Raw genomic sequence first — 72,089 nt, forward strand, 5'->3', positions numbered from 1 at the left:
ATCCATTCCTACGCTACTTTTCAACACTCCCTCTTAGGGAGGAAGGGATTTTGTACAACTACCAATTACCAACTTATCTCTGTGATGAACAAAACTGCTTCTTGCCAAAGCCTTGGTCAAGATGTCTATTGTCTACTCCCCTGTTGGAATATACAGTAGTTCACAAAGCCCTCCTGCATGCAATCTCTAAGATGGTAATACCTGATTTCAATATGCTTTGAGCAATCATGAAACACTAGGTTTCCAGAGAGCTTAATACAACTCTGGTTATCACAATGTATCATGGTAGGCTCCATCCTTTGTTTGAAAAGTACCACAAGCAACTTCCTCATCGAAATAGCCTCGCAAGCTGCCTAACTAGCAGCCATGTACTTTGCCTCTATTGAACTAAGTGCAACTGATCTATGCTTCTTGTTGTACCAAGAAATAGTTGTTGACACAATGCTGAAGATGCAACCTAAACTACTCTTCCCGTTCGTGGAACTCCCTGCCCAATCTACATTTGTGAAGCCCTCAAGCCTCACTCCATCAACCTGTCTGTACCACAATCCATAGTCCATTTTTCCTCTGAGGTATCTCTACACATGTTTTGCAGCAACTTAATGCACTCTAGTAGGTTCCACCATGAACTGACTCAGCTGGTTGACAACAAAACAAATATCAAGTTGTGTGTTGACCAAGTACATCAACGACCTAATGAGTTGCCTGTATACTGTAGGATCCACTCGCTCTCCTCTACTAGCATCCACCTTCCTCCAGTTTGTGACTAGAGGTGTGGCCATGGGCCTACAATCTTGGATATGAAATATTCAGAGAATCTATGTTGTGTACTTGCCCTCTCCCACGAAGATCTCACCATCACCCAGCCAAACCTCCAAGCCAAGGAAATAGTGCATAAGCCCCATATCCTTCATCTCAAACTCCCTTGCAAGGTCCTCCTACCTGTCCTAGATCAAGCTCTCATCTCTAGTCAGTATAAGATCGTCAACATAGAGAACTAGAATGAGTGGAAGCCCTCTAATCATAATGCAGTACAGGTTCGAATCTACCTCACTCTTAGTGAGGCCCAATCCTCGAAGGTAGTTGTCAATCTTAGTGTACCATGCTCTCGGAGCCTGCTTGAGCCCATAAAGAGCTCTCTTCAACCTGCACATGTGCATCTCTGTTGAACTGCTCGAATCACTCTAGCTGCTTCATATAGATCTCCTCCTCAACTACTCCATTGAGGAAGGTTGTCTTCACATCCATCTAATGGACCTTCTACCCCATCTGTGCCGCAAGTTGCAGAATAGTCTTGATGGATGAATATAGTGCTACTGGGGCAAAAGTCTCCTCACAGTCTATGCCCTCAATGTGTGAGGAGCCCTTGGCCACAAACCTGGCCTTGATTTCTCCACACTCCCATCTACTCCATGCTTCAACTTGTACACCCATCTTGATCCAACAACTGATTTCCCCTCAAGTCGTGGAACAATCTCCAAGACATCATTCGTCATGATAGAGGAATACTCCTCCACCATGGCATCCTGCCAAACCTTCTAAGAAGTTAACTACTTATAAGAAGAAGGCTCAGTGTCCACCAACTTTGTCATCAGTGCCATATAACTTGTGTACCTTTGTGGTTGTTTACTATGCCTGAACATGGTACTAGGAGCCTGTTACCGCTCAAACTAGCAGGGGACCAAAGGGGGATCCCTAAAGGGCAAATGTTAAGCCAAGGGCAACAAATGGAGACTTAGCCCACTATCACCTCAGCTAAGGCTCCCTTATATTTACAGACTTTCGCCAATGGGAGGAGACCCAGAGTGCATGGAGTCATCAATGAAGGATAAGTCAATGGATATGAGTGTCCCAACTAAACCATTTCCCAAAAGAGTTTGAAGGAGGGAACTTGCTTACTATATGAGCAAGGTACTATGTATTCTTGGGAAAGGAAGAGAGGATTAGAGGGTTAAGTTTACGGGATAAAACTTGTGAAGGAATTCCCCAATCCCTAAAATTCTTCTTAGAATTGGTATCTCGGATGGTTCTTGAAGAATGGTCTTTCTAAGGAGCAGGACCACACGGGGCCAAGTGGACCCAGTCTAGGGTATGAGGAAAGAATGTAGCAACCAACGATATTCTTACCTTAGACAAGGTGGGGAAAGGATCAAAGAAAGATTTTCACGTGAAGATGTTGTTTTGACCCTATGAGGTACTAGCTTTGGGAATGGCAGGGCAAGTTTTGATCTCGAAGTTAGGGCTTGGTTTTTCTTCCAACTCCACCGTCGGAATGGCTTCAAAATTGGAGGACAGCTTAAGGAAAGGCTAGCGCAGGAGACCCTACGAGATCGAATTTTTTGATAGCTAGCTTGTCGGGAAAATTGATGCCCTAGGTACCCCAACCTGGCTAGACTTGGAAGAACGTGAAAGAATATGAGTTTTAGTGACCACCCTTGGTAGTTCAGTGCCTTAATCTTTGGGAGAATGGAGTCTATGATGAATATGATTAGGATTTCTTGGTTCCCAGTCAAAGAGACCTCAAGATCACTTTGCTAGCCTTCTAGGTCAAGAAGAAGCAACCTTGTAGTGTTTATACTTCGATGTGCAAGAGGAATGACAAATCAAGATCAAATTCTTTGATAGAATTACCCCTAGGAGACTTCGCTTATATTACATGGCTCATACATTGAGAGATGCTATAATAGAGACAAATTCCACAATTTTAAGCAGTAAATGCATGCAGCAATTAGCCCTAGAATAGTGAAAATCCCAATCCAACGTATATGACAAAAGTAAACAAGAATAACATTAAAAAGCATGTACTTACATGTAACAGAGTATATCCAACCATTCACAATTGACAATAGAGAAGCTCCAAGAGAATATAGAGCAATATCCACACATCAAAATTCATCCATAAAGCTCCAATCCATCCTCTAGAAAAAGTGTGAAAATCTCAAGAGAGAGAAGTGATTCAAACCAAAGTGATGATGAGCAAATGAGCTCATCTCACTTGTATTTATACACAACTTAGGAGTTCGAATTAACCTCCTTGGCCTACATAAGCCCCCAAAATAAAATAATCTTCTAATTTTACAACTTTCGGTGACAAACCCACCAAACTAGCTCATAAATGAAAAAGTAAGCCTCTCAAGAGGTCAAATAATAATCTATGCATGTCGTAGGGCCCTCTAAGAGGCCTAATGAGGACCATGGGTGCCATAATGGAGAAAAGGGCCCTTAAAAGCAGTGGACAAGGGGTTGGCCCCTTGTAATAACCTGTGGTGCTCCAAATGACATGTCGAGGCACACAAGTGTCTTCATGGCTCTCCAAATAAATCGAAGGTTCTTGTAGATCGTCTGCAAGGGCTAGGATGATGGCGGAGGTGATGCCACATCATCGTGCAAGTCCTGGATCATCTGCCAAGTGTATGGTGTAGATCTAGGACCGACTGGGCATGATGGATCAAGTGCATCCTCCTTGTCCAATAAGCGAACCACGAGCAATATTTGAATGGTTGTGGGGATCCATGGAGTGCAATCTACTACTGTGGAGGCCCATGGCTCTCAACGCTCACCCTACATGTGCCAATGTAGCCCTCTAGAAGATTAGGACCCCGTATAGGGAGACCAAACCCCAAATGGAAACCATTTGCAATCCTGCATAAGATCCAATACATCCCCTAGCCTTCGTGTACACCAAGTCATTAGAGAAACCGAGTAAATGAGGTTACCTAATCATGGACCACAAGTGGGGACTTCATAATGGCCTGCCCTTCCATAATGGGCTTCGGGATGTGCCAATGTCTCCTAAACTCCAAATGGGGTTAACCAAGTACCCTATTAGGTGGTTTCTACTTCTAAGGGTATAATATTGAAGGTACATCCTTTAAAAGGTGGTGGCATGCAATAGATATGGTGAATGAAGTAGGGGGATGAGAAGGGGCAGCCCTAGGTCACATGCTGGGGTGCAAAGGTAGCTAATAAGAGGGAAGCCCACACTTGGGTTTATAATGTATAGGAGGGAGCAATCGTGGTACATGATGTGCCTCAGCGTTGATTTTTCCACCCTTCTTTTATGCCTCTGCCTTTTTATGAATTTCTTTGATTAACCGCTCGGAGCTCAGGGGGTTAGAGCAAAATGTGTAAGATATAGCAATGAATTCCTCCTTTTAAGGTGGGGCAGTTCATTGCTCATTAGGGGTTGGGACAATCATGGGTTCCTATATAATGAAGAAGGCTCATAGAACCTATAGGAACCAGGGTGATGGCCATGATGATGGGGTAAAGATCATGTATTGGCTTTTGCCCACATGCTAAATGTATTTGTCCCGACCATCTTTTGCATCATGTCGCACATTTTCCTGTTGATTGTTGCCATATATGCTTTTAACTTTCTTTTCAGTTGCATCAACCTCTGAGCTTCATTCCAGGCCATGACCCAAGGTGTGGGCAAGGGGAAAGGGCAAGCTAACCCTACGTGGACCCAATGGAAGAATGTGGACCCAAGCAGGAGAAATGATGGATGGGGTAATAATGAATGGAAAGAGGGTGATATAAGCGGATAAGGGAGCGGGACCACGCAACCAGAATCGGGGTTTCCCGTGAAATATCATCCCTGGAACCAAATGGTCAGTAAAAGACATATCACAGGACTAGAATGCAAGGTTAATTCCTAGGAGGTGTCTAGGGGACAGAAGCACAGACCTAGCCCATTCTTTCCGTCGGATCCCCCCAATAATCCAAGCCCAGAAGTGTCCATGATAAGCATGTAAAAATTCCTAAACCCGGAATCCTCCTATAGCAATTGATTTAGTTTCTTCTATTCGTTAATTAAATTGAACAAATTATTTATTATGTTCTATGGTAAATATCGAAACTAATACACTACAGCCTTCACAAAATAAAATACCGCAGAAGAAAAATAACACTAGAAAAATAGATGCACACACACACAAATACACAATTATTTTTGGACTAAGCCCCCGGAAAAACTCAACTCGGGAAAACTAGTGCAGTAGCTGAGGGTTTCAATATTATGCAGTAGTAAATCTGAGTACAAAACTATGGATGCTCAAATCTAGCAATCCATATAGAGAAATGACTGACAATAAGTCTAGTGAGAAAAATCTCACTCCCACTGGCGATCCAACATTGACCTTGGCTCAAGTTGAGCTGCTCTTTGTTGTGTCTGCGCAGTCCCTGCGTTAGCCTATGTAGTATTGTGTCCCACAACTCGGAACTAGTTCCCTCTCGCCATCTGATCAACTGTTGTCTGGAAGATGGACCCTTATGGCCTCCGGGATCTCTCTCCGGCTTCTGGCACTAAATCACTGCTTCTCCCCAGCAAAATACGGAATCCCCTCTAAAGCACTGTGCTGCCTTTGTGTGGATCTGTCTCTGTGGCACTCACTGCCTCTGTGCAATGCAATCACCGGAACAGGAAAATCTTCCTTCGACCTTACTATCCCTGTTCATCTCTCACTACTTCGAGCTCACTAGGTCTCTCTCTGGCAGCTCAACGTTGCTACTCTGGAGTTTGATCTGCTAGTGAAATCGAATTGTTGGTGTCTCAAGTGTGTTCTCCAAGCCCCATTGAGTTTCTTCTTATAATCTCTCGTTGAGACATCAATGGCCGTGATTAAAACTTAATAGATGGCTAAGATTAACTAGAACTCGATCCAAATCTTTTTCTAGAAGATTCTCACCATGACTTAATTAATACCCTTTAATTAATCAAATTTCCTATGTTTAGACTTAGGAAACATTAAAAAACGATTAATTATTTTAATTAAGTCGTCACTAGGTGAAATTTCCAAAAACGATTTCTGGGTTTTGGACAATACATGTATTCTAGCCTCTCCACCAAATTTCATGGCTAGAACACATCTGATGCTACAAAAACTAACACTCCCTCTTAGCAAGAAATGTGTTCTAGCACTGAAACCCACTGAAGCAACACCCTGTCTCTGCACCACCTCCTGTCACGCTGCAGGTGTCAAGGTGTCGCTGTGAACATACCACTGTGAAACTCTAATATACGTTGCATCTATGTTGCTGCTAGCCCTGCTAAACTGCTACCAACACTGCATCTGCACTACAACACCCTCTCCATCTGTCGTTGCTGCAATTGCAACATCTACAACTGAAAAGCATCCAAAATACTAAATCAACTGTAATCAGTATGATGCATCTGTCACCTGAGTCCTGACTGCTGCTAGACTCTGCGTTGCTGTTGAATTTGCTATGTGCCAACTCTACACTGCGTTGCCCAATATCTGACCATTACAAGCCACTGCATCTGTCACTCTAGCATCTGACTATGCTAACTGCACTGCGCTACCCAATATCTGACCAGTACTAGCCATTGCATCTATCACTTTGACATCTGGCTGCACCATCTGCCACTGATCCATCATGATACTGCATGCTATGGGCTCCCGTAGCAAGGTATTGATTCATGAGGTGGACATCCTCAAGAATCCTGCCCATCCTGTAGCTCTTTGGGGCTACAAAACCAAATCACCCCACCTCACTCCTGGAGGTATATCGGTGATCATGGCATACTCTTCCTCCAATCTAGAGGACAGCCTATCGATCTCCGCAGATGCAGCCTACTGATCTCACTTCTCCTCCTTGTCCTTCCTGAGAGGACATTGGGTGTTGTAGTGGCCAAGCTCACCACATCTGATGCATTTGACCTTGGAAAGGTCCTTCTTCCTCCTGCGTTGCTCTTGCTGCCCCTTTGAAGTGAGGGCCACACTTTCCTCTTCCTTCACTTGCTTCGTCCCATTGTTGTTGCTGCTACCACTGATGGTGGTCTTCACCAAATCTCGCCTCATCTCCTCCTACTACAGATCAACCCACATTCGATCCCACTCTGGTAGCTTGTCTCTACCTAGAATACTCTGGACAAAGACCTGCCAGTCTTCAGAAACGTTGTTGAGAGCTAACTGTACCAATTCTGTAGGTTGGGGCACTAACCCTACTACAGGCAGCTGGTCTTGGACATCCTGAATACTAGTGAGAAGGGGTCTACGCGCTCCACTTTTTGCATCCTTGTGCATCTCAACTTCTCCTCAAGATACATCTTTCGCTGCTCAGAAGATCCCTCGTATAGCGTAGCAAGAGCCTCCCACATCTATCGGACAATATCTTTTCCAGCTATGTGAGACACCACGTGATCTCGAACCCCATCAAGAATCGGCCTCTTTGCCTTTGTCATCTCTTTCTTGTAGGTCTTCAGCGGATCTGCATCTGCGAGTACAACTACCACGTTATCGATGTAGGCTTTGAGATCGTATTCATCTAGAACACAGGAAATTCTTGCCTTCCAAATCACGTAGTTGGAGGCTCCATCCAACTGATTATGATCTCTCAACCCTACTGATGCCATCTCTGCAAAAAGTCGAATTCCTCCAAAGGGTATCAGAATTTCTCCAAAGGGTGGGGGAAAATTATCTCAGGGGTTTTCACAAAAGTTTCTCTATGTTCTGTAAATCATTCCTTGTAAAGAGATTGTTGCTGAAGAATAATAAATAAACCCTCATCTATTGCACTGGTTTTCCCACGTTGGGTTTTTCCGGGGACTATTGTCCAAAAACCACTTTGTTGATGTGATTGATTGTGCTTGTATTTCACTGTTCTTTTCTCTGTGCTATTATGTGACAACTGCAGTAGAATTTACTTTGATGTTTACTGAAGGGTTTTGTAAATAGCTTATTGTGGAAAATAAGTAGGAGAAATAAATCAGTTACTGCAGTAGAATTTCATGTTAGAAATTTTCACTCTCTGGCTTCTATATGCGCTCTGATACCATGTGAAAATTCCTAAACCCGAAATCATACTGCAGCAACTGATTTAGTTTCTTTTATTTGTTAAATAAATTGAAAAAATGATTTACTGTGTTCTACAGTAAATATCGAAACTAATACATTGCAGCCTTCCGAGATGGACTCGCTTGGAGAATACAAGCAGGCACATCAGTCCGCATTGGGTTCGATCCATGGATTGGGTGTGGTAATGCCCACAAGCTACCAAAAGAACTCAAGCTCCTCCTTGCCAACTCCGGCATCACTCATATAAGCCACATTGTGGACATGGATTGATCCACCTTTCTTCACCAGGCCTAGAAATCTGCCTACAGTTTGCACATACCTCAACAGTGGCATCAATATTGGGTGGACTACACAGCCGCCTTAACCGAATATTGGGTGCATGCAAAAAATGGGCAGTACTCCCCCAAAGAGGGATATCTCTGTTTAGTAAGCATTCATAGACCTCAACCTTTAGAACCATGGTGGAAAAGCATGTGGAAACTTAAAGCACCCCCAAGAACCAGACTACTCATGTCGTCAATTCTGAAAAACAAGACTCCCACAGGAGACAATCTTATCAAGAGAGGTCAGCATGGACTTTTTTGGTGCAACTTATGCAAAGACAGCTCAGAATTTGCGGATCACCTATTCCTCACCTGCCCTATCACTATAGACCTCGGATATCTGTCCTCTCAAACATCCCTTCCCAGGGCACATGGCGGGGCCTGTCTGCCAGAGAAGCTTGGACCACATGGTGGACATCCGCAACCCCGACAAAGGCCAGGAACCTTCCCCTCCTTATATGCTGGGAAATCTGGATTGCTCGTAACCGCCTCATTTTTCAAGATATTGTTCCTCACTGGCCCTCCATCTCTGCCCGACTCCTAGCTGATTATAGTAACCTCCCTAAAGACGATGACAATCCTCCCCCCAGACATATTGTCCCGGAAATCATTGACCACTCCCAGCCATGGGCATATTTTGATGGATCTGGACAAGAAGCAGGTTGTGGGGGTGGTGTCATACTATATATTTCAGATTCCCATCACTTTCAAATCCAAATGGGGCTTGGAGGGGGCACAAACAATTTTGCAAAGCTCATTACTACCAAACAACTCATTCAATTTGCATTAGAAAAACCAAGAATCTACAACTATTTGGGGACTCAAAAATTGTATGGAATTGGATTAATAAAACATCAAACTGTTATGCTTACACTCTAAGGCCTATCCTAGACGAGGCCCATAGACTCATCTATTTTTTTGACAACTTTTCTTGTCATCATATATACAGGGAACGCAACTCACTTGCTGATCTGCTATCCAAGGAGGCAGCGGTCAAGCCACGTGACACATGGTTGATACAGGAGCAGAGGGATGGAGCACACTACTAGTATTACCATCGCCCCTTCATGGACCATACAGTATAGGCTCAACAGGAGCCTATTTTTTTGCTTTATGTTAATATTTCCATGTTTATATATTACCAGTTGTATTTTCAAACACACATACTCTCTGAGTGGAGTATTTTTTTGATAACTTTATTTGAACACTACTGAAGGCAAAGCCTCCCTGCTCGGACAACTTATTTTTTGCTTTTCCTTTACTTGACAGGCACACAACCTCATACTCTGCATATGCAAACAGCGTCTACAACATGTAATTTTCCTTAAATAATGAAAATTACGATTTTTCCAAGGGGAAAAAACCTTCACAAAATAAAATATTGCAGAAGAAAAATAACGTTGGAAGAATAGATGCACACACACAAATACACAATTATTTTTGGACTGTCCTCGGAAAAACCCAACTCGGGAAAACCGGTGCAATAACTGAGGGTTTTAATATTATGCAGTAGTAAATCTAAGTACAAAACTATTGATGCTCAAATATAGCAATCCATATAGAGAAATGACTGACAATAAGTCTAGTGAGAAAAATCTCAACTCCACTGGCGATCTGACACTGAACTTGGCTCAAGTTGAGCTGCTCTCTACTGCCTCTACGCAATCCCTGTGTCAACCTACGCACTACTACGTCCCACAACTCGGAACTACTTCCCTCTCACTATCTGATCAGTTGTTGTCTAGAATATGGACCCTTCTGGCATTCGGGATCTATCTCCGACTTCTATCATGAATCACTGCTTCTCCCCAGCAAAATACGAAATCCCCTCTAAAGCAATACGCTACCTCTCTGTGGCACTCACTGCCTCTCTGCAATGCACTCACTGGAACAGGAAAATCTTGCTTCGGCCTTACCATCCCTGCCCCTCTCTCATTTCTTCAAGCTCACTAGCTCTCTCTCTGGCAGCTCAACGCTGCTACTTTGGAGTTCAATCTGCCAGTGAAATTGAATTGTTGGTGTCTCAAGTGTGTTCTCCAAGCCCCATCGAGTTTCTTCTTATAATCTCTTGTTGAGACATCAATGGCCATGACTAAAACTTAATTGATGGCTAAAATTAACTAGAACTCGATCCATGTCTTTTTCTAGAAGATTCTCACCATGACTTAATTAATACCCTTTAATTAATTAGATTTCCTAAGTTTAGGCTTAGGAAACATTAAAAAACAATTAATTATTTTAATTAAGTCATCTCTAGGTGGAATTTCCAGAAACGACTTCTGGATTTTGGAGAATACATGTATTCTAGCCTCTCCACCAAATTTCGTGGCTAGAACACACCTGATGCTACAAAAACTAAAAAAGCAAACTACAATACTCAATTTCCAAATGATAAGGCATACCTTTAGATTGAGGAGGCCCACCTTCAAATTTACGATCATGGCAGATGGGAAAGGGACCACATGGCTGGCTCAAGTGGCGAAGAAGATGGCACAATGAGCTAGTTGGTGGTTGCAAGGGGTTGTTGGCTACCGACTGAGGGTCATATTGGAGAAAAAAAAATTCCTAGGGATATTATCCACAAAATGGTGGGTAACAGAGCCTCAACCTGCTCCTAAGCCTCCCGAATCAACCTCTCGGCCCACTTGACTTTCTTCCTCCCTGTGGCGGGTGGCTCTAGTTGATTTCTCTACTCTCAACCAGGCTTATCCTCCTCATCCTGTTGCGCTACCCTTTTGCCACTAGACTGTGGTTGTGGCTAACTCTGAGGTGTTGGTTGTAACTCTTGTTTGGGAGCAAGTAACTCCTTAGGTACTGAAATCTGCTCACGCTCTAAGGAAACTCTCAGAGCCTCATCCTCCCGAAATATCACATCTCGACTGATAATTGTCTTCCTGAGTCTTGGAAGATACACCTTGTATGCCTGAGATTTCTTACTATACCCCACAAAGATACCCTGCTCTGTTGTGGCATCCAACTTCTTCTTGTTATCTTTAGACACATGACAGTAGACATCTATGCCAAAGATCCAAAAGTGTGAAACATCAGGCTTCTTTCTTGTGAAAGCCTCCTCTAGTGTAGTTTGTCCAAGCACCCCATGTGGACTCCTGTTCTACAGAAATACAACAGTGTTGCATGCTTTTGCTTGTAGAACCCAGATTTCATAAAATTAAAAAATTTAATGGTTTTAAAGCTCTGAGAACAGTTTAAGAAACCCTAAATTAGGCATTTAACAGGGTAAGACCAATAATACTTTTAGAATATACTCCTATGTAATATATGTATAGAATTTAACAAATTTATACTGAATACCAACCTGGAGTTATGTGGCTAAAGGTGTCTTTGCTCTGCAGTGACTCTCACTCTCGGTTCCGTTACCAAAACGACCAAAACCTCCCAACCAGACTAAGCACAATTTTAGTACCCAGCTCCAAAGTACTTCAGATTCGAGGTAATATGGCCCCCGTGCCCAAAATTTCAAGAACAACTAAGCTCAACCTTCTTTCTATCAGTGGCATGGAATTTCCTCTTTTCTGTAATTCTCCTCCTGTGTAATTCCTCTTGCGTAATTCTTCCTTTGTAATTATTTTTTTGTGCGCTTGGATAAATACTTGTTCTCAGGCGATCGTCGCCTTCTTCCCCGCCCTTATCCAATTTGTATTCATTAGTCACCTGTTACGTGTTGCCTCAAGGTATTGTACGTTAATATAAAGTAAGTGCCCCATGCGCCTATGCCAAAGTTCGCCAAAATCTGCACAGCCTACCATGTTGCTCAAGGTTGCATCTGTCTCTACCTGCAACTTATAGAGGTTCTTCACCCTCACACCTATTTGCTTCACTTCCCCTGAAGCTAGATGCTTGAGGCAAGCCTTACCCTTGCTAAAGATGACCTCGTACACTTTGTCCTCAAAGACAGCTACAAAAACCAGGTTCTTCTTTAGCCCTGGAACATGGGGTACAACTTTGAGATGAAAAGGATTACCTGACTCCCTCTCAAATTTGACAGTACCAACTCCCTTGGTAGCATACTTGCCATTATCTCCAAGATCCATATTTACCTACATATCCTTCTAATCCAGCTAGCTAATATACTCCATGTTCCCAGTCATATGGAAAGAGGCTCTTGAATCTATATACCACATATTGCTCCCTACTAAGATTTCGATGCAAGCTATCAATAGGAAATACTTCTCAAACAGAGAAGCAAACTCATCTACCTCACCTGATGCAACTGCATGCTCCTTATTCAACCCCTTCTTCTTTCGGTTAGGACACTTAGAAGCATATTGTCCAAAAGTATGGCAATGGAAGCATTTGATCTTACTCAAATCCGACTTCTTCTTGTCACCCTTTTGACTATTCTCGCTCTTCCCTTTGCCTTTCTTGCCTTTCGCTTTACCTGCAAGAGCAAGATTTTCCTCCTCCTTCTCAACCTTGGAACCCTTGCCACTGTTGCTAGAAGTCTCAACTAGTCTCAACCTCAGCTCCTCCTAAGTGAAGTCACTCCATAGTTGTTCCCAAACCGGCAACTACTCTCGTCGAGTAACACTTTGAACAAAGGTATGCCAATCTTTGGTAAACCAATCTTTGGTAAACACATTCAAAACCACACGCACTAGCTAAGTGTCTATGGGCTTTTCTCCAACAACTGCTAGCTCATCACAGATTTCCTGTACTCTAGTGAGATAGGAAGTCACACTCTCACCCTTCAGCATCTTGACTATCCTTTACTTTTCTTTGAGAAACATATTCTAGTTCTCGGAAGAATTCTAGTAGAGTTGGACTAAGGCATCCCACATTTCCTTACCTGTATTTTTACCTGCAATGTGAAGGACTACATGATCACGAAGTGCATCCAAGATCATTCTCTTGGTCTTGGCCATTTGCCTTTGGAAAAGCCTCAACTTGTCTAGATTTGAAGATGTCGCAACATCTTTGTCAGTGAATTCCTTCAGCCCAAACTCATCCAACAAGAACAATATCTAGACCTTCCAAACAACAAAATTTGAAGCACCATCCAATCTATCCTGCTCTCTCAATCCCAATCACGTGTGAGTTGTCATCTTTCAAACTTGAAGACTATGTGTTGGTTGATTCCTGTTCGCTACTCTAATACCATGTAGAATTTTCACGAAATTATGATCTACTAATATGAACAATCTAAAAACAATTTTTCTTTACACATAGACTCAAAATTTCCCTACCAAATAGTAGCAGAATAGAACATAAATAAAAGAAACGATTTCACACAATAAACAACACAATTTTTCTAGGGAACCCAACTGCAAAAACTCTCGCTTGCTTGAGAATTTTATTGAGGAAAATTGGGCAATAGATCTCATACAAATACAAGCTTGTTTCAATCTGAAAATGATTTTCCTACCTTTCCTAGGCTTGAAACCCTTGCTTGATCCCCGATCTTCTTCCTCCTTGTATGTGCACTAGAGGCTCCGATTTGCTTGTGCAAATCCTTAGGAAATAGCCTCTTATTTCCTAGCGCAGCCCGAGCTCCTATTGTTAGTTTTTGTAGCATCGAATGTGTTCTAGCCTTGAAATTTTGGGGAGAAGCTAAAATACATGTGATCTCCAAAACTCAAAAATCGTTTCTGGAAATTCCACCTAGAAGTATCTCAATTAGATTATTAACCATTTTTTAAATATTTCCTAATTTTAAACTTAGGGAATAAGGTTAATTAATTAGGTATTAAATGAGATCAGGCAAGAATCATCTAGAAACTCACACGGATCAATCTAGAGATGATCCTAGCCATCAATTATGTTTTACTCTTGGTCGTTGGTGCTCCAACAGAGGATTATAAGAGGAGGTCAATGTGGTGATGGAGAAGACACTTGAGAGGTTCAGTTTCATGAGCAGATTGATTTCCAAAATAGCAACAATCAGTCACCGGAGAGAGAGCCAGAGATCGAAGCAATAAGAGAGGGGCAGAGAGAGTAAAGACGAAGGAATATTTCCAGACCCGGTGAGTGCATTTGCAAAGAGGCAAAAGAGAAACACAGAGGCTGAAGCTGGGGCATCGCAGTAACCTCTAGAGGCAGTTTCGATTCTGCCAGGGAAATCTGAGTTTCAATGCAAGAAACTGAACAGAGGTTCCAGAGGCCAGGAGAGACATTTTCCCAAACAACAGCGGACTAGATGGATTCAGAAGAGGTTGATTTAGACTGAGTGCAAAAGGGACTGCGCTAGGGTAACGCAGTAGTTGCGCAGAGGCAGTTTGGACGGCTCACTTGGAGTTGTAGTCAGAGCCCGGATTTGCTTGTGGGTGAGGAAAATTCCTCACTAGATTTTTGCCAGTATTTTCTCTGCAAGATTGCCAGTATTCAGCATCCAGATTGTACTCAGATGATTTCAATGCTACTTAATACTAAAACCCTCAGTTGTTGCACCGGTTTTCCCAAGTTGGGTTTTTCCGGGGACTTTTGTCCAAAAATAATTGTGTTATTTTTTGTGTGTGCTAGCATTTCTTCCAGTGTTTATTCTTCTGCAGTTTTATTTGTGTAGATTGCAGTATGATTTATTCAATATTTGTTGTAGCAAACAGTAAATAAATTGTTAAATTAATTAACAATTAGGAGAATAATTTCCAGCTACTACAATACAATTCTGTATTGGAATTTCCACATGGTATGAGAGCATAGTTGATCAGTCAGAAAGCTCAGAAGCAAAGACAAAAGGAATTTCGCTACTCATTGTGGGCAGCAGGCCGAAATTCCCAAGGGCAGCACAATCATTCTACCAGGAGGTCGAATTACTTGTGGAGGCTCGATTTTTCTAAGTGTAGGGCAGAAAAATTCGATCTTTCTAGATCAAGTGATTCTAGAGGCAGAGGGAGCAACTCAGATTTTTCAATGGGCAAATCTCTAGCGAGACGTAGTGATTTTTGCAACAGTTCACTAGAGCAGAACAAGCGTCGGGTGGAAGGAAGAAGAGCACACACAGAGGGGAATTTTTTCCTCAAGGAACTTCTAGTCTCAAGAAGTTCAATTTTTCCTTGCAGATCAACAGTCATTGTGAAGGAAAGAGGAGATTTTTGACATTTTGTTGAGATGGCCACAGTTGGGTTGAGAGATCAGGATAGGTTGGATGGCTCCTCCAAATATGTCATCTGGATGGCTAGGATGTCCTTCTTATTGGATGAATATGGCCTAAAGCTCTCTATAGACAGCATTTTGGCAGTTCCCCAGGATGTGGATCAGCTGAAGGAATATAGTAAGGAAATGGCAAAGGCGAAGCGATTGATCTTGGATGAAATCTGGGACCATATAGCCTCACACATAGCTGGCAAGGACACTGCCAAAGAGATGTGGGATGCCCTCGCCACGCTATATCAAAGCACTTTTGACTCCTCAGCAACGGAAGATGTACTTACAGAAGCTGAGATGCATCAGGAAGCAGAAGGGGGAAGGCATAGATCTCTTTCTCACCAAGATTCAAGAGGTCCGGGACCAGTTGTCAGTTGTTGGGTCAGTGCCTCAACCCACAAAGCTTGTTAGATTGGCACTCAACAGTGTCTCCGAGGAATGGAAAGCCTTTTTCCAAAGCATATTGGGCAAAGACAAGTTACCAGATTGGGATAGGATGTGGGCTGACTTGCAACAGCAGGAATTGAGGCGAGCTCTTCTAAAGAGCTCCATCAATGGCAATAACAGCGAACAGAAGCAGGTGAAGGAGGAGGAGAATGTGGCCCTCGCATCTAAGGGTCCCAGTGAAGGACAGGGGGAGCAACGGAAGCAAAACGACCTGTCGAAGGTCAAGCGCTTCAGGTGTGGTGAACTCGGTCACTACAGTACCCAGTGTCCTCTCAGAAAGAAGGACAAAGGGGAGAAGCAGGACCAAGCTGCAGCACATGTTGAGATGGATAGGTTATCCTCCAGGTTGGAGGAAGACTTTTCTATGATCATCGATATTCCTCCAAGAGTGAGGTGGGGAGATTTGGTGTTGTAGCCCCAAAGCACTATAGATTGGCAGGATCTTTGAGGAGTCCACCTCATGGATCAGTGACAGTTGATGCGGTCAAATGCCAGAGTGACAGGGGCAGAGACTAGTAGCAATCAGATGTTGGGGAGCGTAGTGCAGAGTTCGCAGCAGTGCAGTTGGCACAGTGCAGAATTAGCAGCAGCGCAGATTCTTCAGTGACACTGCAGATACTAGTAGCAGTCAGAGACTCGTGTGACAGATGCATTATATTGATCACAGTTGATTCAGTATTTTGGATGTTTTTCAGTTGCAACAGCAACAAATGAAAGCGAGTTACAGTGCAGATACAGTGTTGGCAGCAATTCAGCAAAGTCAGCAGCAGCACAGATGTAGTGTATATCAGAGTTGCGTAGTGGTTGGTGGGAAATATGGCCAGACATCAGCAGCTTGACAGGAGATGATACAGAAACAGGGTACTGCTACAGGGCATGCAGTAGCACTAGAACGCATTCCTCGCTAAGAGGGAGTGTTAGTTTTTGTAGCATCAGATGTGTTCTAACCTTGAAATTTTGGGGAGAGACTAGAATACATGAGATCTCCAAAACCCAGAAATCGTTTCTGGAAATTCTGCCTAGAAGTGTCTCAATTAGATTATTAATCGTTTTTTAAATATTTCCTAAGTCTAAAATTAGGGAATATGGTTAATTAATCAGTACTAATTGAGGTAAGGCGAGAATCATCTAGAAAATCACATGGATCGATCCAGAGATGATCCTAGCCATCGATTATGTTTTAATCTTGGTTGTTGGTGCTCCAATAGAGGATTATAAGAGGAGTTCGATGTGATGATGGAGAAGACACTTGAGAGGTTCAATTTCATGAGCAAATCGATTTCCAGAGTAGCAGCAGTCAGTTGACGAAGAGAGCCAAAGATCGAAGCAGTAAGAGAGGGACAGAGACAGAGAAGCCGAAGGAAGATTTCCGGATCCGATGAGTGCATTTGCAGAGAGGGAGAAGAGCCACAGAGAGGCTAATGCTGAGGCAGCGCAGTAGCCTCTGGAGGCAGTTTCAACCATGTTGGGGAAAGCAGAGTTTTAGTGTGAGAAACTGGACAAAGGTTTTGGAAGCCAAGAGAGACATTTTCCCAAACAACAACAGACTAGACAACTTGAGGAGAGGTTGATTCCGATTGAGCACAGAAGGGACTGTGCTAAGGTAACACAGTAGTTGCGCAGAGGCAATTTGGACGGCTCACTTGGAGCTGCAGTCAGAGCCTAGATTTGCTTGTGGGGTGAGGAAAATTCCTCACTAGATTTTTGCCAGTATTTTCTATGCAGGATTGCCAGTATTCAGCATCTAGATTGTACTCAGATTATTTCACTGTTGCTTAATAATAAAAGCCTCAGCTATTGCACTGGTTTTCCCAAGTTGGGTTTTTTCGGGGACTTTTGTCCAAAAATAATTGTGTTATTTTATGTGTTTATTCTTCCGCAGTTTTATTTGTGTAGATTGCAGTGTGATTTATTCAGTATTTGCTGTAGCAAACAGTAAATAAATTGTTAAATTAAATTAACAATTAGGAGAATAATTTCTAGTTGCTACAATAGGATCCGTATTGGAATTTTCACACTTATTAAATAGGGAATTCCCCTATTTCTATGTGCACTCCAAGAGGAAATTGCTCTTCACAATAACTCACACAAGAAAACTCCTTGGCACCTTTCTTCACAAGTTCGCACAGAAAATTATGATCTAATTGTGTGCCTTCGATCTGCTTATAAGCTCTTTGATTAGACTATTGTTAGTGAGTTTCTAAATTGGGAAGTCGAACTAGAGCTCTCTAGTTAACAAAAGTCAACACAACTAGTTAACTGGCCTTCTAAAATTTAGGAGGCTAACTCCACTTATTCCTTCAATTCCTAATTTAAATTACACTAGAGGACAGATAACTCGATCCTCCACAAATTCGCACTAGTCAAAATACTTCTTGAACTCATCCACAACACTGGAACTCGTGCATGACTAATAAGATTAGAAAATTGATTCCTTGAATTAAGGCACAAATCAAGCAATCCATTCCTATGCTACTTTTCAACAATACTTGTCGTGTCTTCAACTACTTCTCTAATAATTCCATTGAATTGTCATCACATTCATCCTAGAGGTAAAACAATGTCCTCATTGTTCATTAGAAAATCACCATATCATGTTTCTTCAATTTAGAGACCCTGGCGTATTCTCTATCCCTCTATTGAGAGAATGTTGATGTATGTGTATGTGTCCTCATCTCTACTCTGTCCTCTTTCAATCTTCTCCCTTTTCAATCTTCTCCCCACCATATCCAATCCCTCTCTATCTTTTTCCATGGTCTAGTTTAATATCACTATTTGGTTTCATAAGATGTGTATGGGTCCTGTACCCACCACATGTGGGTGTAACCACCAGATAGCTCAATGTACCATCATCTCCACCAGTTGAGCCAGCCATTATGCACCCTCACCCATTTGTCAAGATCGTAAGTTTGAAGGTGGGCCTTCCAACTCCAAAGGTATGGCTTTCACTATGTAGTTGGTATTTTTGTTTACTTATCATGGACACCTCTGGGATTGGATTAGTATGGGGATTTGGCAGAAAGAATGTGCTTGGTCTATACTCTTGTCCCCTCGTCCAACTCGGTGGTTAACCTTATATCCTAGTCCTGTGGGATCTCCTTTATTGGCTACAAGCTTTACGAGTGGCACTACATGGGAAACCCTGATTTTGGTTGTGTGGTCCCACTTCCCGACACCACATAGATCACTCCCCTCCACTCATTATAACCCCTTTCACATATTTCCCATCTGGGTCGACATTTGTCCATTGGATTCACAAGGAGTTAACCTCCCACTCCCCTTGTCCACACTTTGGGTTGGGCTTGGAACTATGCCCCAGAGGTTGATGCAGCTAAAAAGAAAGTAAAAAGCATAATTTGGCTACTCTCAACAAAGAATGTACCATAAAATGCAAAAGATGGTTGGGGCATACAAATTTAGCATGTGGGAAAAAGCCAACATGAGCTCTACCCCTATCATCATGGCCATCACCCTAGTTCCTAGGGCCCCTCATATTGGCCCCCTGCATCATTAAGGAACCCATGATTGTCCCAACCCCTGGTGGGCGATGAACTGCCCAACCTTAAGGGGGTAATCACTGCTATATCTTACACATCATGTTGTCATTCCCTGCAGCCTCGAGCAATTATAAAAGAAAAAACAATAAAACGCAAAAGGCATATGAAGAAGGGTGAAAAAACAAAGGTCGAGGTAACTTAGGTACCACAACTACTCCCTCATACATTTATACACCCAAGTGTGGGCCTCCCTCGTTATAGCTACCCTTGTACCATGGCATGTGGCTTAGAGTCTTCCCCGACACCCCACTCTATTCCATCATTATATCACATGACACCTGTCATACGGTGAATGTAACATGGCCCCGTCACTCCCTTATAAAGGCTGAAACCACTTAATAGGGTCCTTGATTAACCTCCTTCTTGAACTTGAAGACACTTGTACACCCTAAAGCCCATTATGGAAGGGCATGCCACTATGAAGTGCCCACTTGATTCCACGACTTGTAAGCTCATTTGCTCAATTACACTAATGATTTTTTGTACTGGAACGTGAGGAGACACACTACATCTTATGCAAGATTGCAGATGGGTCTTCATCTTGGGGTTTGGTCTCCCTATACGAGGTCCAAGCCCTTCAGAGGGTCATATTGGCATTTATAGGGTGTGCATTGAGAGCCATGGGCCTCCACTATAGCAGAAAGAAAATAGCCATGCCATAAGATCCTTTAGCACCACTCATTTTTCGCTCATATTCCACTTATTTGATGATGATGCATTTGTACCACCTTGCCCAGCCGGCTACACACTTGGTAGTTGATCCAGGGCCTAGATGGGGTTGTGTCTCACCATGGGAGACAGAGGGAGGGCTTGCATCATTGTTCCAACCCTTGCAGATGGGATACATGCATGTTCCATTCAATTGGGGACCCATGAGGATGATTTTGTGCCCCCACAGCCACTTAGGGTCATCAAAGGTCATTTGCTTGGAGATAAAGGGGCCATACCCTTCATGACTATTTTTTGGAGCCCTTTTTTCATTGTGGCACATATTGGACTCCATTTGGCCTCCCAACGGCCCTCCTAGCTACTTGTCTATCATTTCGACCCTCTTGAGAGGCTTATTTTTCATATTATGTAGCTATTTGGTGGGTTTGTCACCAAAAGGTTGTTATTTGTATATTATTTTATTATTAGGGGCATCATTAGGCCTAATCAGGAAATTCGAATCCCTTAGAGGATCATATAAATTGATGAGAGGTTCATTTCATTCATCATCACTTGGATTTGGATCATTGTTTCTTCTGGAATTTTTGCTATAGCTATTGGAGGACGAATTGGATATCTTTGATGCATTTTGATTTTTGGAAACCTTGTCTTGGTCTTGGAGCTTCGATTTTTGTCTCTCTTGATGATTATTTTCTATACTTGGAAGTTCCTTTTTCATGATCTATTTCTCTATTTTATGTCACATGTATAATGTATGAAATTTTCACTCATGACGTTGGAGTTGTTGCCCTAATGGAAAATGTGAATTTGTTTTTGTGAGGTTTTTTCATATGTTACATGCTTGGTATGGTGAATGAATGTTCCTAGGGGTATATGATCTTCATAATTACCTTGATAAGTCATCAATTGCAGCATCAAGAAGTATAAATTTTCCTAGTGACCTAATTGTTGTCATTAGGGGTATGTGAAGTTGAGGAACTCCTTGATTGAGTAAAAGAAACTCTAAACATCGAAATCTCATTGACTCCATTCTCCCAATAGACTAGGCACTAATTTGATCCTTGATGATCACCTAAACGAAAAAATAAAAATAAATAAATAAATTAAAATTAAAATTAAAAAAAATAAAATAAATTCACCTCCCTCCTCTTTTTCTAAGCCCTAACCCTAGTGTCCCATAGGGCATCACACGAAATAAATTGCATCCATCCAAACTTGATGAAATTTGGTCTAAGGCTACGCTGGTGTGTCCTTGAGAGGTCCTCCAATTTTGAAGCCATTCCAATGGTTGAATCTCAAATTTTGACAAGCCCTAGCTCAAGGACCATTCTCCTTAGTTTTCCTTTGGTTAGTGGCTACATTAAGGATCATTGCATTAAAATCTCAAGTCAAATATAATCTCTAATCTCTTGTATCTAATCATTGCTTTAAGACCAAGGTATCCTTGTACTCTACAATTTTAGGAGTCTATGACGTAGTTATAGGAATGGATTGGTTGGAGCAACATGAGGCATTCCTAGACTGCAAAGACAGGATTCTACATTTTACAGACGATGACGGCCAAATAAAATCATTAAGGGGAAAGAACCGAGGGGTGTCCCTGAGGTTCATCTCCTCCATGCAACTAATGAAATATAGGCGAAAGGGATATCAAATGTTCTCGGTGTTAGCTCTAAACGATAAGGGTGATTCTGAAAACCTTGATAAACATCCATTTCTTGTTGAATTTAAGGATGTATTTCCCGAAGAACTACTCGGGCTACCCCCAAAAGGGGAAATTGATTTCACCATCGACCTTAAACCAGGCACTGAGCCTATTGCAAAAGCACCCTATCGTATGTCGGCTCCAGAGCTAAAGGAATTGCAAATCCAATTAAAGGAACTGTTGGACTTGGGGTTCATACAACCTAGCATATCTCCGTGGGGAGCCCCTGTTGATTTTCGTTAAGAAGGATGGGTCTTAGCGACTGTGCATTGACTACTGCCAGCTGAACAAAGTGACGATAAAAAATCAATACCCTCTGCCAAGGATAGATAACTTGTTTGATCAAATGAGGGGGGCGACTGTGTTTTCAAAGATAGATCTGAGGTCAGGATATCATTAGTTGAGAATCAAGGAAGAAGATATCCCGAAGACAGCCTTTAAGACAAGATTTGGGCATTATCAATTTGTAGTTTTACCCTTTGGACTGACAAATGCCCCAGGTGTTTTCATGAGTTTGATGAACGAAATATTTCAGGATTACTTAGACAAGTTTGTACAAGTCTTTATCGATGACATTTTGATCTACTCAAAGACCCCAGAACAGCATGACGAACACTTGAGGATAGTTCTACAATGCCTTAGAGAAAAACCAATTATACGGGAAGTTGTTAAAGTGTTCCTTTTACCAAACCAAGATTCATTATCTTGGGCACATTATCTCTGGGGATGGTATCGCAGTAGACCCGGTAAAGATAGAGGCCATCATGGAATGGCCAACACCAACCAATGTTCATGAAATACGCAGTTTCATGGGCATGGCAGGGTATTATTGTAGATTTGTCGAAGGGTTTTCAAAGATAGCAAGCCCCATTACCGAGCTCCAAAGAAAGAATAAGAAATTCAATTGGACTAAAAAATGTGAAGAGGCATTCCAAAGGTTAAAGGTGTTATTAACGACAACACCAATTTTGAAGGTGCCAGATATGAAACAATAATTTTTGGTTTGCACTGATGCCTCCAAGGAAGGGCTTGGGTTGTGTGTTGATGCAAGAAGGAAGAGTAATAGCTTATGCATCAAGGAAACTTAGAACCCATGAAGAAAACTACGCAACCCATGATTTAGAAATGGCAGCAATTGTTTATGCACTAAAGATTTGGAGACACTACCTTCTAGGAAGGAAGTGTGATCTTAGGACTGACCATTGTGGGCTACAGCACATACTCGCTCAAGACCACTTAAATGCAAGACAAAGACGATGGTCTGAGCTAATTAGTGAATATGATTTTGATATCACTTACATAAAAGGAACGGTAAATAGGGTGGTTGATGCTTTAAGTAGGAGGCCTCAGATATTTTCAGTGATTCCCTTAAAGACAAATTTGAGGGAGAAACTGCTTGATTTACAATTTAAAGACACCTGGTATCAAAAGGTTAGCAAAAGTTTGAGGGAGGATGAAATGAGGATCCCAGAATATGAATATTCACTTGATAACAATGGGTTACTACGATTTCGAGGAAGGCTATATGTACCACCGAATGAAGATATATGCCAGTTAATCTTGAATGAAGCACATCGCGCATTATACATGGCACACCTTGTTGTTAAGAAGATGAGTGTGGACCTGAAACCACTCTTCTTTTGGAAAGGGATGAAGAAGGACATCGTAAACTTAGTAGCAAGATGCTTAGAGTGTCAACGAGTAAATGCTGAAAACAGACATCCAGCAGGGTTATTGCAACACCATGAGATACCAAAATCTAAATGGGAAGTCATATCAATGGACTTCATTGCGGGACTACCAATGACCTCAAGAAGACATGATTCCATATTTGTAGTGGTGGACACGTTGACCAAGAGCACCCATTTCATACCAATTAAGACAACATATAAGGCACCAGAAATAGCCAGATTTTTTATTGATGAGATTATGAGATTGCATGGAGTGCTTAGGAAGATCATATCTGATAGGGGAGCAGTGTTTAGAGGAAGGTATTGAACCAGTTTCCAAGAAGCCTTGGGAACCCAGTTGAACTTCAGCATTGCTTATCACCCTGAGACAAATGGGCAGACAAAGAGGTCTAATCAAAGCCTCGAAGGCATGCTTCGAATGTATGTGATGGACCAACAAAAGAGATGGGAGGAGTTCCATCAAGATGGCACCCTTTGAGTTCTTACACGAAAGACCTTGCAGAACACCTCTCAATTGGGACCGACTAGAGGACTGAGTATTAATAGGACCAAAAGTGGTGCAAGAGATGGAAGAACAAATGACTATGATTAGGGGAAGGCTAAAAGAAGCACAAGATTGACAAGAGTTATGTTGATACTCATCGGATAGACCAAAGTTATGAAGTGGGAGATAGGGTGTTCCTGAGAGTAAGGCCCCAAAAAAACTCTATAAGATTTGGAAAGGGAGAAAAATTGTCTCCACGGTTTGTGGGACCTTTTGAAATCTTAGAAAGGAAAGGGTCGGTGGCATATAGGCTTGCCTTACCTCCATCTTTAGCGCGTATGCATGATGTGTTTCATATTTCTGTTTTGCGTCATTATATTTCAGATCCTTCACATGTTATTGACTTTGGTCATTTGCAGGTTTTGGACAAGGGAACAGTAATGGCCAAACCAGTTCACATACTGGACCAGCGAACCTTGCAGCTTAGACGACAGTTAGTGGACCAGGTTAAGGTCCAGTGGGACAACTATAGTCCCAGTTCAGCTACTTGGGAGGACGCCGAGGAGATGCGTCACTGTTTTCCTTACCTATTCCAAGGACTTCGAGACGAAGTCTATTATTAAGAGGGGGTGTATGTAGTGCCCTGCTCTAGTTGGTTGACAGTGATATGACATTAAGATTTATTTAGCCCTAAGGCCCACACATTATTCTTTGAGGACCTCAGGTTGAGGATCCAAACACATGACTATTATTAGTGGTTGTGATATTAGTAGTTGTAATGTTTATGTATGTTCTCCATTGACATTATAATGAAGATAGCATTAATGGTTATGTATGTTATCTATTGGTATTATGTTGATTGTAGCATTATGGTTATGCATGTTCTCTATTGATATTATGATGATTGTAGCATAAATGGTTATGTTTGGTCTCATTTGAATTTATGATGATGATAGCAGTAAAGGATATGTATGCTCTCTATTGATATCATGATGATGATAGCTTTGATGGATAGGTATGTTTTCTATTGATATTACAATGTTGATAGCTTTGATGGATATGTATTATGATGATGACAGCCATGATGGATGTGTCCCCTATGTTACCTACTTGCATTAGTTCTGGTTCACAATGAACAATGATGCGAGTGACTAGGTGATGTTGATGATGCTATTATGACAATGACTAACACTGAGAAACCTTGTTATTGATGATTACTGAGTATGGTAGGAAACCACCAAAGGCACTCGCATATAACGAGTTTACGACACCTGGTTTGATGAAAATTTATATTTTTGTCTTTGAAATTTGAGGTCAATTTTGAAACCTGCTATATATGTTTATCTATATTATGATGATATGTTAGTGGTTGCAGGCACAAATTAGTTGCCTGGTCGAATAACTCACATATGGGTGATGGGGTTGTACAATTGGATGGAACTACATGGGAGGGGTGGGACAGTGTCCCTGATCTCACCCACTAGCACTCCCGTCATGACTTGGGCTGGAAAGGTCGAAACACCTTCGCCTTGAAGATCACGATGTCATGGGAGCAGGTCCTGAAGTTGGGTCACTCATGAGGATTTCAGTGGAGGCATGCATCAAGGCAGACTCCTTGATCCCAGACACCATTAGTCTCACTATAGTTGGCAACATAAGAGATGATAGTGGTCTCTGTCGTTGCACCTATACTTTCCCCTCGTAGCCACTGAATGCTTGAAGGGCAAGTGGCGTGGCACCCTTGGTACTTCAAGGGAATTTCTTGAAGGGCACGACCAACTTGGCACCCTTGGCATCACAAATAAACTGTCAGGCATGACACCCTTGGAACTTCAAGGGAAGTTCTTGAAGGGCACGACCAAACTTGGCACCCTTGGAATCACTAAAAATAAATAAATTAATAAATATAATCAAGATACGAAAACCAGGGAAATTCACATCAAGGGTAAATGATGTTAGAAACCGAGGTAATTAAATCAAGAATAAAACTTGGGTTAAGCGGATCATAGGAAAAAATAAAATATTTTACCTTAAAAACTCAACCCTTCCATGTTGGAAAATATTAGATAAATAATGTAATTTAATTAGGTAAAATGGGGAAAGAGGGACATAAATGTAAGGATAAATATTAATCCTAAAATAGTTAAACCTAATTAAGAGATGAGGATGGTGAATTAAAATAAGATTAATAAATTAAATCTTAGAGAAATTTAGAGAACCTCCATGTGGCAACAACCAACATAAGAATATCCAACTAAGACATAACTTGAGTTAAATTAGGGAGTAGATAGGGGATCAAATCTTGACTTATCAATTAACTTTAGTAATGACACAAATTAAGGAGTAAAAAGGGGGATCGAGAGACAACTAGGAGAAGAAATAGGAATCTTGTTGAGGTGAGAAAAAATATTATTTTTAAATTAAAATTTAAGTAAATAATTTTGGAGATCCTTGATGAGAGAGTGACACGTGGGTGGGTGAATAATCAAACTATTGGATTATCAAAAATAATTAGTTATGCATGAAATGCCAAGTGTCACCTATGAGGACTCCTACAAAATAAAGGGCAGGTCATGGGAGAAGGGGCTTTTCTTTACCCTATCGTTGGATGGATGAGACTATGTCAAAGTAGTGACTATGAGTTATAGTGAGTTTGGTGAGGTAAAAGACTTTAGAGAGGGGACTCTTGAGCCAAAGAGTGCTCTCATCTACCAGCTAATACATTCCTCCGTTGTACAACCCATTGCAGCTCGGGGGCCTGCGAGGAAGGAGAGTACCCAAGGAGTAGGCTGAGAGGTCAACCATTGGGTCATTGCATCGGATTAAGTACGTCGACATTCACACTTGGAGGCGACCGACAAAAAAGGAGAGCAAATAGCGCAGGTCAAGTTTGAATCTCGTCTCCTAGTGAACGGTACCTATGTTGTTATAAAATTATTTTGTATGACTTCATTATGGTTTTAGTTAATAACATGTAAATTAGATGATATGTTCAATGAAGTGAAATTCAGGAAAGTTTTATATAATGCTTAATAATTCTTGAGTTCCCAATCCCATTTTCTTATGGTTGTATTTTAGTACTTTAAACAAAACAAAAAAAATTGTATAGGGTTAGCTTCTACATTTCTCCTTTGATAAGTTAACCCCTTGCCCTTAGCGATTTCAAGGACTCGCTCAAGCGGAGGTTTCTCACCAAAGAGTTTAACTAAGACATCAGTTTCTTGACCAAAAATTTTGATACTATATGAAGATGTGAAAGGTCTGACAGATTGACTATTTCCCTTGACCTCTTTCCAATTTTCTTGCGACAAACGATATTCTTTACCAACCACATTTATCTAGTTGCTTGTCCCAAGCATCTCATGATGCATGATTCTCTTGATAATAGGACAAGCGGCTTCTTCATGAAGCTCATCACATGCTCTACAATAAAGCGGGGTCTCCTCCAAAAGATTATTCGTTTCATGAGGGTAAGGAGGCCTCTGCTCACTAGACTAACCTTTCTTCTGCCAATTAGTTCGATTATTATTATTATTATTCTGACCCCTAGGTTGATGCATTTGAGCTCTTTCCATTTCAATCAACCTAGACTGCAATGTAGTTATCTCCTTAGCATGATCAGCGATCATCCTAGCTTGATTTACCTCCATATTTTCTAACTTCTTAAGCAATTTTTACATGGGTTCTTCAGATTCTTTTTCTTTTCCTTTAGGTTCTTTTAATTTAACCGCAGATCTATCAAACCCGGGAATTTCAGATTTGGCATAAGCCTTCTTATCGTTTTCCAGCTCTTCAGCTGTGATTTGAAAAGCCTTGTAGTCACCAGACTTGGTCCTTCTTAGCTCATAAGAAGTATCAGGATTGAAAGCATCGAGATAATATTTTAGAAGCATTTTCTCAGTTGGTTTGTAATCAGTAGATATTTCTTTAAGCATACCGTTAAACCTTTTATTAATTCTTCACACGTCTCATTTTCTTTCTTTTTAATGACAATAATGCCTTTTGCTAGAAATCGATCTTCTTTCTTATCACCAAATTTCTCTCTAAAAGCATTAAGGAGGGAATCATATGAATCAATGCTATGAGCAGGCCTATCCCTAAACCAATCCATAGCATCCTGCTCAAGGGTCAAGACGAAGCATTTCATTTGCACATCCTCATAATTTTGAGCATGAACGAATTTAGCCCACCAAGTCTGAAAAGCATATAAATGATTTTTAATAGTGATTGCATTATTTCCTTGGAAAGCAGGGAGCTTGTCTAGACCATTATTAGGAAGGTTATGGGGATAAACCTGGATGTTAGCAGAGTTAAGAGGCTCATAGATATCCATGATGTCTGGAACAGGAGGATTAAAGAAGAGTGAATGGATGTCACTGAGAGCTTCCTGGCTAAGATTGACAAGGAGTGTACAAGAAGAGAGCATGTGTGATCTAGCTCTGAGAGCCCTTTCAAGATCCGAAGCAAGATTAGCCAAGCTACTTGGGTTCCTCCTAGTACACGCCCCTATAGAAGATGATGGAAGTGGAGTTGCCACCAGGACAGAAATCTAACTTGGACACAGAAGATGATATGATGAAAATGAGATGAAGATGAATGGATCAAATGATGAGAAGAGATTGAGAGGACCAAGGACAGAAAACTTTGTCCCTGGCAACAACGCCAAAAAATGTTGTGTCACTTGACGGGCTAATGAATGGCGGAATAGATGAGATGACTAGAAAAATGTCATGAGGACCAAGGGCAGAAAAACTTTGTCCCCGGCAACGGTGCCAAAAAATGTTGTCGCACAAAGTGTCTAGGCACCGCGACAATGCTCAGGGTAAGGGCTATCACTCTAATCCTTACTCACTTTGTTTAGACTCTCTCCTAGACAAGTCAAGCGGGGTAGGCCCTAAAGTGAATGGATGAAGATGGTCTGTGGAACACAAGCTCTAGGAGATTTTAAGGATGAACAACTTGATGAATTTAGAACAAATCTTGGTCAATTGAGATGGATAGATTAAAATAAGACACAACCAAAAGATAAAATTGATTATAGACCAATGCCTTTATATTGAATTAACCATAGACTAAACAAAAACAAGTTATCCAGAGCAATTTATAAATGTGGCAAAACAACGATCATGAATAATTAACTGTCAACACCTACAGATGCTCACAAAATACTCTGCAAAAGATACGCAATTCATTTCAATTTCATGATAGAGTACTTGAAATATTCGCAAAATATTTAACATGCAATGAACATCAAATAATTCAAGCAACTAATATGACAATCAATCCCAATAGATGAAAATATTCTAGCAATTAAATTTTTAGAGATCTAAATACCTTGAAGAACCATGAAATTCAAATGCTAAACAATTCACAATCCCAGAATTAAAATGATTTGTCCTTAGTGAATCAAATCTAGGAAAATTTGTCGCTTTCATATAGTCAATCTTTAGATACGATTTAAAATTAAGTGTGTTTGACTATAGAGAAATTAAAATGTTTGATACCACAAAATTTCCTTTAAATACTACCCTTAACACAAAAGAGACCAAGAAGGAACTTTAGATTAGAATTTAATTATTCCTTGGGAAAACTTTTCGATGTGCTAAGCTTTATGAAGCAAATTTAATGTGACCAATGATTAATTAAGAATTTTTTTTTAATGTGACCAAAGTAAAAAAAAATATCAAAAGGGTTCAATAACTTTAGATTTTTAATGAAAAAGCCCGAAGTCTTCTTTTGATTTAAATCACAAAAATATATTTAGTTTCAGTTTTTATTTTTATTTTTTATCTCTAAGCAAAATCAAAAATCAAAACCAAAAAAAAAAGCAAAATAAAATGAAATTTGAAAATATAAAAAAGGTCAAAGTCAAAAAAAAAAAAAAAACTTTTTAGGTTTCTTTTAAATAAAAAATCAAAACAAATAGAAACAAAAAGGAAACTCATTAAAGAGAAAAATCGAACTATCTAAAACAAAACCTAACCTAAATGAAAAAAAGGATAAAACAAATGTAAATTGATTTTTGCTTTCTTTTTATTATGAAACACCTAACCCTAACCAAATTAATGATTAAAATGAAAGATAAAAATAAATCAAAGAGGAAAGTGTATGGTTTGAGTTTGCTTACAAGTATGGCAACGAGGAGAGCAACTTGAGGGAGGGAGGATGCTAGACGGAGTTCGAGAGGGATGCTTGGACACAAGCAAAGCAGTTACAAAGGGAGAAGCTGCAGCGAAAACCAATCGAAGAGGCATAGGGTTTGTTGCAGGCAACGTAAGAAGAAAAGCTCGAAGGAGATCAGGCAACACAACAAGGAGGATGTGGAGAGGCAGCTGAAGCACTGCGTGAGGAGGAAAGGGACAGCGAAAGGGATGAAAGAGAGGAGATGGGTGTTAGGGTCGCGGAAGAAAAAAAAAATCGAGCAGCGAGGGGAAGCGTTTTAGAAGCTACGATTTGGCAGGGAATGAGAGAGGAGCAGCAATGAAGGAAAAGTTGGGCCTGCTTCCAGGAATAGAGAGCGGAAAACGCAGGAAGGAGGATGTAGCAAAAGAAAAACACAGGCAACAGGAAGAAAATAAATGAAGACCTCAGGCAACAAAGAAATTTGAATTCTTTCCAGAAACACCGAAACGCAGACAACAACAACAAAAAATTGAAATTTTCCAGAGGGGAAAGACGCAAGAAAGTGGAGAAACCCCATGTAGCATATAAATTCGAAATTTTGAGTAGGAGGAACTGAAAAACGATTTTGAATTCTTTTAGAGGGAAAAATGCAGCAGACAGAAAAGAAAATGGTAGCCAAATAAACCCTTAAAAATTTCCCAAAAAATTCTGAATAAAATGATATATTCTTCTGCTTGAATTTTCCTTTCACAAAACTTATGAATTCCTCAAAAAATTTGAAACCCTTTAGGCTATAAAATCTTTTGAAGAATATCCCTGCAAAAATGGTATTTCAGCTAGATCTTACCCTCCAGGGCCTAGATCTAGCTTCAAATCAAACTTCTCTTTCAGATCTTGTTAAACTCACATGGACAGCACAAAAGATATGAAGGATAAATCAGTGAGTTCATTTTTTTTATTAACAGGAGTTGTACATTTATAATACAATGTTGTGACTCTTGGGTTTCAGATCCCAAGGTCTCTTGGACTGCTTAGTCTTTTCGGCTTCCACACTAACCCTTTAGGATTAGGTGTCCAACATTCCCCCCCTTAATCCGAAGGGTTATGTATGAGTCCAAGAAAAGAGCTGTAATACAAAATGTGCAAAAAATGCATGGCAGCACTAGGCTGAATGTGCTCTATGAAATGTTGGTATAAAGGGTGGTGGTTTAAGGATGACCACCAACACTGGAATGCTTAGTGCAATTCCCGGAACTGGCAAGAAACTGAAGTTTTCTGCTAGAGGAAGTGATCCTATTGTTTTAAAGAGGGAAACCTTCAACCATAAAAGGGAGGTCTCACCCCGCATAAAAGGTAAAACTTCAACCTAAAAAGGGAAGTCTCAACCTGTGATGGTTTAAGGATAACCAACAACTCTGGAATGCTTAATGCAATTCCTGGAACTCTTCCAAAACTGGCAAGAAGCTGGTGTCTTCTGCTAGAGGAAGTGTTCTCAATCTGTTCACGGGCATCTTTGTCTCTGGCTACAACTCTGAAACTGGTGTGGCAGGTTGTGGCTCAGGCTCGCTTGATGTGACTTTGAAGCTTGTAGATGACCATCATTTCCCCCCCTGTCAGATACAAGGTGAGAAGATGGAGAAAACTCAACTGCAAGACTGTTCAATACTCTGGAACAAGTTCTGACATGTGTTTGGAATATCTTCTTGGCTGTTGATGCCCATTGCCAAGAAGCGATCCATCCAAGATGAATCTTTGTTCTTGCAGAACGCTTATTTCTGAAGCATCTGTGTGAAGAATGACTGGTTTTATGACAGTGCTTACATGGATGAAGATCAAAACAGTGATCTTTCAAATGACCAACTCGATCACAGTGTTGGCATTTCACGATCTGTTGTTTTTGTTGTTGTTGTGGAAGAGGGGCAGAATCTGGAACAGTTGGAGGTGAACTGTCATGAGAAGCAGGTGAACTGTCATCAATGAATCCAGCACTCTGAAACTGAATGGGCTTGGCATAGTCTGGAATATGAAAGGACAAGTCCTTGTCATATCCAAGACCAGTTCTGTGCTTGTTGTGGACAAGATGTTCCCAAGGTCTGATGTTGGGCTTGGGAAGTGCAGACTGAGTTTCTGCATCTGCATATACAACTGCTGCTTTATTTGAATGAACTGTAACATTATTAACATGCTGCTGATGGGTGGTTGTCTCAATGTTCTGAACAAAAACAGGTTCAGAATGGTGTCTATTTTGATGTAGCTCTTCTTGCTGTAGCTGTGATTCAAGCTGCAAAAACTCTATCTTTTCTTGTGCATATTGCAGACATGTTTGAATGTCTGAAAGAGAGGCTTTGTTAATTTTGACTGTGCTGTTAGCAGTGGACATGATTAGAGTTCTCAATAATTCTAATATTCTTTCAAGCTTAGCCATTTTTCTACACCTTAAAAATCTCCAAATCCCACAGAAAAATGTAAGCTGCTAAATATCTTCAAGTTGCACAAGAGAGCCCTATAGCTTAAAGAGAAAAATCAACCAGAGATATCTTGAAACTGTCAAAATTATACAAATATCACCAGACTTTCAGAGATTCTCTTCTTTAAATTCTGTAGAAATTTCACAGCAAGAATGAGAGGCTCAAAGTCCTTCCAACACAGATACAATAGATATGTTTCACCCTTAAAATGCTCAGGTATACCAAGATACGCTTTGTATGGATGCACAGCTAAATGACTTCTTCCTTCTTTGAAATTCGAACTTCAACTACAGGAATGGATTACATATACCTCTGATATATCAACTCAAATAATAACAGAGATTGGAAGCAGATGAACAGCTAATATTTCAGTGAAGATTTGCTCAAGAGATTATTAGAGACTGATGAACTAATAACTCCAAACAGATCAATACATCACTGAAGTTTGTGTTGCAACCCTCATGAAGATGGAGAATAGCCTATGCATATTTTGATGCATCTATGCCACTGTTCAACTCCGGGCAGAGTTTCCGTCCTGACATCTCTGTTGATTCGCCAGGTCTCGTTCAAACTGGATGCAGATCCTGCAAATTATTTGATACAAGCGCCCATTTATTAATCCAGATACAATTGCCCATTTATTAATCCACATCCATTAATACAAAGCATTTAAAGATGTAACAGGACAGTTCGCTCTTGGGAGGCCTCTTCTAGCTCTGATATTTACACTGGATCGATGAACCACGCAGAGGTATTTAAACCTTCAAACACCATAAACTTTCCTGGGAAGAAGTGCAAATGGGTGGAATTATACAGCACAATATGTAATTTAGCGTGGATGTTTACACAGCATGGCGCATATATATTATATCAGTCACAATTACCAACAAAATCATAGAACCGTTCCATACAATATTTCTTCCTCGGCGATTAAACAGCAGCTATACGACAGGCAGAACGAATCTTCAATGGATTATTAAAACGATGTATATAGCACGCAGACAATATATATATACGCAGAGGCTACACATTCCATCTGTTTATATCCATGCGACTGATCTTAACAATACTCAAAAAATACTGTTTTCAAATAAAATACCAGAGTCTTCAACGCACAAAGGGAACCGCACAGTCTTCAACAAGGAGCGCACAGTCTTCAACAAGAATAACCTGGTCCGGCTGTCTGTCTTTAAAACTCAGTATCACTTCGTTGGCAACCTCTTCACTAATGATTCCTCGTGCTCAGCGAAACTTTAGTATGTCCAACAAGACATCCTCTGAAAATTCTGGATGGAACTAAATACCAAGTACAGTGTTTCCAACAACAAATATTTCTTCGCAGAATAACCCAAAACAATGCCTTGCTCTTTCAGGGGCGCAAATTTGATCAGTTTGGAAAGTACACAATGCGCATAGATAAGAAATTACCAGCAAATTTCACAAAGGAAATATCAATGGAAAAGCACTTTGGTCAGAATTGAACTATTCATCCTGGAGACATGGTTATTGATACCTCAGCGTCCAATTATGGAGCATTTGAACACAATGCTGCTTCAGAAAATACCCCACTGCATAAGGATATGAAGTTGGAGATGCCGTTAGATGATTTGCTTCGCCTCTTGAGTTCGTCTTTCAGCTCTGTAACCTTCCACTGCTCCAGAGGGCGATTCCTAAAACCCCTTCAAGGCAAACAATCCAGGTAACAATCCGAGTTCGAATCCAAACAATCCATTGTTAATTCCTCCGAGGTAGTTTAATGGAATTAACAAGATATAGCATCAGAATTCTAGAAAGAGAATTACGGTGCTCTGAACAAGTGGTCCTGGTGTGGGCCAACTCGCAACGTAAAACACAATATCACCCAGCAGTGAAAGGTATCCTTAAAGTTCATGCTTTAGTCACTGGATTAGATCGTCCCGAAAGTTCAGATCAAGTTGTTATAACTCGACTGCTACTAGGGGGTGAAGAACAGGCTTCACATATAATTGGAGTGGCGGGGACAACAATACGAGCTATTAAACGAAGTACAAACGCCAATATTCAAATATTCGATGGTGTTGATAATATTCCCTTTGCATGTGGTACAAAAGACGACAGGCTGCTTGAGATACGAGGAGAACCTGCGAATGTTCATAAAGCTCTGGAACAAGTTCTTTCTAATCTAAAGATGTTTGAGCATGATCTTAGCGTTCTTCCTAAATTTGGAATCAATATCATGTTAAAGATCCCAAGGCCATTTCCTGACGATAATAATTACAGACACACGATGCAAATTTCTGAGGACGTTGTGAATCATAAAATTGTTCCAAATATGGAGAGCTGTGAAAAGAATAGTGGAGCAACCATAGTCGTGCAAGAAATGAGAGAAATGGCTGGTCAAATGACAATTGAAATTCGTGGAAAAGTCTGTGAATTTCACTGCGCACTGCAGATGGTCCTAAATATTATCTCCGCGGCGGAGGACGAGCAGGACCATCATCCTTAAACTTTATCACAGGAGGCAGAGGCAGAGGTTTGCTTCGTATTTACTTTGATAGGGCGATGGGAACGGCGTTACCATGCACAAAGGCGCAGCTCCACCTTCTACGCTATACAACAGTTCAGTAAATTTCCCAAACAAAGAGAGCGAACCAGGTAATGGCACATTCACTGAAGCGGATAAGATCTCTGCAGCAAGATATGATTGATCTCCATACATGAAAAGCTGTCTAGCAGGGAAAGTGGCAGAAGAGCATATTATGGCAGTAAAGTTGTTACTCAAGACCGAGGGACCGAGGTAACGTATATACCATCAACGGACAAGCGTTACAAATTTTGGGGCGTTTCTCTGTGGGAGCATTGCAGTCAGAGAAGAATATGAAACCGACATAAAAACGCATTAAACACAGTTCTAACAAATGCAGTCATATGGCAGAAATGAGCAGCGCATCATTAAACACAGTTTTGTCAGGGAATAATGATAAATCCCAGGTGGTGCAGCGCTTTTAAATGGTGCGTATATGGACAGAGAACGCAGGTCTCATAACGGCTTGGACAGATGCGTTATATGGCAGAGGCAGAGGCAGCATGTCAGGAGCGCTGGAAAAGAATATGGCAGAGGGCCAGGACTGACATGCACATAACAGGCCACAGAAAAACAAGTGGCTCTGATACCATGTTAAACTCACATGGACAGCACAAAAGATATGAAGGATAAATCAGTGAGTTCATTTTTTTTATTAACAGGAGATGTACATTTATAATACAATGTTGTGACTCTTGGGTTTCAGATCCCAAGGTCTCTTGGACTGCTTAGACTTTTCGGCTTCCACACTAACCCTTTAGGATTAGGTGTCCAACAGATTTGCAACCTGTACCTGCAAAAAAACGAAAACGAAAAACACCCAGAGCCCAAATATACAAAAATAAAAGAAACCCAAGTCAGAAAACCAAGAAAAATTACAGATCTATGTACAAAAATGGTAGATCTATCAAATCTGAGAAGTATGAGTCTAACTCCGCTCCCAGATTTGATAATCCAAGGCTCTCAACAACGAAATCTATCAATTTTCCACACAAAAATTAAATTTTTAAATTTTAAAGGAGGTGCTAACTTGAAACCCTTCGTGTGTCACCAGTAAAATTTTATGATAAGCGCGGAGCTAATTTTAGCTAGGCTCTTCAGAAAACACGGATCGAAAGTTGGCTAGTCCAACTGAAAACTCCCGAAGATCTAAAAATCAAGATTTCCCTAAAAAACTCAATCCAACCATCAAAATAGAGCGAGAAAATAATAATAAAATTCAGACAAATAGAGATACCCCTTATTACATTCAGATTTTAAATTATCATTTAAAACCCGTCGATTGAGCAAGATACCTGTACTCAAATCACTCTTCAAAAGCTATCATCAATGGTTTTAGAAAAAATTATGCATGAAAACAACACATCTTACAATATTCCCATGAAGAGTAACACCAACAAAATTTAACCCCAAAGTCTTTCTTTATTATCCAGAAAAAGATTACACAAGAGATTTTTGCTTAGCACACGACTCAAAGATCAGATCTATCAACTGATAAATGACCTCCTATTTAAAGATAAATCCTCCAACAGCTAGTTCGAGTGATCCTCGTCAAAGCAATCTCGACCGTTGATGAAGATTAAAATTTCTTTTAATCTCATCTGTCGAAATATTTAAATATTTGGGAAAATTCGAAATTTTTAATTAAATGCATTTTAATTAACTCAAAAATAAAAAATAAAATTGAGTTAATTTCCCCAAAAATTTGACTTTGACTTAACCCCTAGGAATCAAAGGTTTAAAATTTGGCAAAATAATTAATTTACCTTAGTCCCGAGACCTTTTAAAATTTAATTTTTACGGACCAACGAATTTTGCCTTCAGAGAATTTAATTGACCTAGGACCTAGAATTAATTAAATTTCTGGCTTAGGATTTTAATTAATTTTTGGCCAGAAAATTTAATTAATTAACCTATGAGGGGATAAATTATTTTTCCAACCCTCAAGGCACTTTACATCATGATTTTCATATTTTTTACATCATAAGGAGGAAAACCCATTTGTAATAAACCATCACAGACTACCCATTTTTGCGACACAAATATAATCCAGCCGACCAAGCAATTTTTAATAAAATAACCTAACCAATAAGTTAGAATTATTCCCAAATCACTTTTACATAGACTCGATCTAGAACACTAGGACTCGCCTAAGATCCTAGCGACAAAATCCATTCCAACTTTGGGGTAAGACTAGAAGAAAACTTTGTTGACCATCCGAGAATAGATCGGTGGGACAAAAAATCTCCCAGAATGTAGATAGTCACTAGAAAAGTAGATTTACCTAGGTTGTTACATACATGACACGGATTTGCTGAGATTATTTACATTATATACATGCAGAATGGGTTTACATTATAACATCTTGGAAATCATGTTGATGATGATAGTTGAACGACACGAACACATCGATCAGGCGCTATTCCTTTTGCGAAAAAAGGGGGTGTACTGCTATGGGTCGTTGACACGTATTGGTCAACGGGGTCCACTAGGGTTTCTTTGTGGTCCCACAACCTTGTCACTCCAATTTCAAAAGGATTGCTTAGAGAACCCTATTCTCTTAGAATTCTTTGGTCTATGGCACTTTATATCAAGGTATACTCCTCAACCCTAGGTCTAGGTTTCCCTTTAGCCTTCTTGGAGAGCCACACATCTTGCTTATAAAGCAAGCAACGCCTATCATTAGAGTCTCTCCTTTGAATAGGCCCTTGAAATCACTACCTTCACATCTGATATATTATTCTAAGTGATTTCCCTCATATTGGGACTCCTCCCATCGGTGAAATTCCGTAAAAAGTAGGGGACATTAACTGAGGTGACAACGTCCCTTTCGAACCTCTACTAGGACCCCTGCTAGATTGAGCGGTAATAAGTCCTCTACCCATCCCTAACATTTACATTTGGTTTTAGCTTAACAAAATTTTATGTTACATTTTTGTATGAATGGCCAATTCCAAAAAGAAAAGAAAAAAGAAATATTTCAATTAATTGAAATATTGGGCTTGGTACTGTTACATTTTTGTTTGAATGGTTAATTCCATAAAAAATATATTTCAATTAATTGAAATATTAAGCTTGGTTCTATTAGTGCCAAGCTCGATATTTTGTTAATTGAATTTTTCCACCAAACAAAATAAAAAATCATCACTTTATGACCAAATTACACTATCTTAACTTCAAACAAATTGCCCTTTGGTATTGTTTCACAAATTTGGACATGTATGTCATGTCAATAGTCTTTCGTTTGAATTTTGGGTGCCTTCGTTGCTAGAAACCATGACTCTGCCTGTACAAAGAATCTTAGAATCGTGACTACTCATGTCTATGTTCTCAATTTGGACCAAACACTTGTATTCTATCCTATTTTTGTTTTTCTTTCCTGGGCATATCCCCATGTTGAATGTTTTCACTTCATAAGTTTTCCCTCCGCCTTCTCGTGGCTCTACTACAAATCTACTAAAAACAAATGATGCCCATCCATTATTGTCATCTTTATGTACATTCAAAACAAATCTATTTGCCCATGGTCATTGTCAACATTATCCTCATCATCATCATCACCACCACCATCACTACCACCACATCATCATCAGACCACCAATATTATTCCTTTATGTTTTGTATGTTCCCAATGGATTTAATGGATACTTCTAAAAATAGTTCTCCTGAAGAAAAAAAGTTGTTCCTTATCTTCTTATTTAGGATTACCAAAGTAATCAAATTTGGAAACTCAACAAACCCTTCAGCTCTAAGTCAATTTGGAACTTAACTTTTTCCAAGGAGACATGACTTAAAATATTTAAAATATATATGCTTCGAATCCATGACCTTTCATTGCACAACAACATGTATTTATAATACAAGACTATTTTTAATCGGTTCTTAACATTAGGATAGATATTCAACCTAGAATAAAACTCACCCAAAATTGTTTACCCTATCTCAAAATATAATTTCAAATTTCACCCTTTCCACACTTTTAATTTTCAACCCCATTCCTATTTTTGTCCAAAAATGGGCACTTATCAATAATGGGCACTGGCTATTCAAATGTACCATGGCACTATTATTCAAACATAAATGCCATGGAATTTGTCCTTCCTCTTACATAATTAAAGATTGCTCAAACAACCTAAAAGAAGACAAAAACCTAACTTTAATATTGACATAATGTAACACAACAACCCTCAAAACCAAGAACCACGCCCATAAGTATTGTTAATCACATCAAACTCAACTCACAACAAGGGAAATTGGAGACACTCTTGCTTGAGATACTATGTCTACAATGATGCATACAATTGGCCCTCTATTGCAAATAATAAACAAAGGGTGAACAAGCATGAAAAATATGATAGCCAAAATCATTTTAAGTGAACAAGATGATGTGTTGCAACAAGTAGATCAATTGCCTCAATCAAAAAAACTAGCTCTAAAGGAAATGAACAAGTGGTAATATCCCAATCAACTACCAAAAAATGGTCCACCATTATAAATAACCTCCAATAAAATGCAAATATGTAATATGCCCAAAATATAATGTATAATTTATTTCAATGCTGCCTCAATAAAAATATAGTTTTTATGGAAATGCACAAGTGGTAATATGCTATCAACAACCAAAAAATGGTCCACCATTAAATAACCTCCAACACAATGCAAATATGTACAATACCCAAAATATATTGTATAATCTATAATAAATATTAGCTATATATAAATAGTATTAATAAATACCATATACAAACCAAAGAACACAAGCCCTCAAGTACACAACCATTCAATGTATATACAATAGAAATGTCACATACCATTGTATATATCATCTCATCAATTATCAATCATTTATTACATATGTATATTTGTGTACAAATATTACAAATATATGCAAGTATATTCTTCTCAAGTTTGCAACAATTGGTATCATACTCTTTCGAATTGTTTTTCTTAAAAAATGCATTTTATATTTACCAAAAAAAATCACAAACAATACAACCAAAAGTAGAAGGGTACAAACAATAGACATCTTAACCTCTTACGTAATCCTACTAATAAATAGATAAAATCAAAATAAGCTATGGGATCCAAATATTAGACATCTTTGATCAACGAGGTGCCCATAGCTAGGAGTTGATGGCACACCTCGTCTCACCATATGGAACAAAACATAAACAGTGAGTTAACCTCATGGTCAAATACAAACTTACACCTAGTCTTCCATGGAATGAATAAAGTTGAAATTCGCAACCACTGCAATATCCTAGAAAATGAAATATGAACTAAGACAACAACAATCTCCAAACAATGCAACACACAAATGAACCCTACCCTCAAGCAAAATTGAATACTAATCCTCCAAATATCTGCAACAACTTTTGGAAAAATGACACTCCCAAAGGTTGTGCTTCACAGTGTCTAGACAACAAACTATGACGAAAAAATTTAAGGACATCAAAGAGTCTAGTATGGGAAAATCAACCTTAGATGGGATACTCTGTTACATACTAACCAAGCAAGCATCGTCAGCTTGTAAGAAAGTTGATCAAACCAAACGCTATTGAGTCTACACATGCATTTATCCTTTGGATATATGGGCACCCATGTCGCATTAACGATCGAGGATAATGAATGTATCTATTATTTTTTACTTTCTTCTTGCTTTATAGGAGTTGCTTTAGTGCTCCCGTTTTGCATAGACATTATTGTACCTAATAGTCCCATTGACCTACTTCAATGGTCATCTATTAGGCACTAATATATTTATCTTATCTAATGAAGCACCAAATACATACAAGGAAAGGCACATTAGGGAAGTGATCAACCAAAGCTCCACCACTAATCCCTCAAAAATAGCCAAGCATCCTAATATTCATCTTGAATAAATCCCTCAAAGAGAAATGCCCTTCCAACTCGACAAGTTTGCCTCAAAGTGAGGCATCTCCAAAAACCATCTACCCTGAACCCTCCAACTCAAAATGGGATGACAAGCTAAACCCCAACTTGTCTTGATACCCTCTTAATGCCAACAATGAGATGGGTGTTGTGCAGAACACCTTCCTTGTTAAGAGGGAGTGTTAGTTATGTAGCTCGAACATATGTTCTAGTCTCAAGTGGTGTCAATGAGGCTAGAAACACAAGTGGATTAATTATCTCCAAGCCCAGTTTATTTTATAAAGTGAAAATGTCTTAATTAGATTTATTAACCAGTTTTTAATTATTTCCCCAGGTCTAACTTAAGCAAATGGGTTAATTAATCAGTATTAACTGAGACAAGTTGATTTCTCTCTAGTGACTTCTAGAAAAGTGATTTGATGGCGTCAAGATGATCTTAGCCATCGATTGTGATTAGATCGTGGTCATTGATTGCTCAACAAGAGATTATATGATTTGGATTGGATCGTTATATTGTTTTTCATCCATCTCGATGCATTTGAAGTGGAAAAAGTGGAGGAATCATCTCACGAGATCGTTTTTATCGGTGGGACCCAGTTTGGCAAAACAGGGTCTGATTGGGTTATATTTTCTTTTTCTGATGAAATTAAAACTACTCCAGTTCCTGCCCCATCTTTTGTGCAAGAGCCATCAAAGAACAGTTTCCAAATATCAGTTTGATTGGTTCAGGACTTTCAACTACCTCTTCAATTTTGACTTTAGTTTTATGTTGGTTAGAAGTGAGCTGAAAACAACCAAAGTCTTGATCTATTGCATAAATTGGATGGTTCCTTGGTTGGTTAGTCTTACAAACAGTATGTATAAATCCTACCTCTCGGTATAATCTTAATTGCTCTCCTCCATAAACAGGAATAATAGCATATGACATATCCATCTATAGAGTTCCCCCTAATTTGGCACAGCAAGACCTAGAAAGGAGCATTCCAAACTTGGGAGGGATATCTATGACAACAATATCAAGTACTACACTTTTCACTGGAATTTGGGCAAGGGTAACCACTAGATCCTTGATCAATCCTAAACAGGGCACCTTTTTAGAATCAAAGGTGTACAGGTCATGGTAGGATCTAGTTATGTCGAGCTTCAAATGGTCCATGATAGATTTTGGCATAAGGTTGTGTGATGCTCCTGAATCAAGCATACAATTATACAACATGGAATCATTTGTTTTAAGAGTTACATAGAAAGGAGGCACTATCTCATCTATCATGTCTGAACTAGGGCCAAAAACTACTGCTGGTTTTTTATCTTGCAGACTCATGACATCACCTTCAACATCAACCGAGGTATTTTGTATCCATTTTGTGACTTGGCTTTTGTAACCAAGGTTTTCAGAAAGTTGTAACAGTGGAATGGGGATCTTAACCCTCTATAATTCTTTTTCAACATTAAATGTAATCAAAATGTTTTTACCAGCTTGGGTAGTATCAATTGACTAATCTAAGGGTTGAATAAGAGTTGTTTGAGCTTCAGCAGTTTTGGTACGTGGTTCAATTACTGGAGTTTCCTTTGGAGGTCTCCCAGGACCAGGCCTAGGCCTAAGATCATACCTCTTGTTTAATTCTGCAATTAAAAATTCAGAGAAAGTATGATATTTAGAGACCTGTGAAGATTCCTAATCTTCTTGACCCTAATTTTGTTGTGAGAGAGGAATGATGGTTGTTTGATTGGAAGAAGAATCCATACTATTAATATCTTCAGTAACTGTCATAGTATTATCATCAGGTTGTTGGTCATCTATCAATAGAGGAGTAGGAATCTATTGATCATTGCTAGTTCTCTAAAGAATTTGTAATGGTGGATTTCTTTTATACTGACCTTGATTTTGGTTTTGGGGTCTAGTAACTGTTTGTTGTATAGTCGTAGGTTGGGTCTCAATCATTGAAATCCTATTTGATAGGTTTCTAAGAAGAGATGTTATTTCATCTATTTTTGAATCTTCTGATTTAGTCTTAGAGGAACTAGAGGCTTCTTGAGCAAATTTGAGTTTTCTTTGGGCCTTTTCTTCCTTAAGCTTTAAAGAAGTTGAGGCTACCCTATTTGCTTCTACTTCTATAGCGTTTGTTTGCATATCTTCAAGAGTTCTTGAAGTTCTCTCTCGTAGCATAACAGCAAAGTCATCATCAAAAGCTTTAGAAAATCTAGACTTAGCTGCTGCTACAGGGGGCTTACAATCAACAGGCATTTTGTGATAGAGTTTATTGAATCTTTTGATAAAATCTGATACTGGTTCACCGAAGTTCCTTTTAAGCTCTTCAAATTCTGTGAGGAAGTAAAGAGGATCCTTTTTCACACCCCATTGATTTTTAAATATGGTTGTAAGCTCTTCCCAATTTCTAATGGAAGTTGTTGGTAACTGCCTAAATCAAATCCTCACATTTCCTTCAAGTGACTATACAAACAATCTCATATAAACATTTTCTTGTTCAATATTCATGTTGTCTACAAAGTCAAGGAAAGCTTGAAGATGGTCTTCAGCTGAGGGACCAATTTCTCCATTATACTTGGGAAGGTATTTTAAGTATCCAGCTGGGAATGCATCAAGGTTATTAGGTAAGACTAAGGCAGCATATCTCGCCTGTACAATAGGTCAGAAAGCCATGACAGCAAGTGGTGTATGAGGTGCTTGAGGTATATGAGGTACTTGAGGTGTATGAGGTTGTCCAGGTAGAGTATGGGGTGTTTGTATGGATGTAGAGGATGAAGAAGAAGTAGAGGAAGAAGATGGTGATTTAGGGGTTGATAAACTAGTTGGAGGTGAAGGAGGAGGAGATCTCCTGAAAGACTCCAAAGGAGTCTTAAGAACTAGCTTTGGGACCTGTAAAGGAATACCTTCTTTTGTTTCAAACAGAGGATTGGTATATATAGAGAAGGTCTCCTCAAAGTGTTTAGAAGAAGAAGCTTTAGGTCGGTCAAAGATGGAAAGAAAAGGATAGGTGGTAGGGGATATGAAATCTGTGGGTTTATATTCTGGTAGATCAACACCCAAATCAGATTCAGTTTTAGGTGATCCTGGTGGTAGTGTGGGTATTGGATGAGATTCTAATGAATGAATAAGGTAGGTTGACTTAAAATCAACTCCTCTATCTAGAAGTTCAGCCACCCTAGGTGATAAATGGGAGTAATCAGGATCAGATGGGATATTACTATAGGGGTCAAATGATTCTAATTCTTCAGACTGTAGGACTGAAGAGGAAGAAGAAGATGGATGGTGTCCCCTTTTAGAACTGGCTTTTCTCAGAAGCCTTTCAGGATCTGACAGAGGACTAACTATGTCAACTTCTGAACGAGATCTGGTATGTTTAAAAGGTGCCAGCTTGGGAGTCTGGATTCACCTATGCAAATGATTTTAACCTTTCTAAACCTTTAATCACCTTTAAAGGAAAAGAATGAATGAATATCGTTGTCCCAAGGGAAACTTAAATGAAATTCAAATCCCCGGCAACGGCGCCAGTCTGATGTTGTACCTCTGAGATAGTAGTAGGTCATCTACCAATGCCAGAGCATCTAAAATAATTGTTTTGGGGTTTTTGGTTTTAGTTTTGGAAGACCAATGAATGAAGACAGATGTAGAATTGAAGTAATTAATCCTTTGGGTTATATTAATATCTCAGCACAGGGCTGCTATAAAGCTTTACACAGTGATATAGGTCAAAATAGTGGTGAGAAGAAGACAGCAAAAAATATGATTATCACAGTTTCCAGACTGTAAAACAGAACAATCATAAGTAGGAAAACCTTCTAAACTACGTTCCAAAGGTTCAAGGCAGTATACTTAAGCTTACACAAGATGCTGATGATTTATTGATTAGAGGGGATTAGCTAAACAAACAGTTCATTAATCCATTCTCTTAATAGATGATCACTTCAGGAGCTTATAGGAATAAATTGAGACACAATTCTTCCTACCTAGATATCTCTATAAGTCATAAGCATATGAAGAAAAACATAATGATTGATAACTGGAAAAACTTACAGGATAACACAAACTGTGTAAAACCAGATTCAGAATCCTCTGCTTTGTATTAAGGTTCCAGAAAGACTGAGTACATCAAGTGTCTAGAAAAGCTTCCTTCAAAGGTGGCTTCCAGGTTCAAAGTAGAATTAATAGTCAAGACTTAACAAGCAATGAACAATGAATCTTGAACTTCGAACCCATAACATCTCAAGAAGAGAGTTATTTATACAATAATAAAACTAAGAAATATCCTAAAACTGATTAAGATTTATTCTAGGAAAGGAAAAGATCTTCATGCAAGAAGATAGGGGCAGCTATTGAACTGCTTCTTGCTGTCCTTTTTATTCAGGCTGTGTTGGCTTTGTTGTTTGATATTTTGCCCTTTAAGCTATTAGATTGTTTGAATCCTTTACACTTGGTTGATTTCTTCATTTGATCTTTCATCTGATACTCTTTAAACTCTGTAAATATCCTTTGACCCTGCTGAGTAGCCTTTACTATGTCCTTTTTACCTTTACTGTGCATTTCAGGTTTTTACTGTGTTTTCCAACAATAAATCCTTTTGATTTTATGTTACAGGGTAAATGAATTGATATGATCTTCATATTTGTCTTCAAACTGTATGCAGCCTTTTTCTTTGTAAGCCTGGAACAAAAGTCTTTACCTGCAAAACACAAAAACTGTTAAGAAAAACAAGGGTGACAGAGAAGGTGGTCAATGGCTTTATTGAGCTTGAAAGGACATTGGAAGGAGTCTAGAACGTATCAGAAGGTAAAATGATGGTTTAATTGATCGAGAGGCTTATGGAGGCTTCGCTGTGTAAAACAGGCAAAACAGAGCAAAATGGCGTTTTTTGCGTTTAAACGAAAAAACGGTCTTCTTTTTGAAATATGGCGCAAAGTGAACAGTGTCATTTTGTCGTTATGCAGGAGGCGTTTTTGGTTTTCATCGCACCGCTTTATGAGGCACGGGCGGTTTTGGGAGGGGTCACCCGATGCAATCTGAGCATGACACGTAACGATGGGAGGATGGTGGAACATTGCTTTTCGGGTGGGTAATGCCCGTAGAAAGAGCCAACCCGAAATCGCCGAGGGCCGTTGGATTTGAATGCCTTATATCGGACGGTGGTGGAGCGAAAAAGCAGTACGGAAGGGCTCAACGATCAAATATGGCGGTAATGGCTTTATTGTGGGTTAAAACTGAGATTAGCAGGGTTTTTATTATGGGTTAAAACCTTGAAAAACACGGTATGGCGGACTTGAAATTTTATGAACTAGGGCGGATAAATGACATCGGGTCCAGGCTAATCGCATATCGCAATCGAAGTTTAGCAGAGGAAGGCCCATCGGAAAGGAATGCAATAGGGGTCGGACGCGACGTGGGAATAAATCATGTATGATACTACATCGGGTTCGGGTTCCCATCGCAATCGGAGATCACAATGGTGGAAGGTATATGCATTAGCCAAGACTTGGGATGGAGGCAGATGCGATATGGCTATGAAATATGATTTGTATTTCGTCGGGTCCGAGTCCATTGTGCATCGCATATCGTAATCGGAGGGGAATGGATGCACGTTGAAAAAGCTTGCAATCCGCCGATGTGATGCTTTATTAAATGTATAGTTTTTATAATAAAACTAAAGGCTTTGGGGTATTTTAATAAAAGACCTAATATATACGGTAAAGGGAAGTTTTAAGGGTTTAATACGTTAAGTCAATGTTAATATGAAATATGAGCGGAAAAGGGGAAATACACGCGAAAAGGGGAAATATGGACAAAAAAGGGAATTATAGGCGGAAAAGAGAAATACACTAAATATAATGCTTTTTCATGGTTTATTTGATTTTCGCATGTGCATCAATACTTAGGCTAAACATCATTTTGTGGGTTTTTCGATAAAAAGGGGATTTAGCATGGTAAAAAGGGATTTTATATAGGGTTTTCACTTTTCCTAGGCAAAAAGGATTTTAACCTTAGGAAGAGGGGTTTTTTATGGAAAATGAATGAATATGAATGTATGAAGGTAGGAAGGGGAAATTAGTGAATATAGGGATGAATGGGAAGTTAATTAATTGATCTTGTAGACCTTCATTTGCTTTGTGCGATTGCCTCATGGACATAGAAACATATGGTAAAACATGATAAATGTACATTTTGTCCAATGAATAATCAAACTTCTGCAACCTTTCTTCTACTTACCCTTCACTTATCCTATCAATTTTTCTTAACTTAATAGGTTCCTTCAAGCGAGCAAACCCTTTTCCTTTCCTTTTATTTTACAAAAGCAAACTATCTAAATCTACCCTTATAACCTCCAAGGGCTCAGATTAAATTGATGAGCAACTTATTATTCTCTACCTAACTACTGATCTGCCAAGATTAAACAGTTTGGCCAAATCTTTATTCTCTAACTATAACATCAAATTTAAAGCATGAAGCAGTCAAGATTAAACTTTTTGACTGTCATGGGTTGTGGCATTTAAGACAAGCTGCACACAACCATTATTTTGCAGAAACATAGTAGTGGCATTTAGACTTGCTCACTTTCAGAGTTTATTTGTTTTCTTTTCTTTCTAACCTAACATTTTCTTTTTGTCTTGATTTTTTAGGACATCTAACCTAACATTTTCTTTTTGTCTTGATTTTTGAGGACATCTGACCTAACATTTTCTTTTATATGGACATCATCATCAAGATATTTTCTTTAAAAACATTTTATTCGCTATTGTTATGTCCATATCCTAACTTAACATTTTTTCAAATATTCTATCTTATCAAAACCAAAAAATGCTACAACAATGTGAAAATCGAATTTTTTGCTTGGATTGAGGAAATTGAATTTCCTACATGGAAGTTTGAAGAGATACGCACAGCAGTGGCAGAGGTGTCAAAGAGCAACAGTTTGGTTTGAGAAATTTATGGAAATTGTTCCCCTCTTCACTCACATACATCCACACTTGGCATTAAACTTCACTTCAAGCTCCACGCAGCATCAGGAAAGGCCCTCGCAGCTCTATGCATGGTAAGATTGAGATGTCTCGTCCTCTAGTTGTGCAATTTCTTTCATTAATTAACTCAACTTCCATATTGAAGCAACTCATTGGCTTATAATTTCATGCAATTTTCACTTAGATAATTGTCATAACACATCATTTTCATTTAGAGTCTTGTAAGTTGGTATTTTAAAGCATTGAGTTAATCTCCATTTCATTATTTCCATTGAAGCATCATTTCTAGTTCATATCATATTGTGCTAAGTACAAATCTTGATCACAAATATCATTGGCATATCTCTATTGGAAGCACATTTTCATCAACATATCTCATTGGAAGCATTTCACTCATATTTGGGCATTTCACTTACATACTAAATTACAATTGCATCTCTAAAAACTACCTCCAACATAAGCTTAGTTGAATAGACATTTTTATAACAAATTTCTATGATTTTTCTTTCACTTGTCTACGACGTAAGGTTAAAACACATGACCTCACAATTCTTCTCATGGCTTTGTCCTGTTCTGGGAACAAATGCACGTGAATTGCAAGGATCCTGGGAAGGGTATCATTAATGACGGACTACTACCTCCTCAGTCCATCTTCCTTGCAACTCACACCAATCTTTACCTTGTCGTAAGAAATTGAAAGGGAAATTTCTAACCGTAGATAAAGCATCTAACTAAAATTAACCAAGATATCTTGCATTTCAAAGTCTAGATTGGCATCATCTCATTTTGCATCAACTTGATTTGTGGGCATTCTATCTTACTTGCAATTCTATTGTACTCGTTATCTAAGCTTTTGCTCATGGCTATTTGATGTTGTTATATTTTATTTGAGCATTTCTTTCAAAGTACAAGTTTTCCTTTCTTGCAAGTTATATCCTTAATCTTATTGCTCATATTTTCAAGTTGTTTCTTGCCCTAACATCTATTTGGCATTTTCCATTCTTGCAATTTATTATATCTTGGAAGACACATTTTACATGCAAGTATTATGATTTCACTTTGAGCATATTATTTCTTGCAAGTATATTGGCACTGGTCTAACTCACATATAATTTTCTTGCAGGATTTATCTTGTTGAAATTCATTTGCTTATCTACATTGTTAATACTTATATGCTCATGGTTATTTGAACTTGCTTATCATTTATTTGCTTTCAAGTTATCTTTCAAGTTGTTGAATGGTGAATGTTCTAGTGTACTCAAACTTGTTACCTTAACAAGCTTGTCTTTTAGAATCCATCCTTAGGGTCCACCCCCCTTGGCTTTAGTTAGGAGAGAGCCTAGACGAAGAGAGTTGGGATTAGGTGACAACCCCTTCTCTGAGCTTTGCCACCAAGGCCACACCTAGTGGGGTTGAGGATTTTCCCCACATTAACGAAGGTGTGTATGAGAGGCAACAACAGCTCCTAAAGATGAATCTACCCAATGTCTAAAACAATTAGGGCAAGGAAATAATATCACATGGGCTTAACCCTTCTAGACACCTTAATGATACCCTCGTCCTTTTGTATAGTGCACACATACCCTGGTTCCATGGGATGTGTCCAATATACCAAAGGACATGAATTGCAAGGATCGAGGCTCTCTCAGTCTCCTTGCTCCTCTTCTCCAACAATGCTCATGAAGAATGAGAGCTCTCTTACCTTTTTCCCCCTTTTTAGCTTCATTAAGATGAGAGAACCCTAACCCTTTTCATCTAGGGCTGAGATTAGATCTCAACCCTCTAGATCAATGGTGGAGATCTTTTCCTCACTTGACCCCCTTTTTCATGTGTCACCCCACATTAATTAGTCTCCCTAGTCACTTTATAACTTTTTGTACCTTGTACATTTTTCACATAAAGTGACTTTAATATTATAAGGTACCATGTACTTTTTCTCATAAAGTCACTTTAAAAACATAAAGTGACTTTAATGATATAAAGCACATAATATTAAAGTACCCCATAAGGTGACCTTAAGTCACTTGACTTTAATAACTCAAAGTCATTTACTAAAACAGTGTTCTCATGTGTTTTCCTAGGCAAAAAGGAAAAAGATCTAGGATACACTCCCTTGGTACCCTTTTTCTCAAAACTCCCTCTTACCAAGGAAGTTTCTCACCACTCCCATCATTTCTATGAAGTGGATATGCTTACCCTTTTTGTACCATGTTGTCATCCACTACACTCGCCACATAACCACCCAACCTCTTTGGTGGTCTGCTCTCCCTCACTGACTCATGTGCTTCTTTCAAGGTATCATAAAGTCATCTCGGCTTCCTCTTCCCTGAAGTAGCCTCATGAACTAGAGTGGGAACCTCATCCCCTGGAACCTGTGATCCTAATGAAGATGCCCTTGTGACCTGTAGCGAACCTATAACTTGTGTACCTGTCACCCTAGAAGTTAGTGATCCTCCTAACCCCTGTGCCTATACCTGTAGAGCCCAAAACCTGTAGTGTGCTCCCCTACTCGATAGTTTGTTGCTCTACATGATCATCCTCCCATGACCTCCTCACGGTCCTGGTAGGTTGAAACATGAACCTGTAAAGTTTCCCATCACAGACACCAATCACTCTAGCAAATGTTATGCTAGATCCCCTGGGATACATAAGCACCTGTCCATCCCAAAACACCACTACATATCCCATGTCCTCAATACTGGAAAATGAAATAAGATTCCTCTTCGACCTGTCGCTCTGACCTTGGAGTTATCTCCAAGCAACACCTCCAAGTCTACATCGTCCTCTATAAGACTCGTAAAGTGCTCTCTCACTCTAGTCATATGGTATGATACTCCATTGTCTATAAGCCAAACTCTAGAGGATGTAACACTAGTGGCTAAACTCACCACTAAAGCAAACTCTGTGTCAAACTTGGTGGAAAACTCATCCACCTCAACTGATGCTACCACATCATTTTTCTTTCCCTTCTTGTTGGGACACTAATGCACATAATGACTCATCTGCAGACAAGCAAAGCATCTCACTTTGCTCATGTCCTTCTCGGACACTCGTTTCCCCTTCTATTGCTTGGCACCACTTGTGCGTTATTTTTTTGACTGTTTGGAGTCTTGGACTACTCTGGCGTAGCATTGGGCAAGTGTTATAGTCTCGGATTATGTCTAAGAGGCTAAGGAACTTGAGATCCCCAAAACCCAGCAAATGTTTTGAGAGAAAACACTTAGGAACCACTCAATTAAATTAATTGATCAATAATTAAAAAGTTCTTGTCTAACTTAGGAAAATTGATTAATTAATGTGTACTAATTGAGGAAATCGACTTTTGCTCTAGAGACTTCTAGAAAAATGATATGATGAATTCAAATTGATCTTAGCCTTCGATCACGATTAGATCTTGGTCATTGAAGCTCCAGCAAGAGATTATAAGAGCAAGTCAATGGAATGGAGATAGATAGTTGTGTAGCAAGGGAGCAAGGTAGTGTGAATTACCCAATGCGCAGTATTCAGCGAGGGCGTAGTTCGAACCAGGGAAGCATCAGTGAAAGGGTGTCAACAAAAGACGGAGAGAGGATTGCCAGGGGAGATTTCTTAAGTCAGAGAGAGGATCGAATTCACCTGCGGGAAGGTCGTACAAGCTGGTACAAATTCTCCAGTACGCATATTTGGATAGCAGATCGTTTTCCAGTTGTCGGGAATCAATTCTGGAAGGTATAGCGAGTTTTCCTAGTGCGAGTGTAGGATTGTCAAAGGAGTGCAGGATCAGACAACTTGAGATCCAGTTAGCCAATGCGCATTTCCAGCAACCAGTGCGCAGAGCAGAAGGGAGTGCGAATTACTAGAGGAGGCTGAGTTGGGTTTTGCAGAGGAAACAATGAGTTTCCAAGTCGATCTACTAGTTGGAGTAGTGGAGAAATTTTTCTGGAGCTTTGCCAGTGTTTGGCAAGCAGATTATTGTACTCTCTAATTTTGCTAAAGAATAATAAAATAAACCCTCATCTGCCGCACAGATTTTCCCTTCGGATTTTTTTGGGGACGTTAGTCCAAAATAATTGTGTTAATATTTGTGTGTGTGCATCTATTTCTCAGTTCCAATTTTATTTCCACATTGTATTTGTTTTTGGTGAAGATTGCAGTAGTAAGCCATTCGTTATTTGTCGTTAATTAAATAACAGAAGACAAACAAATTGAAAATCTGTCTTTTGCAAGAGGGTTTGAAGCAGAGCACAAGGGCGTTTTGCCAAGAACAACGGTCTCGGGCAAGTGTAACCCCAAAAGGAAGACGCGGTGGAACGACGCACTGTTTTCTTGGGCAGCTAGCTCCCGGATGGATGAATAGCTACTTGACTACACTTCTGACTCCCTTGCTGCTGAGGATATTTGGGTCAATTTCTCTCGACCGGCTCCAGCATTGACTACACTGGTGATAGCCAGTTTACTGGTCACAAGGGTTGAGGCAGTTATAACTCAAATGGAAGATATGGCGGTCTCTCCGCAGACCCTAGAATCGACTCCGCCCCCGACAGTTACGGAAGGAATATTCATCCCAGAAGAAGGCCCGGAGTTACCCTTCCTACCCATTCCTTCCCCGTCGGACCTGAACATATGGTCGCAAGCCTTCCCGGCAGCAACAATTACCCAAGGTGGTGCGAGTGTTTCAGGAGAAGGACCGAGTAACTTGGGTCAAACAGCACAAGGATTGCTACCTGAACAAGTAGGAATCCTCGGGACTACCCCCTTCTATACAGCATTCCAACCAGTCGGCTCAGCCCCTCCTTCAGGCTACTTCATTGGCATTCCCGGACTGGACCATGCTTCGGAAGGAAATCATTCTGATTCAGAAGACATTGGCCTTGAGGAAGGAGAGCAAGCAGCTAAAGCGTGGCCAAAACATCCAAAAAAATCAAGGAATTCAAAAATCAAAGAAAGGGACAGGCGGTTAATCTTCGAAGAAGGAATCTCTATGGCTCAAGCGGCCCTCACGGAGAGCACGGTGTTAGTTGGAAGGGTGAGAGGCCGAAATTACTCCCCGATGCGCCTTCGAAAGTGGACAGCGGAAATTTGGGGGAATCTCCTCATACAACTCCCAGGTATCCTCTCGCTTTCCAGGGGCTGGTTTGCTTTGATTTTCGCTCATCCAGACCAGGTAGACTGGGTCCTCACGCGGTACTAGCACATCGAGATGACACCAGTGCTATTGAAGCGATGGTCGCCAATGTTTGACCCAGAAAAGGAAAATCATGGAGCGGGGCCAATCTGGGTCCGATTGCCTGCTCTCCCGTTACAATTTTGGGGGGAAGAAATCTTCAAGGTAATAGGAGATGATTTGGGTGTCTATCTAGATCATGATAGAACCTACCAAGACACAGGATGCCTAGCATTGGCACGTATTCTAGTGCATCTAGATACCAGAGAAGGTCTGGTAGAGAGCTACCTGCTTCAGATGGGCGACATCACTCGGAGGCAAATTCTAGATTACGAAGGCATTCCCTTCTGTTGCTGCAAATGTCACGAAGTGGGGCATTTATACAAAGACTGTCCAAGAATTTCAGGGCAGAATCAAATCCCGGCCAAAGTGTTGGTCTCAGCCTCCACTCAAACTCTGGATTCAGATTTCGATTCTCAATTGGACCTCCAAGAAAGTACTCTGCCCTCTAGTCTGACTCCGCAGCAGGCCGTAGCTCACCATTTCGCAAGGGCATCGGATCGACCCCCTGAAAAATCCAGATCCCGGGACACAGCTTTCGCGGGTACTCCCTTCTCCACCCTTCCTCTTTTTTCTCATTCTACTGAAGGTTCAGTAAATTTATCATCTTCTTTGAACTGTGTCGTCTCTCAAGCTGAAGTTAATAAGTTATGTTCATCAGTTTGTCCTATTCCCGTTGTGCCTCCCTCACTGTCCTCCCCCATTCCCCAACCCTCTGTGGATAGGACCACCTGCCCGCTCGATGATCGCCCACTATCAAGTGGGCCTCATCGATATTTCCTCAGATCCCTTCCTGCTGCTCCCTCTTCGGTCTTAGGCCTAGACCTTGACCCCCCTCCTTCAATTACTCTCAAGCCTCCAAGAGGCCATTAATCAAAAATTTCTAAGGCTATTAAAAGGGATAGTGCCGAAGTAGCCTCCGGGGTCCAATCCCCAATCGACAAGGTTCTTAGAGCAAAGAGCAACCCTCACTCCTCTCCCCCATGATCTGTCTTTCCATTAATTGTAGGGGTCTAGCCAACCCTGACAAAAAGCTGGCTCTCAAGAGGCTCTGTCTGTCTGAAAAGTTGGATGCTATTTTGTTAAAATTGGCAACTAGGGCCAAACTCCATGTGGTTCATCTTATTTATGGCAGCTGATATTTTTATTGGATCCCTCTCATCGAGAGGTGTAGGATTGATCTAAAGATCATCCGATTCCGATAAGTATTTATGAAGTTATGAATTTATTTATATTATAAAATAAATTGTCAAGTCGGCCAGCAACTTGAGTAGGCTCAGAAACCCAATAGACGTGTCTATTCATCATTTACATTTTTAGTATAAATAAGTGAGGACTTGAAGTCATTTGGACATATATTCTTGATGTGATCTCCTCCTCTCCACGTCGTAGGTTTTTGGAGAAGGAGAGACACAAAAAGAATACGCTTGCCTAGCTGCAGATCATGCCCTAATCCAATGCAATCATGAAGACATCTATACACAGTCAAAGTGATGCTCTAACTCGTTGCTAAGGAGAGGCCTAATACGCTGGTCATTGAGACACATTATGCAAGTCATGAAGGTATCCATCTGCAGCAAATGGAGACACCTTAACCGCTGTAAATGAAGACATATGTGCAGGTCATGAAGGTCCCTATCTGCAGCGAATGGAGACAACCTATCCACTGTAAAGAAGCCTTATACGCAGGCCCTTATATGTTGTCCAAGAAGCCTTATACGCAAGCCCTAATACGCAATAAGAGAGGCCTAATACGCACTCCAGGGATAGACACTAACGCAGTCAAGGGAGGCACTCATACGTTGTCCAGAAGCCCTAACACACAGTCAATAGGAACAACCCTGAACGCAGTCAAGGGAAGCACTCATACGCTATTCAAACAACCCTAAACACAGTCATTAATGGAGGCTATTATACACTGTCCAAGCAGCCCTCAACGTTGTCAATGGAGATACTTAATACGCAGCCCCGATTCATTATACAAGGAGATCATTAACACAGCAAACCCTATATGCAACAAATAATGGGACTGCGTGGAGAATTCTGGAACTATAGCCTAGTTGCTTTGTTAGGCTGCAAGCCATAGCAAGCAGCTAAGGTTGATATGCATATGGTTGTATAATGAAGCAACAGAAGGACAGTGTTGCAGCATGATGAAGCAATGAGAAGTTATAACAACTGCATGATGGGCACATTAGCAAGGGCCATCATGATGCACATTAGCAAGGGCAGCATGATGATGAATAATGCACATTAGCAAGGGTAGCATAATGATGAATGATGCACATTAGCAAGGACAACATGATGATGAATGATGCACATTAGCAAGGACAGCATAATGATGAATGATGCACATTAGCAAGGGCAGCATGATGATGAATGATGCACATTAGCAAGGGCAGCATGAATCAGTGGGCATGATAAATAATGAGCAGCATGATGATGAGAGCAGGAGCAGCTCAGTTATTAAGGTTCAATACATGTGACAGTACAGCATGTTGTCACACGGCTATGTGCAGCTAATGGACGAAAGGCAGCACTATGATAGGTGAAGGAGTCACCTTAGAGAATCAGTTGAAGCAATATGTCTTCAACTGATCTCATGCAATATCAAAAGTCGAAATATTGACTTCTATTGTAAATGTACTATCTCTCTCACTTTCTCTGTTGAACTTTGAAGAACATAAAAGAAGAATTGATCAAGGGTTTCCCCACATTGGGGTTTGTCCCTGGCTAGCACCACATCTTGTGTCCTCTTTGTCTTGGCTTGTCTTCTGCGATTTATATTTAATTTCTATCTGCAGTTTACTTTAATGTTGATGTGAGCTAACTATAAAAATTGAAATAAATTGTTCTAGCATAGAACATACCTAAAATTAACATGGTATCAGAGCTGAGGTGAAGACAATGCCCAAGCAAGAGTGAAAGAGCAATCACCGAAGACAGTTGGGATAGGACAAAAGGATCAATGGGTTCCTCATCCCTCTTCTAATTCACCAAGGGTGAAGTCGAAGCAGAGAATATTATCAGAATGGCGCAGCGGAAGTTTCTGATGGCCTACCTAAAGATCACTTCATTGGGAAGTTCGGATCTAAGGGTGGAAGGAAAGGCGGATGCCTTGGTTACAATAAGTTCAGCCATTATGCGAAGGAGTGTCTAAATGGCAGAGACATCTTCAATGATCAAAGGAATGACAAGTAATACAGGTCATCAAGGACACGGCCGACTCTTCAGAGAAATCAAGGAACCCCAGGTATGAGGAATCAAATATTGTTTCTGATAAGATAAAGAAGTGTTATCTTGTATTGGCCCTCTCCTTCAGATTCTTTGGGAATATGGCTTATTGATTGTAGTGCTTCAAGGCACTTCATCGGATAGAAGGGTACACTCTCTAATTTGGTAGAGATGGAAACAATCGTGGGATTATACTTGGAGCCGATGCCACCTATCCCGGAAAGGATGTTGGGAATGTTATCCCTCAACTGAATGGGGGTAACTCAATTCATTTACAGAATCTCTTTTATGTACTTGATCGCAAGAAGAACCTAGTTTCCATTTCAGCAATGGAAGTCGAAGGTTACAGGGTGGCACTCATCGATGGGCAGGTCCACAGGTGTGGAACAACCCGAGGGGTTTGAGATTGATAATCAGGAATCTCACGTATGCAGGTGGAAGAAAGCCCTCTATGGCTTGAAGCAAAACACCCTGGGCGTAGTATGAGAGGATCAATAGCTGTCTGATGAAGCTGAGATTCACTAGGAGTGAAACCGATCCAAACCATCAGAAGGTTGTTGATGATAGACCTCTCATACCAGCACCTTATGAGGACGACCTATTTCTGACTAGTAAAAACCCTCTCATTTGCAAAAGTAAGAGGGAGTTGGATCTCGGATGTGGAATAATAAACTGCAAAACTGTGACTACCTCAGGAATCTTAACTTTCAGAAGTTATATGGTAGTGATGTCGAACCAGATTTGGGAAATGCCTCTGAGTTTCATAAACTCATTCGCGTTGATGTTCTTGGTGAACTTCCGTCCGAACATATGTATTGCAGCTAGCATGATGAGCTCATATTTGGTTGAGCCTCACTAGATTGGTGCCAAGAATCTTCTGAGATATCTCCGCGACACAATCTCTCATGGATTGAGATACACTGCCGAAAATATGAAACCACATGATTATTCTAATGTTGAGTGGGCAAGCAGTGTGGAGGATCACTAGAGCACTTCTCAATGCTGGTTCTCCTTGGGATCTGCTTCGATATCCTGGATGAGCAGGAAGTAGAAGTCGGTGGCTTTGAGCACTGCCGAGGCAGAGTATATTGCTGCTAGCATGGCCACCTGTGAGGTCTGGATGATGTGTTCTCCATGACGACTATGTAGTAGGATGATTAGTTCTCCTGTGAGGTCTGGATGATGTGTTCTCAATGACGATTATGTAGCAGGATGATTAGTTTTCCTATGAGGTCTGGATGATGTGTTCTCCATGACGATTGTGTAGCAGGATGATTAGTTCTCCTGTGAGGTCTGGATGATGTGTTCTCCATGACGATTGTGTAGCAGGATGATTAGTTCTCCTGTGAGGCCTGGATGATATGTTCTCCATGGCGATTGTGGAACAGGATGATTCGCTCTCCTGTGGGCCAGGATGATTAGTTCTCCATGGCATCCACTGGACAAGATGATTCGTTCTCCTATGGGCCAGGATGATTAGTTCTCTGTGGCATCCACTGGACAGGATGATTCGCTCTCCTGTGGACAGGATGATTAGTTCTCCTGTCAAGGCATCCTACCCATGCAGTCTGGGACTCATGGGAAGTACCTCTCATCTGATCAATGAGCAGGGAAATGAGGATAGGGACCATAGTAGTACCGATGGATGCATCGTTGTATCTACCATACTCCCTATGCTAGGATGACCTTCATTGATCTGAGACCAGTGAGAGTGGTACATACTATGATGCTGACTTCGGGTCGGTTGAGACTAGTCTGGGACCAGTGGTACACTCTCTAAGACTGATGATACTAGTCTAGGACCAGTAGTAGGAGTTGTACCCACTATGACGCTGACTTCGGGTCGGTTGAGACTTGCCTGGGACCAGTGATACATACTCTGAGACTGACTTCAGGTCAATGGAGGACTGGTCTCGGACCAGTGAGAATGGTACATACTATGACGCTGACTTCGGGTCGGTTGAGACTGGTCTGGGACCAGTGGTACACTCTCTGAGACTGATGACACTGGTCTTGGACCAGTAGTAGGAGTGGTACCCATTATGACGCTGACTTTGGGTCGGTTAAGACTGGTCTGGGACCAGTGGTACGCACTCGACACTGACTTCAGGTCAGTGGAGAATGTTATGAGACATTCTCGATCAATTCTTCTTCTTCATGGTTCAGTAGAGCAGAGCTGAGCAGAGCAGAGCTATACAGAGTTGAGCTGAGCAGAGCTTAGCAGAGCAGAGCTATGCAGGGCACTGATGGCAAAGATAGTACAGTCAGATATATGGATCAGCGGATGGAGTTCTCCCTAGTTGAGAGGGAGTGTTAAAATTGGAAACTAGGGCCAAACTCCATGTGGGTCATCTTATTTATCGCAGTTGATATTTTTATTGGATCCCTCTCATCGAGAGGTGTAGGATTGATCTTAAAATCATCTGATTCCGATAAGTATTTATGAAGTTGTGAATTTATTTATGTTATAAAATAAATTGTCAAGTCGGCCAGCAACTTGAGTAGGCTCAAAAGCCCAATAGACGTGTCTATTCATCATCTACATTTTTAGTATAAATAAGTGAGGACTTGAAGTCATTTGGACATATATTCTTGATGTGATCTCCTCCTCTCCACGTCTTGGGTTTTTGGAGAAGGAGAGACACAAAAAGAATACGCTCGCCTAGCTGCAGATCATGCCCTAATCCAACGCAGTCATGAATACATCTATACACAGTCAAAGTGATGCTCTAACTCGTTGCTAAGGAGAGACCTAATACGCTGGTCATTGAGACACATATACACAGGTCATGAAGGTATCTATCCGCAACAAATGGAGACACCTTAACCGCTATAAATGAAGACATATACGCAGGTCATGAAGGTCCCTATCCGTAGTAAATGGAGACACCCTATCCACTATAAAGAAGCCTTACACATAGGCCCTTATATGTTGTCCAAAAAGCCTTATACGTAGGCCCTAATACGCAATAAGAGAGGCCTAATACGCACTCCAGAGATAGACACTAATGCAATCAAGGGAGGCACTCATACGCTGTCCAGAAGCCCTAACACGTAGTCAATAGGAATAGCCCTGAACGCAATCAAGGGAGGCACTCATACGCTATTCAAACAGCCCTAAGCACAGTCATTAATGGAGGCAATAATACACTGTCCAAGCAGCCCTAAACGCTGTCAATGGAGACACCTAATACGCAACCCTGATTCGTTATACAAGGAGACCATTAACACAGCAAACCCTATACGCAGCAAATAATGGGACTGCGTGGAGGATTCTGGAACTATAGCCTAGCTGCTTTGCTAGGCTGCAAGCCATAGCAAGCAGCTAAGGTTGATATGCATATGGTTGTATAATGAAGCAACATAAGGACAATGTTGCAGCATGATGAAGCAACGAGAAGTTATAACAGCTGCATGATGGGCACATTAGCAAGGGCCATGATGATGCACATTAGCAAGGGCAGCATGATGATGAATGATGCACATTAGCAAGGGCAACATGATGATGAATGATGCACATTAGCAAGGGCAGCATGATGATGAATGATGCACATTAGCAAGGGCAGCATGATGATGAATGATGCACATTAGCAAGGGCAGCATGATGATGAATGATGCACATTAGCAAGGGCAGCATGATGATGAATGATGCACATTAGCAAGGACAGCATGAATCAGTGGACATGATAAATAATGAGCAGCATGATGATGAGAGCAGGAGCAGCTCAGTCATTCAGGTTCAACACATGTGACAGTACAGCATGGTGTCACACGGCTATGTGCAACTAATGGACGAAAGGCAGCACTATGATAGGTGAAGGAGTCACCTTAGAGAATCAGTTGAAGCAATATGTCTTCAACTGATCTCATGCGATATCAAAAGTCAAAATATTGACTTCTATTGTAAATGTACTCTCTCTCTCACTTTCTCTGTTGAACTTTGAAGAACATAAAAGAAGAATTGATCAGGGGTTTCCCCACATTGGGGTTTGTCCCTGGCTAGCACCACATCTTGTGTCCTCTTTGTCTTGGCTTGTCTTCTGCAATTTATATTTATGTTCTATCTGCAGTTTACTTTAATGTTGATGTGAGCTAACTGTAAAAATTGAAATAAGTTGCTCTAGCATAGAACATACCTAAAATTAACATATTTTCCTTCAAGAAACTCTGGGGGAAGGTCACCAGATAAATAAGCTTCTCTTAAGTTTTCTCCCAACTTGGGATTTTCATTTTTTGGATGTGAAGGGTCGCTCTGGTGGCTGCGCCTTGGGGTTTAACACTCGTTCTACAAAAATCCTCAACTTTTGGGAGGAGAAGGTTTTCTTGGTGCAGATATCTGGTCTATGGAGCTCGGCAGACCATTTAGGATCATCAACATCTATGGCCCTTGCCAGAACAGAGAATTATTCTGGAACAGAATCATGGAGGCTAATTTTATGAATCAAGATAATATCATTATTGGTGGAGATTTAAATTTCTCCCTCGGATCAGCGGAATCCTGGGGTTTCAGGGGTCAAAGTGATCATCTCATAGCATTTTTTGAAAACTTGTTGGATGCTCACGAATTTCTAAATATTGACCCTGTTAAACTCAAGCCAACTTGGAGGAATCGTAGATTGGGGGTAGATGCCCTTGCTAGAAGATTGGACCGATTCTTGATCAAAGCCCCTCTTATGGCAAGTTTAATTCTCTTTCGTCAATGGGTGGGGAGTGGTGGGATCTCTGATCACTCTCCTATATTTTTGGAGCTCAAGGGTAATCTTTCTAAACCCTCTTCACCTTTTAAATTTAACTCCTCCTGGTTGCTGGAGCCGAGTTTCAGGAACTTGGTCTCAACCACTTGGATCCATTGCTCCCAAAATGAAACCTCCTCCCCAGGGGAGCTCTTTGCAAAAAATCTAGCAGTTCTAAAAGGCAAAACAATAACCTGGGCCAGATTAAAACAAAGAAAAGAAGATGAAGATCTTCAAAGAATTGAAAAGGCTCTACTAGCCTTCGAAGAATCAACTCCCACAGGATCAAACTCGGCAGAACAAAAGTTGCAACTGATTCAGTTGGAAACTGACAGAATAAAGCTTCTTCGCTTAAAAGAAGAAACCTGGAGGCTCAAGAGCAGAGCAATCTGGCTCAAAGCAGGTGATGAAAATTCAAAGTTCTTTCAACAATATGCAAGGGGTCAGAAAGCCATTAACTCAATCTGGGAATTACAAGACTCGAAAGGAAGGAAAGTGGGAAATTTTGAACAACTAGCTAACATGGGGATTAGACATTACTCTAATATCTACAAAGCCCCCATTGGAATAACCCTTCCAATCATGATTTGCATTGCTAAAGCTCCGCCCAGATTCATCGAGCCGGAGGAAATTGAAGAACTAAACTCTCAGGTTACTAGAGAAGAGCTTGAAGCTATGCTGAAGTGCTTTCATAAGGATAAGAGCCCGGGTCCTGATGGGTGGCCGGTTGAATTCTTCAGTTCCTTTTTAGATTTAATTGGATATGATCTCATCCAGACCATTGAAGAAAGTCGAAAGTCTGGCAGAATTTTGGAGGCCTTCAACTCGACTTTCCTGGCCCTTATACCCAAATCTGATAACCCTTCCTCTTTTGAAGATTACAGACCCATATCCCTCTGCAATAGCATTTACAAAATCATATCCAAAACAATAGCCCTCCATATTAAACCCTTTCTCTCTCAAATGATATCCAAGGAACAATTTGCCTTTCTCAACCATCGCCAAATCCATGAAGCAATTGGTACTACTCAGGAAGCTCTTCACTCGATTAAGAAGCTCCATAAAAAGTCTGTCATCCTAAAAATTGATCTTTCCAAAGCCTTTGATCGTACCTGTTGGTCCTACCTCAGGATAACTCTCACTCACATTGGCTTCCCCTTTGCTTTCATCAATTGGATCATGGGTTGTCTTACTTCAGTCTCCTTTAGTATTCTCATCAATGGAGCGGCTTCGGGTTTCTTTCATGCAAAACGAGGCCTTAGGCAGGGATGTCCTCTCTCCCCGTTGCTCTTTCTCCTCATCATGGAAGGCTTCAGCAGACTGATAACAAAAGGCAAAGAGGAAGGCTCTTTGGCTGGAGTCAGGCTCTCGGATATGTCCTCTATAACCCATCTTTTATTTGTTGATGATGTTCTGATTTTTTTAAATGGATCTTTTCAAGACTCATATGCTTTCAAGGCTATTCTAGATCTTTTTTGTATAGCTACAGGCATGCAGCCAAATATTGCAAAATCAACTATTATCATAGTTTCCTGCCAGTTGAATGAAGCAAGATTAGCTAGCCAATTTTTTGAATATGAGCGTCAAGATCTAGATGATGGTCTTAAATATTTGGGTTTCAAATTGAAACCAAATGGTTATCGCATAGCAGATTGGACTTGGCTTATAGCCAAGATTGAAAGCAGAATCAATATTTGGCAACAGAGATGGCTTTCTAGAGCAGGTAGGCTAACTCTCCTCAAGTCGGTCCTACAAGCTATTCCGGTTTACTGGATGTCGCTGGCCTGGATTCCCAAAGGCATTTTAAAAAGAATTCAACAATTATGTTGTCGCTTCCTTTGGCGCGGACAAATTCCAGGGAGAACTTTTGCTTGGGTCCGTTGGGACAGCATTGACAAACCCAAAAAACTGGGGGGTTGGGGCATAAAAAATTTGCATTTATTCGTTGAGGCTTTGGCTGCAAAACTGGGCTGGCAACTTATTAATTCCATAAGTCTTTGGCAGGAAATCACTTATCATAAGTACATATATCCGCTCTCAATTCTAGAATGGATCCATAGACCTTCAGTTCCTACAGCTGGATCCTCCATAATTTGGAAAGCATTATCTCAGTCTATCTCTCTGATCAAGCGTGGTCTGGCTTGGAAAGTTGGCAATGGAGTTCAAGTGAGGATTGGTTTGGACGTGTGGAGTGGATGTGGGAATGGCCATATTCTCCCCCATCCTCTTTGCAATTTCCTTCAAGACTTAGGCATCACCCACTTATCACATATAGCAGATGATATTCAGGACAGGTGGCAAAACCAGACCTGGAAGGACCACAGAACACTCAACATTCCAGCAGTTTGGGTCGATGATTGGCAGAGATTCATAGGCTCATTAGAGGAGGCCAATGTGCGTATAAACGACAATCAAGATGTCCTTATCTAGGCATTGGATCCCCAAGGCAGATACTCCACCAAATCAGGTTATGCTTATACAATGGTAGCCAAACACACGGGTGATTTCTCTTGGTGGTGGAGTCATATCTGGAAAGTAAAGGCCACTCCCAAATCTAGGCTTTTCATGTGGTGCATTTTAACAGACAAGGTTCCCACTGAACTAATGCTAAGGCGTCGTGCAAACTGCGGGCCTTCTAGATGTTGTCTGTGTAGGATGTAGGAGGAAGATACTTCTCATCTCTTCTTTACCTGTTCTGTCTCGAAAGCCTTCTAGCAAAGGATCCTCACTTCACTAAATCTACATATTGATTGGTCAGGACGAGATATTGAAGAGGCTTGGCAAAGATGGTGGATAAAAGCCAACTCTTAGAAAACTAGATGCCTTCCACTACTAATTTGTTGGGGAATCTGGCTTAACAGGAACAAATCCATTTTCAAGAATGCCAAAATATATTGGGACTCCTCCAGTATTTCGCTGTTGGCTTTATACAATTCGCTCCCGGAGGACCAGGACATCCGACCCCCTCGGATCATTACCCAGGAATCCATAGACATAAACTCCCCCTGGGGTTATTTTGATGGCTCGGCACAAGCTAAAGGCTATGGTGGAGGGGCGGTGCTACATATGGATAATATAGTGTCTTATAGAATCAAGGTCGGCCTTGGCAGAGGCACCAACAACTATGTTGAATTGAGCAGTCTAAAATACCTTCTCCTTTTTGCAAAAGAACAAAATTGCCAACAACTTCAGATATTCGGAGACTCACAGCTCATAATTAACTGGACAAATGAAGTTAATCATTGTCACTTGCACACACTTAGAGATATTCTGACTGATATCCTTTCTCTAAAGTCCCAATTTGATTCATTTGCATGCTCACATATATACAGGGAAAGGAATGAGATCGCTGATCGTTTATCCAAAGAGGCAGCGCAGTTGAACAGAGGTCAATGGCAGATACAGGAATACAGGGGCAGCAGTTTCTACAGTTACTATCATCGTCCTTTTATGGACATGATTGGTTCCTATCAGAATGATCACTAGATCATTCAACAACTTTTCTTTTATTTTCTCCTTCTATGTATATAACTTACCAGTTTTCAGTATATTTTTGGACAAAACTCATTCTCAGAAACTTACTAGACTTCTCAGAAGTTTAATATTAGTAAGCATCATAATAGTTTTTGTAAAGTTTATAACAGCTCTAAACAGTACTCCCTTTTTGCTGACAGCAGTTCACATCTGCATTATCATACAACATGTAATTTTCTTATCTTTTTAATGAAAATTACTCCTTTTCTGAGGAAAAAAAAAGAAGACAAACAAATTGTATCAGTTAGAAGAATAGTTTCCAGTTTCTTGCAATCCTAGGTTTTTCACATTGTGGACCCCTTCTTCTTCTTGCCATTAGCTGCAAGGGCAACATTCTCCTCCTCATCCACCCCACCACGCTGGCTGCCACTCTTGGCACTCCTCTTGGTCTCCTCCTAGATGAAATCATCCCACATCCTCCTCCAATCAAGAAAATGCTCTCTGGCAACAATGCCATCTATGAATCCATCCCACTGCTTGGGAAAACCATCCAATGTCGTCCTGACCAACTGGTCCTCAGGGATAGCCTCTCCCACCGCAGCCAACTCATCTCTCACCTGTGTGATCTTGGTGAGGTATGAGGTCACCGTGTCAGTCTTGGTCTTCCTATTCTCATTGGAGCTCTAGTGAAGTGTTACTAGGGAATCCCACATCTCATGGGAAAACTTCTTCCCTGTCACATGAGGGAATAGGTGGTCTTTAATAGCATCAAGAATGATTCTCCTTGCCTTCACATTTCGCTTGTTGAAGTCTGCCAACTGAACTGGATCAATGGGAGGTTGTATTGCACTCTCTACAATATCCCACACCTCAACTTCCTCAAGCAGCAACATCATTCTCTCCTTCCATGGGCCAAAATTCTCAGCCCCACTCAGCCTATCCTCCACCCTCAAACCAGTAGCCATGACCCTCTCAACCAACACTGCTTCTCAATCACTGAAAAAATAAAGGGACAAACAGCCTCCCTCTCAACCACTGTTCTCTGGTATATAAGGCAGGTTTTATGCTTGTTGTAGGTTCTATATCAGCTGAAAGTTCACTGTTGTAGGTTCATAGCTCTGATACCATGTAGAAAAATAAGGTTTCCTGTAGCCCTCCCTAGTTTCAATTTACTTTGCGTATGGTTTAATGCCCACAGCCCCACATGTTAAGCTGATATATAAAACTTAATGAAAATTCAAAAGAAACATTACAGGACTACCACTACACTTTCACTTTTCAGCTGATAGAAAATTTTAACAAGCAATCACACAAATAGGAGACACTTATTTTTTATCAACTTTGACCCTGGAAAAAACCACAAGGGTAAAACCAATCATAAGGAGAATTTTATTTTGCTTTTTCTCAAAGAATTTACATAGCAATAAATTACAATATCAGTGTACTTATCTCTCCCAGATTTATTGTGCCACTTCCCACCCACTAAGAGTCTTAGTTTTAGTGCCACTGTCATACCTTATCAGCTCATAAATTCATGCCACAACCAGCTATTTTCTCCCTTGAATCTCATGCTACAGGTCAGCTACTGTCCCTCAAAGTTTGGGCCAGTCAACTCAAAAAATTCTCCACAAATTTCAGTCAACTGTACTGACAAATTCCCTCGAATTCTATGCAAAGAATCTCCTCGATTCTTGTGTTGTATGTGCCTGAAATCTCAACCTCAGACCTGACTTTCCTGCCTGAAATTACAGACCTGTCAGGCTTTGCTCCTTTAATTTTGGGTCAGATATTTCCTTAATCTCTGCGCTGGAACAGACCTTATGACTCAAGTTTGTTTCTTTGTTGTAAGACCTTAAACTCGGGTCTGAAATCTTCCTCATAAAGCGCTGGAAATATGCCTGGAAACTCGCACTTACACTAAGCCTTGACCTCGAACTATATGCCAGTATCCTTGCCTGAAAATTCGGGCCTGATGGGTAACTTCTCCTTGTTGTAAGTTCTCCTCTCCTGCAAAATAGCTCTCACAGCCTCTGTTCTCTCCTCCTCTTCTCAGCAGAGGCTATCTCAGCCTCCCTCCTCCTCCTTGAAGCTCTCTCAACCTCTTTGAAGCTCTCTCAACTTCCTTGCTCCTCTTCTCCAACAATGCTCATGACGAATGAGAGCTCTCTTTCCTTTTCCCCCTTTCTAGTTTCATTAAGATGAGAGAACCCTAACCCTTTTGATCTAGGGCTGAGATCTAATCTCAGCCCTCTAGATCAATGGTGGAGATCTTTTCCTCACTTGACCCCCTTTTTCATGTGTCCCCCTCATTAATGAGTCTCCCTAGTCACTTTATAACTTTAAGTTGTACCTTGTACCTTTTTCACATAAAGTCACTTTAAAAACATAAAATGACTTTAATAATATAAAGTACATAGTATTAAAGTACCTCATAAAGTGACTTTAAGTCACATGACTTTAATAACTCATAAAGTCACCTCACATGACTTTAATAACTCATAAAGTCATTTACTAAAAAGGTGTTCTCATGTGTTTTCCTAGGCAAAAAGGCAAAAGCTCTAGGAAACACTTCCTTGGTACCCTTTTTCTCAACAAATCCATCCCAACCAACCAAAAATTTATCGTGTGATCACTGACCATAGCACCTAAAACAGAACAAAATGTATCCAATCATTGAGAAGCCGCATCCACCAAACCCCCATCAGCACTGACAAAGAGGAGAGAATCATCTGCAAAATTGTATTTACTATTAACCTTCTTTAGGTCATTCACGAGAAGAATTCCTCAAACCTATCCCACAATGCAAACAAACTCTAGCAAGTAACATAAAGTATCCATTGTCAACACATATAAAAATGATACAGACAGCAAGATGAAGGACAATCTACAAGGACAAAGCATTGTTGATTGAGACAAAGGTCAACGCACTTGTGAAAAGAGTGGTCACCATGGTGACACATCGCAGTCCAAAATCCAAACAAGTCAAACTCTCCAAAATGAAAGACCAATCAATCAATCATAACCTTGTCAAATTCCACCTCTTAAAAAAGCAACTGCTAACCAATCTCCTGAAACCGCCCCAAGGCCTCATATGTTGAAAGTTGAAACCACAATGTCAAGAATGAATCTCTCTTGAACAAAACCAATCTACTACTAGCAAATTGAGGGAAAGGCAATCTACAAGGACAAAGCATTGTTGATTGAGACAAAGGTCAACGCACTTGTGAAAAGAGTGGTCACCAGGGTGACACATCGCAGTCCAAAATCCAAACAAGTCAAACTCTCCAAAATGAAAGACCAAGCAATCAATCATAACCTTGTCAAATTCCACCTCTTAAAAAAGCAACTGCTAACCAATCTCCTGAAACCGCCCCAAGGCCTCATATGTTGAAAGTTGAAACCACAATGTCAAGAATGAATCTCTCTTGAACAAAACCAATCTACTACTAGCAAATTGAGGGAAAGGCAAACAATAGGGAAAAGTGGAAAAAAAATTTGTTTCTTTTCTGCTTTGTGTAAACAGAACAAAGTCAGACCAAGGCAAAAGCAATTCAAAGCCCAAAAAGGAGGAGAAGCTAACTATGCATGCATAGCTTTTGGCCTTTCCTACTTTCTTTCCTCCCTTGAGTAGTAGGGTTGACTTGCTTGAGGGAGGAGACAGTTTGCTACATATACAGTCTGGAGAAGAAATTGAGGGGTTAGACAATTCACTCTTGGAGACAGTATTAACAGTGGATGGCCTCTCATTCTTTCACCCACAGGATCTTGACCACTGCCTCCACTGCAAGGAAGCAACTCAATGGCAGCTTGTCACCTATCACTCATTATGATGCAAACAATTTTTCTGGTGATATGTGATTTGACATAGTTATGCTTCATTCTAGCTCTATAAATCTCTTGGCTGGGTTGACTTAATTGTTCTTGTCGTGTAGCCTTGTTTTATGCATTTACTTTGACATTATTTCGATTAAAGTGCATTTTTTCATTTACTTCCATTGTCGTAAGCGTCTTTGGAATTTGATCTCAACCATTAAAAACAATCATTTAAATTTACTCACTCTCGATTGTTTTCAGACAGCCCAAGAGTGATTTTTAGGACACTGATAGTCTTGGGAATACATCTAAAAATATTATTGTAGACAGCAGCATACACCTATTAGGGACAGCATCTTAATGTTGGAATATTGCCAATCCAAACAGAGAGCCTTCCAACCATGACAAGGTTGGCTGTCTAAGATTATTAGACAATTTTGTTTGTACAGGTTTGCATGATAACAAGAACAAAGCCTCTCCAACAAATCAAGAAGAGTTTGTGAAAGACGGAAATGGAATCTTGTCTATAAACTCAACGCTCCCTAAAAGGCAAGGATACTTTGGATCATTCTATCCAAAAGAGTACTTAACTAGTATAACCTATAGAGAAGATCATGGCAAGGGCCAGGATATTGCATTTCATGTAAGGAGAATGTTGACAGCATACCAATGTTGCACGAAGCGGGAGCGAAGCGGAAGCGTTTTTTGGAAGCGGGGACGCCGAAGCGTCATTTTCCAAAAATCTAGGAAGCGAAGCGTCCGCGGAAGCGTCTGCTATATATATATATATTTTTTTTTAATATTTTTTTGCATTTATACTCAAAACAAACATCCCAAATACCAAATTAATTGTAGAAGACATGAAAACATGCATATTTTTGCATAAATCAAGATAGATATAACATCCATTGTACATTAATGATCTAGAATCTAGATTCTTCTCCTCTTGTCTAGCCTTTGCCTCTACCTCGATTGTCTAGGGATATTAGTCAACATTGCCCAATTTTGATCAAACTACCTAATTCAAGACTTAAAATATGGTAGAAAAAGCTTAACATGTTTGATCGATGATTTTGACTTGATTGAAAGGTAATTTTTTGCTAAGGGCGTGCCGCGTGACAAAGGAGTTCAACAATTAACACCACCAACACCAGGGTACATATAGGGCTTGGTGCTCTTGATTAAATGCTAATCGCATACCTTCATACTTGATATAATCTAATGAAATGCCACAATCCCATTGATCCTGAATACCTGAAAACTGTTAAGTCTGCTGAATTTTGAATAGGATATGAAATTCTATTTTCTCCATATGAAGTCCAATGAGGCTGGAACCACTCTCAAACATTCTGAGTCATTTCATGGTAATGTTAAAAATTTAAGTAAAAGGATGAAAATGAAAAATAAAGGAGAATGTCACTTTTACTTTAAGAATTTAACATTACCATGAGGGAGCATCTGCTATATTTATATTTTTTTTTGCTTTCATTTGTCACCCTAACCCAAGGTGGACCCACCCCAACAAGCAAACTCACCTAAAATTTAAAAAAAAATTGAAAAAAAAAACGATTTTCTAAATGCTTTTCCGGAAGCTTTTCTGGAAGCGTACGGAAGCGTCTGGGAAGCGTCTGGGAAGCGCCTGGGAAGCGTCTGGGAAGCGCCTGGGAAGCGTCTGGGAAGCGTCTGGGAAGCGCCGTACGAAGCGCGCTTCGGCGCTTCGGAAGCGCCAGCGCTTCCAAATTTCCAGGAAGCGTCTAAAAATTTCGGAAGCGCGCTTCCGGCCAAGCTTCCTAGGCGCTTCCGTACGGGACGCGCTTCGGGCTTGGAACCGGGGGGGGGCGCTTCGTGCAACACTGCAGCATACACAATTTGTTCCTATCGTGCCATTTCGTTAGGGAGTTAGGGTCAGCAATAAGGAAAATCAATGTGGATAGGCAAACGAGAAGGCAAGTCAATAGAGGAAGCTCTTCAAAACGGTTGAAAGACAATGACACAAAAAAAGAACACCATTCTTCACCAATATTTGTACTGTGGACCATTTGTCTTGTGAAGAATGCCTCCCTATTCCAAGTGAATATCTTTGCTCAGTACAAGGGTGAAGAAATTTTCTAACTCATGGTAAGCAGATTCTGCACTGTAATACAATTCCTACAGGAAACTAAAAAAGCAGTAGAAATAAGAAACTATCAAACAGCTTTGTAATAAATGCTAGAATCTATAAAAATAGGTTGTAGAAAACAATGAACAGAATTTAATAGACAACTATCAAAAGCTATCACTACTTTTATTTACTTTTGAACATAAAAAGCTGCTACAAGAAAATACTCCTAAACTGCTAGCTACTAGAGTCCAGACTCCCTAAGCGAAACTCAAAAATAAAATTTACTAAAAATAAAACCAAACTGAATTTTGTTTTTATTTTGATTGGTAGTCTATCTTTCACTGGTGGCACATGCTTCTATGATTAGCTATTGGTGGTGCATGCCTTATCAAAGCCTCACTAGCAAGTGCATGCATGCATGCACCCTCTCCCTCTATAACTCTCGAGTGATGTGCCTCCTTGAGAACTGTGATGTGCACTCACTAGCTTCTATAGGACACAATACAACACTGCTAAATAAGGGCCCAAATCTACTACTATAGAAGACTGTCCAAAGTACTTTCGCTAACACTCCTTGAGAACTATGATACCCTCACAAGCTTCTATAGGACAGAATACAACGCTGCTAAACAAGTGACTCCTCCTTAAGAACTGAGGAAAGTGTTCTCGACCACACCAAGATGCTCTCCAAACATCTCAAAATTCCCTTTTGCAAGTAGCTTAGTCAAGATATCAACGACTTGTTGACTTCAATAGACAACTATCAAAATCTATCACTACTTTTATTAATTTTGAAAATGAAAAATATGCTATAGGAAAATACTCCTAAACTGCTAGCTACTAGACTCAATGAATAATCCATACCTCTACCCTCTCTCATATAGATCAAAGAAGGGTGTACAAGGGCTTACATAAATACAATCATATGTGACTCAAACTCGTAAATATAATTTCCTTTGTCCTAAGTCAAACTCAAAAAGAGAATTTATTAAAAATAAAAAACCAAATTGAATTTTATTTTTATTTCAACTCCCAGACTATCTTTCATCACTGATGCATGCCTATGATTAGCTAACGGTGGTGAATGCCCTATATAAGGCTCATTGGCAAGCTCATACATGCATGTGCCCTCTCCCTCTATAACTCAAGAGTGATTATTCTTGAGAATTGTGATATGCCCTCACTAGCTTCTATAGGACCCAATGAAACGCTACTAAACTAGTGCCCAAATAGACTATTTTAGAAGATTGTCCGAAGTACTTTCCCTAACACTCCCTCTTACCGAGGAAAGTGTTCTCAAACAGACCAAGATGATCTCCAAACATCTCAGATTTTCCTTTTGCAGGTGGCTTAGTCAAGATATCAGCATTTTTCTGACCTATTAGGATGTATTGCAAAACCATAACTCCCTCCTGAACCCTGTCTCTTATGAAGTGCCACCTGATCTCTATGTGCTTATTGCTTAGATCAATCATGAAACACTGGATGGGATTTACAAACAGTTTGATACAACTTTCATTATCACAAGAAATCGTGATAGCATCCAATGTCTAATATGTCAATTTCACTAGTAACTTGTGAAGCAAAATGGCTTCACAACTAGCAAACTTGGTTGCCATATATTTTGCCTCTATTGAACTGAGTGTGAAATAAGTATATTTCCTACTAGACCAGGAAACCGTGCCTAAACCTAAATTGAAGCAACGCCCTAAAGTGCTT

This window comes from Pinus tabuliformis, chromosome 5_2 (genome assembly GCF_031772625.1).
Source record: "Pinus tabuliformis cultivar Carrire ecotype Pingquan chromosome 5_2, CPIR1, whole genome shotgun sequence".
NCBI lineage: Eukaryota > Viridiplantae > Streptophyta > Pinopsida > Pinales > Pinaceae > Pinus > Pinus tabuliformis.